This window comes from Setaria viridis, chromosome 9, assembly GCF_005286985.2.
Source record: "Setaria viridis chromosome 9, Setaria_viridis_v4.0, whole genome shotgun sequence".
NCBI classification, from domain to species: domain Eukaryota; kingdom Viridiplantae; phylum Streptophyta; class Magnoliopsida; order Poales; family Poaceae; genus Setaria; species Setaria viridis.
In genome coordinates this window covers 44,710,866-44,780,646 of record NC_048271.2, presented here as the reverse complement: position 1 = coordinate 44,780,646, position 69,781 = coordinate 44,710,866, and the positions used below count along the sequence as shown (strand labels likewise).

Genomic DNA, 69,781 nt, shown 5'->3' with positions numbered 1-69,781 from the left:
CAACTGCCATGTCGACTGAACGAAAGTGCTGCCGCTGCCAAGATGCGGCAGAAACCCATACACCCGCGCGCCAATCGTAATTGCAAAGACAGAAAAACTAATGTGTCCATTACAAAATAAATTCGATGATAACAGAGATCGAAGGGTAAAGTTTACAGATACTTCATTTCATATTCAGATACTATCTTACAAGTTACAACATGCTGCTGCAAACATGAAGTCTCTGGTTTTAGCCATGAACGAAAGTGTAAAGTTTACAGATACTTCATTTAATTTTCAGTACACCATTACATACACGATCACTATTGCTACGAGTGAAAGAAGATCGATGTGCAGTAGCAGGCATTCAGCAGCGATTCAGAAACTCCCGCATCAAGTTCTTGCGTGTCAGAAAGCAACCTCCGATCTGCCTCCACATCTTCTATTGAAACTAGCCTCCTGTCTCTGAAACTCCCCATCGGCCGTCCTCTTCCTCCCATGGCATGGCACATCGTGGTAGCCGGCTGGCACGGGGACATTCGTGTAGCCGCCACCGTAAGGCATGCCGTAGTACATGTGCATGTAAGGATCACAAGCCCACGGCGTCGCACCGAAGAACGGATCGTAGCAAGCAGGGCCGACGGGGTTCATGTAGCTGTACTGCTCCGGGTAGCCGGCGTGCGCACCGGTTTCCGCCGAGTCCGCCGTAGTCCGCTCCGTTCTTGGCGCGCGCGCCGCCGGAGGTGTCGCGCTCTTGGACGTCGATGACGCGCTCCCTTCGCTGTGCTCCGATCCGGCGTTCGCCGTGACGCGGCTGTGGCTCTCCTGCGAGGCGGCGGCACTCTGCGACGTGGGCTCTGCGTTGCTGCCGGCCGAGCTCTTCCGATTGCTTGTGCCCGCTGATCCGCTGCCGGCGGCACTCGTGGCAAGAAGTTTGGCGATCGTGGCACGCAGCGTAAGATTGGGGATGAGGTCGTCGGCTCGAGACTGCGCGCCACACGCGCACCTGGACTTGGCGGCGATCTGGCCCCTGATGCACGCGTTGCAGAAGCTGCCGAAGCAGCACCTGGAGGCCACTACAGCGTCGGCCATCACCTTGTTGCAGATCTTGCAGTGGAGCTCCGGCGGGACCCCGTCGTCGAGGCTCGTGGACACTGGCGACGGAGTAGGCAGATTGGTGTTGGACGACACCCTTCCCAGGTCGTATCTTGGATCGCCATTGGTGGGGCAGTGCTGGATGAAGTGCCCCGGGACGCGGCACCTGTGGCACACGTACCCAGCCGGCGGCGCCGCCCTCCCCTCGAGACCGCCACGGTGACCGTAGCAACGCCCTCCTTGACACGGGTGGTGGCCTTCCCACTTGAGCTCCGCGGCGTCGATGACGGCGCTGATGGCCCTGGTCTCGTCGTCTTCGGCGCTCGAACTCGATGTCACGGCGGAATCCGACGGCGTGCCACCACGTGTCGTCGCTTCAGGTGGCGGCGGCGGGGATGAGGCGACGGTGATGGCCTCGGCGGGGGGCCCGGCGACCCGGCGCACCAGCACCGTCGAGCTGCGGGGGATAAGCGCGCTGCCGTCCGTGTACTCCTCGCCCGTCCGCTCGTCGTACAGCGCCACGGTCTCCCTCGGCCCACGGCCGCGCGTCCGGCCATGGCCGTGGCGGGCGGTCCTCAGGATGAGGTTCTTGAGGTCGGCGACGGAGACAGAGGGCGCCGCCACGGGCACGGAGAACGTCTGGACGCCGCTCTTGTACCGGTAATACACGGCCATGGTTTCGGTCAGCGGCACGACGCGGAGACTGGTTCGGCGGCGGAGAGAGCTCCTTGCCTTCTACCCTCGCTGCGAGCCGCTCGGCGACGTGACTTTGGTCGCGGTTTGTGGCGAGAGATGACGCCGGGGTGAGAGAACTATATATATCGTCGCTCTACGCGAGTCGGATTTGCCACACCGACTCGAATTAGAATCGTCGCACCGAGTCGGATTCAGTTAAACCTGCCAGCTCCCCCTCTCACCATTTTCCTTTCCTTTTTCTCTTTCTTTTTCGCCTGAGCAGATAGGCTTCCGCCGTTGTTGGTGATTGGAGTTGGAGTTCGTTGCAAGGTTCTCTCTCCCGGCCTACGGATGACGGATGGCAAGAGCGCCAGGCCGGTGAAGTGCAGCTGGTCGATCTCGGAACGGCGCGATCTGTAGGTTCATTCTTACTAAATCCTTTCCAATTGTTTTTTTTTCTAACTCCTCATACAGCATTTCATTTCTTTTTTTCAATCTGTGGGTACAGCAAGGAATAGATTGTCCGTCTATCTTTTCTTGGAACAGTGGATGTAAGCTTCACTACTTGGTACCATTATTCGGTTTTTTTCTCAGTTGAATTCCAACATTCGTCAAAACTAGAAACTATGGTCTTATGGGTGCTTGATAGCGCAAGGTCAATCATGTGAGATTGTCTGCTATGACCATCATCATAGCAGGAGCTGCCCACTATGGTTGTTTGATAGTGTGCTCTGAAAATACCCGTTCCATGTTTAAGCTTTGCAAACCTCCATGGATACTAAACATCATCTGAGCAGTTGAGCTGTGTCAAAATAAAATACATTAGAGATTATCACAGGTCGTGAATGATTTAGATAGAATGTTATTCTACTAAGTTATATGCTTCTGAGTTATTGCATTTTAACCCAGAACTGGGGTGATTTATTGTTTCTCTCAAGTACAGTATCCTACATTAAGCGTAGGAAACTCATAATTTTCAGTACAGAAAGAGATGCTGATAACCTCATCCACATTGTTTGAATAAAGAACACAAGCATAGCTCTGCAACTGTATGTTTTTCCTTCTTAAAAGTTCCCTCGTATTTAGTCTTTCCTTTAATAGTAGCCTAAAAAAAGATCCTACGCTTTAACTGACAAGGATCGTTCCAAAGCCAAGAGTAAGCAGGATGGATGTTCATGTGCCCTTTCATGATTCTGTAGGCTTTGCCAGAACTGTACCAGCCGGTTTCCTAAATATATGATGAAGAATCCTGAGTCGAGAGATTGTAAGGAATCGATACTATTAGCTGGCATAGAGAGCTGTCCAAACGCTTCATTGGATAAAGGCAATTAAGTGAAAAGAGAATGGAAGTCATTATTCTTATGTTGGAGCTCAATAAATCTTCAGATTGGTGACGATGTTTCAGGATATGCAAACCTACAGTCCCTCAAGATGCAAATTGCACAGCTCTTCTTCATGGAAGTCATTATTCTTATGTATTGGAGTATTTGGTCGAGCAGAAAAGGATTCATCTTCGACAATCACGACATAACAATCTCGAGATGCAGAGAAATTTTCAAGAAGGAAATGGCCATCGATATCCATAGGGCTAAGAAGTAATATTTCCCTGCCATAGGACAACGGATGGAGGCAATGTTGTAACTTTTCTCTTCTGTTTTTCTTTGCTTTGTACCTTAACGCTTTTATTTAATATATCAAATCAGTAGGGGCTTTGCCGCTTCTGTTTCATCAAAAAGTGATCAGTGCGTGGACTGCAGTCAGCTATGGTTGATAGGTACAATTAGTTCCCAGCTTTAGTGGTGAATATTTGATGATGACAGTTTCTCCTGTATATTCAAGCATTGTGTCCTATGTTGGCGGTGGCAGCACTTGCATTCAGTCGACGTGGCAGCTGTAGTGGCCTTGCTACTGCGTGATGCTCAAGGTGTGTTTGGTTCATTACCCATGTTGGACATGGTCATTCACTCATTCCATCCATGTTTTCAAGGATATTCAAGTTGTTGTTTGATGGCTGTCAAGATGTCAAAGCAGTCCCCCTGCATATTAGAGTGGACATTTAAAAAACCCCAACTTTGTTCAGCGAAACTGCACCTAATTAAGAAATAAGTGCTCTGAAGTTTCCTCCACTAATGCCAGCTCCATACTCTTCCTTCTGAGTACGTTCCTTGTGCTTAGTCTGTCTTTGAGTAATAACCAGAAAAAGATCTTGTGTTTATGTTGGCAAAATGATACCCATATCCATTTGGAGGACTGGACTTCTGCATGGCCAATGATGTGTTTGTATGCTCGTCTCGATGAGAACTGGTCAGTGCCCCAAATGTATGTCGATATGTCTGTCTCTTGGGTCAGCTCCAACTGTTGTAATTCCTGCTATAGCGATCGAAGCTCAACAAAAGATTCCACGGACAGTGGCAAATGAAATAGCCTGCTGATTGGATTCGTGCTCTTTGCTTTGATTATTGCCATACTTGTATCTTTGGCAAAAGAGTAGAGATGAAGACGTTCAATCTTTGCTACTGTGCCATTCCAAAGATCACCGAACCGGGTTCTTTTAAAATTGGTTAAAGTTGGTTGGCCACGTCCACCTATCTTAAACCAACTCACCCTAAAAAATTAGATGAGACGGTCTGATCTATTCAGATTCACTCTATCAAAGCAAACACACCCACAGTGTCTCTGCGAGCACGAAGACAACATCAGCAAGAATCGTGGGCTCTTGGATCCTTCTCCAACTCCATGAGATCGTTTGGGCTTCACACCGGATTATTGTCCAAGATAAGGACTGAGTGAGCCAAAATTTGCCAAAGAGAAAACTTGGCCGGCCAATGAGTTTGGCTAAATTTTGGCATCAAACTGGACGGAGACCAAAATGATTATAATTGTATAGGTACAGTCAAAATTGGCTTGACTAGTCACAAACCAAATATGCCCTTAGAATTTACTGATGAACATGCATGCATGACGGTTAGCCCGTATATTTACTAGAACATCATACACAATCCTAATATTTTTGTAGTGTTTTGTGCACACTCCTACGTGGAGGCTAGAAAGCACACGTCAGCACCGGCTAGTGACTCCCGTTCATTTGTTTGCCTCCTAAATTATATAAGCTGAATTATAGTCCAAGAGTAATAGGTTAAATGACTATCTTAGGATCACAAATAATCTGAAATAAGTTGCCGAAGAGTAACTTATTTGAGATTATTTGTGATCTTATAGTGGCCCTCAAGTGTTCTTTTACTATAATATACCTAATCCATAATCTAGATTATATAATCTATATGGATTATAATCTGAAAACAAACATGGTTTTTAATGAAGCTGGTGGTCTCCGCGTTTCCATCGTCCTTGTGTAAGCATGCCGGCGACCAGTCTCCCGGTCGACGTGTTCCCCGCAATGGACGGATGGTCATCGGAGAAATTACCCAGGCATTGCCTGACCCTGACCCGAAGACCACAAGGTCAAAGGCCATGCGCGCGCACGGTGCCTGCGTCACCGCGATGACGACCTGCGTGTGTGCAGTGACCGGCAATGTTTGGTAGCTAGACTGGTGGCATGGTATCCTTTCCTCCGTCCCCTGGGTATCCATCGGCGACGACGGCGAGTCCACTGCCCCGGGCTCCACTCCCATGCTTTAGCAGTTTAGCTCCTTCCGTGCACCTTCCCCCGCGCTCTTTTCAACCTTTTCACACCACTTTTCCCCTCCGCGATAACCATGGCGTAGGGAGTAACCCAACGACAATAATCCCACAGTTAATAAGAACCACAAGTTTAGTTACTCGCATTTTTTGCCCCACCAAGCTAGCTCTAGCGGGAGGAGAGTGTGCGCGTGTAGGTTACCTTAACCTTATTAGCCGTGCGCCACGAGATCGACATGAGCAGGAGGCTCTAGCTTAGGGTGGATGGCGTCGTCGTTGGGCAGGGACGTGCCGGCGGAGAGGACGGCCGCGGTGGCGAACGACCTGGTCGAGGCGCGGGACGGCGCGGCGACGCTCAGGGTCTTCTTGCTGCAGCTGGACGACCACCGCGCGCCGTGGGCGCAGCGGGTGGTGGACGGCGTCCTCGACAGGCTGTCGAGCGCGATGTCGGCGCTGGACGACGTCAGCGACGCGGCGGCGGGAAGACGGAGCCCGGCCGCCGGCGGGTCCGGGTCCGGCGGCGCCGCGAGGCCGCAGCAGTCGGTGAGCTCCAGCGGGAACACGAGGAAACGCAGCTTCGTCAGCAGAAGGTGAGGAGCACCTAATGAATCTATAGCTTAGCAAAAAATTTCAGGTCATATGCATGTCATGCTTCTGATTCTTTTGTTCTACTTCTGCCTATGCTTCACCAGCAGATCACAGCGTCCCTCTGACAAGAAGATCACTGCCACGCTGGAAGACGGCCACGTATGGCGCAAATATGGGCAGAAAGAGATCCAGAATTCATCCTATCCCAGGTGCATATACTTGTTGCTTATAGAGTTCTGATCAATCGGTATGTTCGAGTTTCGCCGTAAAACGTAGTATGCATGCGTGAGTGCGTGTGCAGGAGTTACTACAGGTGCACGCACAGGTCAGACCAAGGCTGCAACGCCAAGCGGCAGGTGCAGGTCTGCGAGGCCGACCCCTCCAAGTTCGTCGTCACCTACTACGGCGACCACACCTGCAGGGACCCCTCCACGATCCCGCTCGTCGTCCCCGCGGCCGGCGCGGCGCCAGACTGCGCCAACAACCTCATCAACTTCGGCACCAGCGGCACCAACAACAACGCAGCCGCCAGCACCACCGGCGCTTCTTCTTCCCAGTACTTGGCGATGGGCGGGAGCGCCGCTGATCAGCTCTCCACGTCGTGGTGCGCCAGCGACGACGTGTTCAGCTCGTCGGCCGGCTCCTTCATGCAGGTGGATGAGCTGATCGGCGCCGTCGTGGGCTCAGCCGGGGTGACGTCGACGGCGACGGTGGGGTCGTCGGCGCTGGACCGCGGCGGGCACGGTGGCATGGGCATGGCGGGCGGCGGCGGAGGCACCGCCAGCTTCCCGCCGTCTCCGAACGGCCTCGGGTCGTTCGTAGTGGGCTCGTACGACGACGACTTGTTTCCGATGGATCCTTAGTAAGCAATTTAAGGGCATTGCCCATGAAAGTGAAAGGCATGAACCAGTAATTCGGCATGGTGCTTCTTAAAGCACCTAGCATGGTAATAAGGCCTGGCGTGTATATAAACTTGTGCCATCATGAATCTTTTTTTTTTTGAGAGGCGCCATCTTGAATCTTGATGGGATTGGGATCCCATCTCTCTCCAAAATAGAAGTTAAAAAAAAGAACCGTTGGAAAAAGTTTAGGGGTAGGAAGGGGGAGGATAAGGAAACTCGCCCATGACTCCGACTCACGATGCCCACCTCGCGCCTTGATCAGAGGCGCAACCGATTGTGGTTGCGGCCCCAGATCGCGCAGCGCCATAATAAAAGGGGTAGCGGGGGGTTTTGAGTTAGGCCAATGCATGCAAAACCCTACGCACACCCCAACACGCCAACCGATCCTTGGCGGCGCTGGAGCCATTTGAAGGCCGCTGCCGCTTCACCGTCGTCATCCCCGGACAGACAAGGTAGAGACCCGAAGGACGACGCGATCTCCTACGTGCTACCCCAACACTGGCGTCCCCTTCACCAGCCACTACCCTGACTGAGATGGTCGGCTCGTCGCACAACGTTGCCGCCAGTTGATTATGCAACTTATTTACTAAGATGTGTTCATATTCTAGATGTTAAGATCCTGGTTTTAGTTAATCTAAGTAATGTAGATTCCTACATTTGGTATCAGTTAAGCCAATTGCATCTAGACATGGACTCTAAGGCTGCTAAGATTGATTCTTAAGGCTGTGTAGATTGATTCTTAGTGTGCAATTGAGTCAAATTGTACTGTTTTCTATGCCCTTTAGTCTACACGGTGGTTTTCTAGAGCAATTTGCTAAGCTATTAGGCTTGATCTACTTCGGTTACAAGTCAATGTTCAAGTTTTAATTCATTAACTTGATCTGTTAAGTCAAAATTAGTGCCGAATTAGATCTCAGTTAGCCTAATCGTGTCCATCAGTTAGCAGATTTGGCTCTAATTAAGGTCAATTTCATGTTTAAGTTAAGTAATTAAGGTTGAGGTCTACTGTTTTATCCCAATTCCGCACTGTCAATACTCAAACAAGCACAATCAGCTCTCAATTTGCAAAAATTGAATGCGCATCAGCATTTAAAAGGAGAGGAATTGGGCAAATCTTGTAAAATTAAGTCAAAACACCAAAATTTTCCCAAAATTCCCAAATCAGAAGAACCCTAACCCTAAGAATAAGGTTAGAGGACGCACCTCCATGAGAATCGACGGGCATGGCCATCGACGAACACCTCCCGACCGGCTCATCAGTAGGGCGCATGCACGACGCCAGTACCGCTGTGCACGTCCACCCGCCGCAGCCGCACTGGCACGCCTCCGGCCTCCGTCCTGAGCACCCGTGGACTTCAGCTCGTCCCGCGGGCGTCCTCCAGCACGACCTAGCACGGCAAGTCATCAGCTCGACTCGCCGTGCATAGCCGTCAATGCGCTTGCCTCAGATGCGTCCGCCTCGCCATTCATGCACCACTCCCGGAGCCCCTTGACGGCGCCGCGCACGACTTGGTCGCACGCAGGCGCCGGTGAGAGAGCCCGAGGCGGAGCCGGGCAAGAGCAGCGCGTTGATGGATGCCGGCGGCGTGACTCAGGAGAAAAGAGGGGAGGCTAAGGCGGAGAGGTTGCGGGAGAGGAAAGACAAATGGCGCTAGGGTTTCGGGCGAACAACGCCAATGCGGTTGTGATCCGCCGAAACACGCGCTCGAGCGTCGGATCAGATCGACGATCACGATGCAGGCGGCTACGGTCGCTAGGCTGAATTGGTAGCCCGTTCATTGGTTACTGGGCCCCGAGTCCAAGCAGAAAGAGCGCGCGTGCGGGCCGATTCAGGAGCCCAAGCATTAGCTGCTGGGCTTAAGGCCCCGACTGGCGCAGGCCGGGCCGTAAGCTGGACTTGGGACGGAGCATCGGGCTGGCTTTGTATTTTAAAGAAAAATCGCGCTCACATGGGCCGCTGGCAGGCCGAGCTGGGCCGTTTTGCTCGGGCTAAGCTGAGATGAGCCGCTAAGATTTTTGGCCGAGGCAAAAATGGGCCACCGCAGGCCGATTCGAAGCCTGGGCCATTAGTTGTGCTACTTAAGTTGGGCCATGTGCACCTAGGCTGTTTTGGGCTAATATGGGGAGGTAGCTGCGGACTAAATTTTGAGTCTGGGCTAGTTTATGTTCTGCTAGCCCATCCGTAGCTTATCCTTTAATTTTTTTTCCTGACCCCTTATTTTAGTTGTTTTAATTGTGCTAATTAATTTCTAAGTTGTGCATAATTAAACTAATTTGAAGAGATGAAATTCTAAGTAAATAGAACTAACATGAAATTTATTCAGAATTATTTCATGTTTATTTGAGCACATAATTAATTTCTGACCAACGTTATTATTAATTGGTTGTCCATAAATATTGTTACTTAAGCTTTAAGTTATTTTACTTCTGCCCAACGGTGACGCAAAATTAATTCATGTCATTTTTCTTTTGCTTCTACCCAATAGTGATGCAAAGTTGTTTATTTATATTTTTAATCGAGCCAACACAGATTAAGTTCATTGCTTATTATTGTCATCATTACTGATTGAAATTCTTTCATTCAAACTTGACTTCATCCAGCGTCATAAGCTATGTCAATGGCATAGAGAAGCTTAGAGGAAACAACTTCACTACCTAGAAGAATCAGATTGGCTTGGTCCTATGCATTATGGATCGGGACCACTTCATGAGGGAGGATCTTCTTGTTGCTCCTACTGCTCAAGAGGATAATGATACTACCCTTCCTGAGCGCACTACTGCCCATGAGAAATAAAAGGAGCTGTGGGAGCGATCAGACAGGGTGACCCTCATGATAATGGAGCAGACCATAAATCCGGCAATAAGGGGAACTATTGAGAAGCATCCCAAAAATGCCAAACACTTTATGGAAAAGGTTGAGTATTTCAAAGGCTCCACTAAGGCTAATGCTAGCACCCTCCTGTCTAAGTTAATGAACACTAAGTATGAGGGGCAAGGCAATGTTAGGGAGCACATCATGAGCCTTGTTGACATAAGGGATAAGCTCAAGGACTTGAAGTGCCCTCTTAATGATGATATACTGCTTCACCACATCATACTTTCGTTGCCCTTAGTGTTTGATCCTTTCAAGATCAACTATAATGGCAACGACGCGAAGTGGGATATTGCCACACTAATCGTGAAGTGCAGGAGGAAGAGAGGCTAAGATCTGAGAAGGGCGATTTTGCAAACCTCATTTGGCACGAGGTGAATAAGGGTAAAAGTAAGCACATCGTCCCTTTTAACAAAATAAAAAAAAGAAGCCTTATCAACCTCCTCCAAAGAATGATGGGTCATCTTCGTCTAAGGGTCCTAAATGCCATCACTGCAAGGGCTTTAGACACAAGCACTGTGATCAATTTAAGGAATGGTGCATTAAAAACGGTAATAATGACTTTATTTCTACAGTCGATGAGTCCCTTTATGTTGATTTTCCATTAAGTACATGGTGGATTGATTCTGATGCAACCATTCATGTTACTAATTCCTCACAGGGATTAAGTGGCGCGCGGACTATAGGAAAGGGGATTTGCGCCATTAGAGTTACAAATGGAGTTGAAGCTGAAGTTGAGGCTGTTGGGGATCTCACATTAGAACTTAGCAGTGGCTTCAAGCTTCATTTAAATAATGTTCTTTATGTACCATCGCTTAAGAGAAACTTAATTTCTCTTTCATCATTAGATCGTGATGGTTATTCATGCAACTTTGGGAACAACAAGTGTATAATAAGTTTTGACAATAAGATTATTGGCCATGCCCCTTTACATGATAAGCTTTACTTGTTGCCTCTAACTATTAATTCTTCGGTGATGAATGTAAGTGATGTCAACCATAAGCGAAAGAGAAATATTGAGACTTCATCGAAATTGTGGCATTTCCGCTTAGGCCACATTTCGAAATTGTGGCAAAACAAATTAAAAAGACTGGAGCTAAGCGCAATTTAGGAATATTAGAAATAATTCATACTGATATATGCGGTCCATTTAATGTAAGATCAGTGGATGATTATAATTATTTCATTACCTTCACTGATGATTTCTCCCGCTATGGATACGTCTATCCCATACACGAAAGTCTGAAGCACTTGATAAGTTTAAAATATTTAAAGTTGAAGTAGAAAATCAGCATGACTTAAAGATCAAAGTGGTAAGATCAGACAGGGGAGGGGAGTATTATGGGAAATACTCCACATATGGACAAATTCTTGGACCCTTTGCCAGATTCTCCAAGATAATGGCATAGCAGTTCAGTATTCCACTCCTGGTGAGCCTCAGCAAAATGGTGTTGCTGAGAGAAGAAATCGCACCCTTATAAACATGGTGCGTAGTTGTTGGGGGGAAATATCAACGATCTCCCCCAGCCCACGAACTCAATAGAACTGTTGGCGCTAGAAATCGGTCAACCGAATCCTAGCGACCGACACACGACCCGGGAGAATCTGCTTAGCTCCTGTTCGGGTGAATGTCCTGGTGCGGTTCGCGCGGCGTGCCAGCCAATCTGACCTGTTGATTGGCAAGGAAGAATACGTGTCAAATTCAGTAACTACGATCGGCTAAGCTTCCGATCGAAAGAGCTTATCGGCAGATCGGCCGATTTACTGTGGTGAAAGAATCGGCTACAAGACAGCGCGATCCCCGTAGCCTCGTAGATAGAAAAATACTAAAGTAATCGGTACAAAGCTTATGGAAACAGTACTAGGAAAAGATCTAATCGGCAGCTAACAGATCTAACAACAGAAAGTAATGAAAGCTGATGCTGCCGATTCCTAGCAGGATAACTGGTGATAAAAACTAGAAAAACAGGTAAAAACCTATGAATCTAGTTGATATCGATAACTGATGAATAAATCTAAACGAAACAACAGCGATGCGCCGGAAGTTAAAGCTTAGATATTACTCGATAAACGGAACTTACAGAATCGGCCGGAGATCAAGATGATGCAGCCCCGCCAACCCGTACGAACTCGTGAGAAGGAAAAGTGATGGCGAAGTCGCCTGCTCGAAAGTAAGTATGAAGAATAAAGTAACTTGTTGTATTGATTGATTGTCTTTTTTTACAGATTTACAAAGGTAGCTACTTATAGCCCCGTACAAATAATCTTCTTAACCGACTAGAACTCTATCTCTAATTCAAACAGAAAACAAATATCTACAAGCACAATCCGTGCTAAACTAATTACCCTACGCTTCGTGGGCTGAATCCCACCTTATCCTTCCATCTTTCCAAGCCCATACAGGCCCACCTTAGTCCACCTTCCTGATCGGCCGATTTCTCATCAGCAAAGGATTGCCGATTGGGAACCTGGCGTATTCACTCTGAAGCGAAGTAAAAGCCACTTGACCGATTCCGCACTGTAGCATCTTTTGACCGATTCCCATCTGTACTCCTTCGATTTCTTTCTTCTTTGGCGCCGATTCTACTGATGACGAAATCCGGCGTCAACACATGCCCCCCAGTTTCGGAGTAAAACATAGTCCTTTACTTCGAAATTCTTTATAACCTCTCCTCCGAAACGGCCGCAGTGAAAATCTCCTTCCGTTTCGCGGTCTCCCGGCTGATCATTGCAATTTTTTTTGAAACGGGCGCCCACGACGGCCACTACCCCGAAAAACTCAACGCGCCGGCGCGGTGAAAATTCCATTTTTACCCTTCTTTCAGGCACCCTATAAATATCATTTCACCGCAATTTATCTTCAAGCTCACATCTCTTTTCCAGCGCGCGCACCTCCTTCTTTCTTCAATCTTGCCATCGAAGTCTTCCAGTTTCAGCTCCAATCACTTCTTCCCCTTTTCCCTTCAATGGCGACTCCCTCCGGCAACTCCCCAGCGCGCGATGCTCCAGGGACAATTCCTCCGGTGGAGGTAGCGACGGCCGTCACTTCTTCAACAGATGCAAGGGCTTCATCAGAAATCCCGATGGCGGTTCCCTTCACAGCCCCATCATCTGCGCCAACGTCGGCGGCTACGCCGATTACTCAGAACTTTATCCCGGAGGTAAATACCGAATCCTCTCCTTATCGGCAATATTTTAGATCTACTCCTTACATTCCTATGCCCTCTTTTCCTTTTTAGGCGGTTAGAGATAGAATTACCATTCACCTCACGGATAGTCCCGGCCTTGTTTGTCTCGGTCCCATGGGAAACCCAGATCCGGCGATTCTTATAGATTCGGAAACTGACCGGATACCTTTCAAACGGTCCGACATGAACTTAAATCAATGGGCAAGTACTTTTAGATCCTGGCCGAATGAAACCCCTGGTTGGAGGGAATGGTACCAACGGGTGGCCGCATCAAGGAGCGTTTCATGGGATGAGCTTAAAATCGGCCAATGCATCAACCTTTCTCTGTCGCAAATGGAGAAAAATGAGCCGCTAGTGATGGCAGCTTCCTATTTCTGGTCTGACGCCCTTAATGCATTTCTATTTGGTCATGGCCCTATGACCCCCACTCTGGCCGATGTGGTCCTCTTGACTGGCTTAGACGTATCCTCCCGTGACACGCCTTTCCAACTTTTGACTGTTCCGTCGCATCGGCTGGACACAAGAGGAATCGGCGGCTGGAAGGGCTTTATTAGTGATAACAAGAAGACCGGTACTGTTGATAACAGGGAGCACACCGCTTTCCTGATAATGTGGCTCGAGAAACACTTCTTCTATGGAAGAGCCGCCGGCCCAACAACCAACACTCAATCTTTAGCTGAAGCACTGTCGAAAGGAGACCGCGTTCCTCTCGGGAAACATCTTCTGGGTGCAGTATACCACATGCTCCACCAAATCGGCACAAAACTTTCCAAGGGAGAACCAATCGGCAACCCAGGTGGGCCTTGGTGGTTTGTTAATCTATGGCTGAACCTCTATATGAGCAGGATCACTCGGCAGCCAGTGGACCGCATGACATTTCCCAATATTGAATCGGCAGAAGACCCTACCGAGCGTCGCCGATGCATGTCTTATGGCGAAGCAGCGTCAGCTTTTCCAGGTTGTGCATATTCTGCTACAAAAGTAGCCGAGTACTTTCGGTGCTTCTACAATGGATTCAATGAGGACGCTACCATCTGGTTCCCATACCAGCGAGACATCCCAGTCTTCGAGCTCCCCTCCTGCTTTGACTCGACTTCTGGCCGGTTTGATGAGGGTCTTTATGAAGAATTGATCAAACCAGGACTTTTACCGGCCAACTTCTTCTCGGGGAAAAATGCCCCCACATATGAGTTCTACAACCCATCTACTGCTGCTCGACAATTCGGCATGGGTCAGCTGCCGATACGGGTGTATTTCGCTGGCCGAATCAAGTTCAGAGAAGCGCTTAAAACCGGCCTGGATTATTGTCGGTTGCGAGACCGAATTCCGGATTCCAGTACGATCAATTTGAATGAGTGGCTATTATATCCATTTGCGATCCAGCCTTTCAAGCTTTGGTGGGCCGAATGGAAGCAGTTCTTATTCTGCAATTCAGCATCGGCGTACTGTAACCTTCTAGATCCATCCAACATTGATCCTAATGCCGAGGTATTTCTGATTACTGACTGTATTCTTTTCACCTTAATTGAGCACTAACGATTTCATTTCTTCTTTAGGCTGGGAATCAAGCTCCTCCCACGCACAGCCGCAGTGGTAGGCTAATAGAGAGTTATCCGTACACCACTTACCCTCTCCTCGGCTATGACGCTCCATCAGTCGATATGATTGCTGGCCGATCGAAGAGAGTTCAGAAGAAGGTCGTCAAGAAAACCAGTCGCCGAGTTCGAGCTCGTACGGGATCGGCGGACCCTCCTGTGCCCGCATCGGCAGAAGTCTTGACTGCACCGCCCCCGGCCACACAAAGTGCTGATACTCAGGCCATTACACAAGCCGGAGCGGCTGCCGCCTCACTATTGCTGGAAGCTTTACAAGTGAGTTCAAGCCTTACCACTTCCGATTTGTCAACTCAGTATTAACTCTTGTTGACTTTGTGCTTCTTAGGGTTCTTCTATGGAAACACAGTCAGTGACAACTCGACCGGATGCCAACACGCCGAGTGGATTTCTAATATCGTACCGGTGTATAAGAAAAACGGGAAGCTGCGCGTTTGCGTCGATTTCAGAAATCTTAATCAGGCCACACCAATGGATGGCTACCCCATGCCTACGGCCGATGTACTGATCGACGCTGCCGCGGGGCACAAAATTATTAGCTTCATGGATGGGAACGCTGGATACAATCAAATACTTATGGCCGAAGAGGACATACCCAAAACGGCTTTCAGATGTCCAGGCCATCTTGGTCTATTCGAGTGGGTGGTGATGACTTTCGGTTTGAAGAATGCTGGTGCTACATATCAGAGGGCGGAACTATATTTTCCACAAACTCATCGGCCTCCTGGTGGAGATCTACATCGACGACGTTGTGGTCAAGTCTAAAAGCCACGAGGAACACCTAGCCGATTTGCGAAGGGTCCTAGAGTGTACCAAAAAACATGGTCTTAAGATGAATCCCAACAAATGCGCTTTCGGCGTCTCCGCCGGACAGTTCTTAGGATTCATGGTGCACGAACGAGGCATTGAAGTCAATCAGAAGACTATAGCGGCTATCAACAAAGTCGTCGCCCCACAGAACAAAACTGAGCTACAGTCTCTAATCGGCAAGGTAAACTTCATCAGAAGATTTATATCTAATCTATCTGGACGGATCCAGGCGTTCACACCACTTCTAAAGTTGAAGCCAGACCAAGAATTTATTTGGGGAGAGGAACAGCGCAAGGCGTTAGAAGACATCAAGCGATACTTGGTCTCGCCCCCAGTCCTGGTTCCCCCTCAAACGGGCAAGCCGTTTAAACTATATTTATCAGCCGATGAAAAAGCTATTGGATCGGCTCTAGTCCAAGAATTTGAAGGCAAAGAACGGGTGATTTATTACGTTAGTAGAAGACTCCTGGATGCCGAAACAAGATATCCTCCAGTAGAGCGTTTGTGTTTGTGTCTTTTTCTTCTCGTGCACCAAACTCAGACACTATCTACTGTCGGCAGAATGTATAGTCGTATGCAAAGATGATGTAGTGAAATACATGCTGTCACTGCCGATATTGAAAGGGCGAATCGGTAAATGGATTTTAGCCTTGTCAGAATTCGACCTACGGTACGAATCGGCAAAAGCCGTCAAAGGTCAAGTCATGGCCGATTTCGTCGCACAGCACTGTGGGCCGGAGATCGCCTTCGTGGAACTAGCGCCTTGGCAGTTATTTTTTGATGGGTCATCATGCGGAGTCGGATCGGGAATCGGCATCGTTCTCATATCGCCTCGGGGGGCAAGATATGATTTTTCTCTGCCGATAGAGACCGCCGCCACCAACAATCAAGCGGAATACCGAGCTGTATTAAAAGGATTACGATTATTGAGAGAAGTCAAGGCCGATTCTGTCGAGGTCTTCGGAGATTCGATGCTAATTGTGGATCAACTAACCGGAAGAGCCGAGTGCAAAGATGACATATTGCGAATCCATCACGAAGATTGCTTGCAGCTGTTGAAAGAATTCAGATCGGCAGTAATCGAGCACGTCCCAAGAGACCGCAACGAAGAAGCAAACAAACTCGCTCAACATGCATCTGGGTATCGGCCGATTCCGGGCGCCATGGCCTTAGAGCTTGCAGCTGACGATTGGCGTAAGGAAATTGCCGATTACCTAAAAGATCCGTCCAAAAAGGTGGAGCGACGAGTGCGCTTTCATGCTACCAAGTACGTGTTGCTCGAAGATGATCTGTTCTACCGAACGGTCGATGGTGTTCTTCTTAAATGCCTCGGGACAGAAGAAGCCAAGACTCTAATGGGAGAAATCCATGAAGGGGTATGCGGAGCTCATCAATCAGCACATAAGATGAAGTGGATGATCAGAAACAATGGGTACTATTGGCCTACGATCCTTGAAGATTGTTTCAAATATTATAAGGGTTGTCAGGAGTGTCAAAAGTTTGGAAATGTCCAGCGTGCACCCGCATCGGCCATGAATCCCATCATCAAACCGTGGCCGTTCAGAGGGTGGGGAATAGACCTTATCGGCCAAATTTATCCACCATCGAGCAAGGGGCACAAGTTTATTCTGGTCGCCACCGATTATTTCACCAAATGGGTGGAGGCAATCCCTCTAAGAACTGTGACTTCGGCTATCATGGCCGATTTTGTAAGGGATCATATCGTATACCGATTCGGTATCCCTCAAACTATAACAACCGATCAAGGAACAATGTTCACATCGGGAGAGTTTGAGGAATTCACGACCGATATGGGCATCAAATTGCTAAATTCTTCTCCGTATTACGCTCAAGCCAATGGTCAAGCAGAATCCTCCAACAAAGGAATAATCAAGTTGATCAAAAGGAAGATTGAAGAATACCCGAAGAAGTGGCACCTATGCTTGACCGAAGCCCTGTGGGCATACAGAATGGCCTGTCACGGGGCGACCAAGTTATCCCCCTATCAGTTGGTATACGGTCACGATGCAGTACTTCCATGGGAGTCAAGGGCAGGATCAAGGCGCATTTCACTTCAGGACCAGTTGTCGGCCGATGACTACTCGGCTCTGATGAAGGAAGAACTTGATGACTTGGCCGGCCAACGACTGAGAGCTCTAATAAGCATCGAAGAGAATAAAAAGAGAGTAGCCAGGTGGTACGATAAAAAGGTCAAAGTCAAACAGTTCTCCCCTGGAGATTTGGTATGGAAGTTGGTACTACCGATCGGGTCGAAAGATCCTAAATTCGGCAAATGGTCTCCTACCTGGGAAGGGCCGTATAAAATCGGTAGGTGCGCTCCAGGGAATGCGTATATTTTGGAAACAACAGAGGGGGAAGAATTCACTAGGGCTCTGAATGGGAGGTACTTAAAAAGATACTACCCGAGTATATGGGTCGGGGCCTAAAGGGATAAACACAGTCAAGAATGACCGACACGACTCGGTTTTAAGACGCATATGAAATCGACCGGAACGGCCGATTACATTCATAATGGCCGATTACATTTGTTCGGGCCGATTACATTCGTTCGGTACGGGCGACCGATTACATGGCCGACAAAACACTAAGTCGCCCTTAGAATAAAAAATACAGCAACTAATCATTCTTTTTTACGCTCCCTCTCAGCCCGACCTAACTCTATCATGAGTCGAACGTATTCTTCTTCTATGGCCTTCATTGAACTCTCCGCTTCGACTTGACGGGGGAGATCTACGGGAAGGCGCGAAGCCTCCGCCGCCGCCAGAAGGACGGGCCGAGGAAGCATGCGGACCCCATCAGTGGAGGGCCGCAGGTTCCGAAGAAGCGGACGAGCCCTATCGGCAGGAAGCCGCGAGTTGCCGTTCCCTTCCAGGAAATCCAGGATCGTGCAGGTTGACGAAGTGATGTCACCACCAGGAACGTTGCGGCGATGACCCCTCATGGCTCGAGACATATGGCGGTGTTCGTTCACCACGGCGTCCAGGACTACTCGAGCATCTGCGGTGACATGGTCTTGGAGCTCCGCGTGATGAGCTAAAATCAGAACTTTGTCCTCCGGGGTCAGAGGGTCCTCAGAATGTATGCACTCGATAGCGCGTACAAGCTCCGAACTAAGGCGTTGAGGCTGAAACAGAGAGGGAATAAGTTGGCGCATTCATTTCCTAAGATCTGGAAGGAGAAGGCGAAGCGTCACCTGGTTGACGGAAGAGGACGATGACGGAGCCATAACAAAGTGGTTGCGCCGATGAGAGGAAGAGGAAAAATGAGATGGGAGCCAAATCAGTGTTATCGGGAGGAAGCGCCGGGGTCGATATTTATGGGGAAATACAGTGAAATTTGATGAGGCCACGTCCCATCGGTAATAAGGGAGGCAGTAAATAGAAGGCATCACGAAAGGTCAGTCAAAGACAGCAGTAAATGTTCGTACAAAACGGTCAGTGTTTTACAGATTACCCAAAAGGGTATCGATAGCCGTGATGGCCCGACGCCGGATCTGATCGGCAGAATCAAGAACCCGTTGGTCTTCTTCCGCCGATCCAGGGACTTCCGATGCGGTGCGGTGGAGTCTCAGAGCCTCCTGAGCAAGACGCTGCCTCTCCCGTGTCAAATCGGCAATAGCCGAAGGTAATTCTTGAAGCCTGCTCTCTTCGGCGCTGATGGCCCTGGTCACTTGTTCCATCTCTTTGGCAAGGTCCGCCCTCCGTCGTTTGAGGCGATCTATTTCACTAATGATCGCCGGCCGTGAATCTTCCAAGACATGGATCCGCCGATTCGCTTCTTGAGCCTGGTGCTTGAAAGCATTTTCATCTTCACGGATCTTGGCCAGTTTCGCGCGATCGGCCATATGACGAAGGGCTCTAAAAACGGGAATCCTCATGGACTCAATAAAAGCCGCCGGCGCCAACGCCTCTTCTGCTTCCTCTGGTACTCGTCCGCTGACGTCACTAAAAAGCTGCCGAATCGGCGAAGCATCTTCTACCAATCGGCCGATATCCCCTTGAAGGAGGGATCGGATATTGGTAAGCTTAGCCCGGACGTCGTCAGGAACGGAGCTTAAGGCAACTTGGCGAGAAGAAGTCTCCTCATCATCAGAGAGAGCGACTGCGAAAGAGAAGAGACTGTTGTTGGGAGAGTCTTGTTCCTGAAAAGAATAAAGAAAAAAGGGTAAATCGGCAGGGGGGCAGAGTAAATCGGCTGGTGAGGCTGGTTCAAGAACTTACCATCTTAAAACGGATTTCCTCATGCTGCGCTTGTAGAGCCGTTGTATCTTGTTCAGTGGCCTGAGTCATGGGTTCATCCGATGAAGAAGACTCTACGACAATCGGCACGGTGCTCGGACCGGCTCCCTGGGAAGGAATCGGTTGTCGAGGAACGCTTGGTGTGCCGATGGTCTACGTCGAGGGATTGGTTAAATATGTTATGCAAATACCCGAAGGGAGTCCATAAGACAAGTACCGTACCTCAATGGATGAAGGCAGGGGCGTGTTGGCATCCGGTCGAGTTGTCACTGACTGTGTTTCCATAGAAGAACCCTAAGAAGCACAAAGTCAACAAGAGTTAATACTGAGTTGACAAATCGGAAGTGGTAAGGCTTGAACTCACTTGTAAAGCTTCCAGCAATAGTGAGGCGGCAGCCGCTCCAGCTTGTGTAATGGCCTGAGTATCAGCACTTTGTGTGGCCGGGGGCGGTGCAGTCAAGACTTCTGCCGATGCGGGCACAGGAGGGTCCGCCGATCCCGTACGAGCTCGAACTCGGCGACTGGTTTTCTTGACGACCTTCTTCTGAACTCTCTTCGATCGGCCAGCAATCATATCGACTGATGGAGCGTCATAGCCGAGGAGAGGGTAAGTGGTGTACGGATAACTCTCTATTAGCCTACCACTGCGGCTGTGCGTGGGAGGAGCTTGATTCCCAGCCTAAAGAAGAAATGAAATCGTTAGTGCTCAATTAAGGTGAAAAGAATACAGTCAGTAATCAGAAATACCTCGGCATTAGGATCAATGTTGGATGGATCTAGAAGGTTACAGTACGCCGATGCTGAATTGCAGAATAAGAACTGCTTCCATTCGGCCCACCAAAGCTTGAAAGGCTGGATCGCAAATGGATATAATAGCCACTCATTCAAATTGATCGTACTGGAATCCGGAATTCGGTCTCGCAACCGACAATAATCCAGGCCGGTTTTAAGCGCTTCTCTGAACTTGATTCGGCCAGCGAAATACACCCGTATCGGCAGCTGACCCATGCCGAATTGTCGAGCAGCAGTAGATGGGTTGTAGAACTCATATGTGGGGGCATTTTTCCCCGAGAAGAAGTTGGCCGGTAAAAGTCCTGGTTTGATCAATTCTTCATAAAGACCCTCATCAAACCGGCCAGAAGTCGAGTCAAAGCAGGAGGGGAGCTCGAAGACTGGGATGTCTCGCTGGTATGGGAACCAGATGGTAGCGTCCTCATTGAATCCATTGTAGAAGCACCGAAAGTACTCGGCTACTTTTGTAGCAGAATATGCACAACCTGGAAAAGCTGACGCTGCTTCGCCATAAGACATGCATCGGCGACGCTCGGTAGGGTCTTCTGCCGATTCAATATTGGGAAATGTCATGCGGTCCACTGGCTGCCGAGTGATCCTGCTCATATAGAGGTTCAGCCATAGATTAACAAACCACCAAGGCCCACCTGGGTTGCCGATTGGTTCTCCCTTGGAAAGTTTTGCTTCAATTAGCCGAGTTATTTCGGCTTTTATGTCTGGTAAAATTTTAGGATTGCATCGCCGTGCGGGTTGTTGGTACGGCCGATACCCTGGTTTTATGGGTAGCCGATGTTCAACAATAGACCGATCTAATCCGGGCATCTCGTGATACTCCCAAGCAAAACAATCCTTGAATTCTCTTAACAAATTCGTCAATTTACATTTGTATTCTGGATCTAAATTTGCACTAATAAAAGTCGGCCTTGGTTTGGTTCCGTCACCTAAATCTACCATCTCCAATGAATCGGCCGACGTGAATCCATGTCCCAGCTTCCCGTCTTCCCGGGCGAACTGATCCATTTATTGCGCTTCTTCGGAGCCGACTGCTCGGATCGGCTGTAGGCCAAAATCGGTGACCTTCAGGAAATCGGTTTCCCACACCCTACCTGATATGCACCTGACGGTTTCGCAGCTCCATTGCTGCGCGTCGGCTGCTGCGATGCTATACGCGGAGTCGGCTTTGACCACCTTGATGTTATCGCCGACCCATTGTACAAGGCATTGATGCATGGTTGACGGGATGCAGCAGTTCGCATGTATCCAGTCTCGGCCAAGAAGCATATTATAGGACCCTTTGCCATTAATGACGAAAAATGTGGTAGGAAGGGTCTTACTGCCGATGGTGAGGTCGACGCAGAGGGCACCGCGAGCGTTTGACACCTTGCCTTCGAAGTCCTTGAGCATCATGTCCGTCCTGGTTAGGTCGTCGTCGCTCTTTCCAAGCTTTCGGAGTACGGCATATGGCATGATGTTGACGGCAGCTCCTCCGTCGACCATCAATTTAGTGAGGGGGCGACCGTCAACATGCCCTTTAAGGAACAACGCCTTCATATGTTGTCGTTCGTCGTCTTCGGGCTTTTCGAACGTGGCCATCATTGGTTCTAAAGCCAACCGTGCTGTTTGTTCCTCTATCGCCGACACGTTCTGTTGATCGGCAGGGGTCATAAACTCCATCGGCAATATGAAAACCATACCGATCTCGGCTGCCGATTCATCACCCGCCGATTCATCGTTGCCCTTGTCGTTTCTTTTGGGGCGCCACACCTGAGGCCTCCCTTCCTTCTTGTCCATCGCGCTCTCTTCTTCTTGTTGTTCCCATTGGCGGAGGCGTTGGACTCTCCGTTTTTGTGATTTGGTTAAACCATCGGGACACCATCTGGGGTTTATTGGCCTCCCTTCTTTCCTGGCGCGTTCCCATTCTGGCTCGCGTCCTAACGGGTTCTCGTCTGTTACCCGAGCATCGGCCATGTCTTGGAGCCGACTGTGAACGCTGGCTTTGCTACTTGATTGATCATGTCGATCGGTCCTGCCCCCCTGCCTATTATGGCTTCTATCTTCTGATCGATCATATCGGTCACTTCTGCCCCCCAGCCGATCACGCATGGAAGGGCGCTGATCATCTGGGTTGCGCCGATTCCTGCTGATCGGTTCTGGCCTTCCGTCTCTGGAGCGAGACCTTGTGAATGGCCGATTGCTTCGATAGGGACCGTTGCACTCTGGGCAAGTGTCGGCTGATGGAAGCCTGAGGTTATTTTCCCAACAATGGATGAAGAATGGGCATCTCCAGTGTTCTTCGTGCCGACGCATTGCTTCCTCTCGGGACCTCGATCGTTCATGTTGGCGTTGGTACTTTTGGAGCAGGAGCTGGGAAGTAATACGTGGTCTATCAGATTCACCATCGTCGTCCTCCATTCGCCGTTTCCCTTTTACGTCTTCGGGCGTAACTTGATTTCTGGGATCGACAGAGCCGCTCCTTTTTGCCGATTCGGACGTCAGCACTTTTGTTTGGAGGGGATTCTTACCCGTATCCACCATGTTGGTAGGAAAAGGGTGTTGATCAATCTTCATAGGTTTAGCCGGTTTTGCCGGCACTTCAAATTTGAGTCTGCCCTGCTCAATGGCCGACTGTATTTGTTGCCTGAAGATTTTGCATTCGTTGGTATCATGTGATGTGGCGTTATGCCACTTGCAATACTTCATCTTCTTCAATTGTTCGGCAGAGGGTATCGTGTGGTAAGGCGAGAGTTTAATTTGTCCTTCCTGGAGTAGAAGATCGAAGATCTTGTCAGCTTTAGTCGTATCGAAACCAAATGCTTCCGGCTCCTTTTTGCCGAACGGGCATGATATCGGCTTCTTTCCTTTAATCCACTCTGCAAGTCCGATGTCGGCGTCTTCCTCGTTTTCTAATTCTTCCAGGAACGCCACTTTCTTCTGGAAATTCCTTCTTGGATCGAATGGACGCACCTCCTGTCCGGACAATCGGTGGACAATCTGGCTCAGGCTCTCGAACTCCTGTGAAGCATATTTCTCCTTAATGTGTGGCAGCAGGCCTTGGAAAGCTATATCGGCCAGCTGCGCATCGGTTAGAGCCAAGGAGTAGCATTTGTTTCTGATTTCCCGAAACCTCTGTATGTACGAGGGTATCGGCTCATCACTTCGTTGCCGGAGGCTAGTTAAATCAGACAACTTCATTTCGTGGACTCCAGCATAGAAGTACTTGTGGAACTGCCTCTCTAGATCGGCCCATGTGATAATCGAGTTTGGTGGCAAAGTGGTGAACCACTGGAAAGCCGATCCAGACAAATATGACGAGAACAACCGTACCCGCAGGGCATCTTGTGTAGCTGCTTCTCCGCATTGGATGATGAATCTATTCACGTGTTCCACGGTAGAAGTATCATCCATTCCGGAAAATTTAGTGAAATCCGGGACTTTGTACCGATGGGGAAACGGCAACAAGTCATACGTAGATGGGTATGGTGTCCTGTAGGTATAAGTTTGCACCTTCGGCTTCAGTCCGAATTGTTCTTGCATTACCTCCGCGATTTGCGCCGTCCAATCCGGTTGTTGTTGGGGAATACTTGGCGGCGGAATCGGCACATGTTGATAAATCGGAGGTTGAATAAAAGGATGTTGATGAACAGGTGGTATCTGAGTATAAGCCGGCGGTGTAGTAAAGGACGGCTGCTTGTATGAACCACTTGTTCCATCATATAGCATGAGCTCTGACGTCTTGTTGACCTCCGGAGCGATAGGCTGGTATGGTGGTGTGATCGGCCGAGTGGCCGTTTGGGAGGGTGTCTGGAACGGAGGATTTCCTTGGCTGACCGACTGATTCAAACCGGTCGTGTTTAAGGGTGCCCCCCAGGGTAAGGGGATGACTGGAGGGAGTGGTGCAGTGGACGGCTGGATGGAGCCGTATCCCAAAGGAGTTGATGACGTAGAAGCACCAGATCCTCCGACAGAGGATTGGATCGGCTGTGAAGCCTGATAAGCCTGATTTGGTGGAATCGGCTGAAAATACGTAGGCCCCCTGTACCCCTGTGGTATGCCTCCGGCGAAGGAGTTGACAACAGCATTGTGCACCATGTTTGAAAGTACCGAGGATTGGTTGATGAAGGCGTGGTGAAGAGATTGCTGAATCATATCGGACATTTTGTCCGAATCTTCTGAAATCGTGATCTGGCGGGGAGTAGGGAAAGGAGACTTTTTAACAGTTTCTCCGCTCCTGGAACGACTGAAGGATTTTAAGCAAGTTTTCCGGACTTGCTCTAAATACTGATTCAGATCTTCTTTTTGGTCGTCCTTTAGATCTGCTTCCGTCACTTCGATGACGTTATCTTCGGAGACTTCAGCAGCTTTCGACATGACAGCGGTTGTAATTGTCCCACCGAGCGTGCCAAAAGTGTGTTGGCGCTAGAAATCGGTCAACCGAATCCTAGCGACCGACACACGACCCGGGAGAATCTGCTTAGCTCCTGTTCGGGTGAATGTCCTGGTGCGGTTCGCGCGGCGTGCCAGCCAATCTGACCTGTTGATTGGCAAGGAAGAATACGTGTCAAATTCAGTAACTACGATCGGCTAAGCTTCCGATCGAAAGAGCTTATCGGCAGATCGGCCGATTTACTGTGGTGAAAGAATCGGCTACAAGACAGCGCGATCCCCGTAGCCTCGTAGATAGAAAAATACTAAAGTAATCGGTACAAAGCTTATGGAAACAGTACTAGGAAAAGATCTAATCGGCAGCTAACAGATCTAACAACAGAAAGTAATGAAAGCCGATGCTGCCGATTCCTAGCAGGATAACTGGTGATAAAAACTAGAAAAACAGGTAAAAACCTATGAATCTAGTTGATATCGATAACTGATGAATAAATCTAAACGAAACAACAGCGATGCGCCGGAAGTTAAAGCTTAGATATTACTCGATAAACGGAACTTACAGAATCGGCCGGAGATCAAGATGATGCAGCCCCGCCAACCCGTACGAACTCGTGAGAAGGAAAAGTGATGGCGAAGTCGCCTGCTCGAAAGTAAGTATGAAGAATAAAGTAACTTGTTGTATTGATTGATTGTCTTTTTTTACAGTTTTACAAAGGTAGCTACTTATAGCCCCGTACAAATAATCTTCTTAACCGACTAGAACTCTATCTCTAATTCAAACAGAAAACAAATATCTACAAGCACAATCCGTGCTAAACTAATTACCCTACGCTTCGTGGGCTGAATCCCACCTTATCCTTCCATCTTTCCAAGCCCATACAGGCCCACCTTAGTCCACCTTCCTGATCGGCCGATTTCTCATCAGCAAAGGATTGCCGATTGGGAACCTGGCGTATTCACTCTGAAGCGAAGTAAAAGCCACTTGACTGATTCCGCACTGTAGCATCTTTTGACCGATTCCCATCTGTACTCCTTCGATTTCTTTCTTCTTTGGCGCCGATTCTACTGATGACGAAATCCGGCGTCAACAAGAACTTAAAGGCCCAGGCCCATCTAGAGTGGCAAGATTGCCATCAGCCCAATATGAAAGGGAGAGGCCACGCTCCGCCTCGCCCGACCCGGAGTCCCGGGGTCGGACGCTCCCGACTCCTCGAAGACTAAACTCCACCTCGCCCGACCCTGGAGGACCGGGGTCGGGAACGCCCGACCCCCGCCACAGAAACTCCGCCTCGCCCGACCCTTGGCGTGGGGGTCGGACTCGCTCGGGACCACAAGACGAATATTCGCCTCGGGCGTGGACTGGAGGATCAGGATAACGATCCCGTGGGTCCCCCAGTCGACCTCGCCATAAATGCGTCGCGGCCCTGTCAAGCCAAAAGGGAGCGGCGTCCCCAACGTAACCGGTCCCGAATACCGGTGCGCGGCCGTGCGGCGCGAGCTGCAGTGGCCGCGGCTCCTTCTGATTCGCCACAGAGCACTCATGAGCTGCGCCGAACGGCACAGGGAGGCGCATCGCTTACTCTCGCGCCCCGTGCTCCCAACGGCAGTTTTAGGGATGCGACGTCCGGGTCTTGCGGTAATCAGCGGGGCAACAGAATCGGACTTCCTCCCCGGCGGGCACGGATGCCGAGGCTGGGGCTCATCATCACGCTCGATGGCGATGGCGACCAGGAAGATTATCGACAAGATCTGGAAGGAATCGTTCTCCCTCGCCGGACGCGCTGATAGGGACCGGGGGCCGGAGCAAGAGCGGCGGCCTAGGGACCCTCCCCTTGTATTATTTTTCTACTTGGCTTATCCTTTCTACCTCTTCTCCTGACGCCCGGCTCGACTGTAACCCCGAGCTCCCCCTTGTGCTATAAAAGGAGGACCAGGGATCCTGGGACTCAGACTCTTTTTCCTCAAGCCAACAGCACACTCCCGCACTCCCTTAGAGCACAAGCACACACAAGAGACCTAGGATCAGTTCCCTCTCTCGCTCATCTGTAACCCCTACTACAGAACCCCGCGTGGGTAACACGAGCAGCCTCGATACTGGACGTAGGGCCTCCTTTGCCCGAACCAGTCTAACCCCGTGTCTCCCACGCCACCATCCGAAGCCTTACGCGCATAAAAGAAATTTACTAGTCTAAGTCTTGATCCGCAAATCTTGACAACGACAGTAGTATACTTAGTAATTCTATGCTGCTAGTGAGTATGTGGATGGAAGCTTAAAGACTGCCGCACACATTAATAATCATGTTCCTAGTAAGTCAGTCCCTAAGACTCCATATGAACTTTGGACTAGTAGGAAGCCCAGCATGAATTATTTACATGTATGGGGCTGTGCAACTGAAGCAAAGATATTTAATCCACAACTTGGAAAATTAGATCCTAAGATCGAAAGCTGCTATTTTATTGGATATCCGGAAAAGTCAAAGGGGTACCGCTTTTATTGTCCTAAGCGTACCACTAAATTTGTAGAGATAAGGCATGATGTCTTCTTAGAGGAAACTGGATGCACTGAGGTTAGGAAAATTGATCTTGAGGAGATTCGGACCTATGAGCCATTACCCATGAGTCAGGATTATTATGCCCCTATGCCTCATACTACAGTTACATCTCAGGTGGTGGAACCTCCGGTAGAAGATGTGAAAGTAACACCTACCACAAGTGAAAATGTAGATGCCCCTGTGATAAGTGAGCATCGAGGTGAAGATGTGGTAGAACCTGCTGATGGATTGCAAGGGGAGGCCACTGATGAGCCCGAGGTGGTTCAGCAGAAACCTGCTTAAGTAGAAGCACCACAGGCAGAAGCACCACAGCCTCTAAGAAGGTCAACATGTGAGAGGAAGTCCACCCTTTCCGATGAGTATGTGTACATAAGTGAAGAAGGACACGACATGGGGAAGGTGGATGATTAAGGAAGTCATAAGAAATGAGCACTCGCATAAGTGGTGCGAGGCCATGGAAGAAGAGTTGAAGTCCATGAAAACAAATAGAGTACGGACTTAGTAGAAATTCCTGAAGGAGCTAAGACAGTAGGTTGTAAATGGGTCTATAAAACTAAACATGACTCTAAAGGGAAGATCGAAAGGTTCGAAGCAAGACTCGTGGCAAAGGGATTCACACGAGTAGAAGGTGTCGATTATAATGAAACCTTCTCACCGTTCTCAAAGATAGATTCATTTAGAATCGTTATGGCTTTAGTAGCTCATTATGATCTTGAGCTGCATCAGATGGATGTTAAAACTGCATTCCTTAATGGTGACTTGCATAAGAATGTGTACATGACGCAACCAGAAGGTTTATTCGTGGAAGGCAAGGAACATATGGGATGCAAACTATGAAAATCCATTTATGGATTGAAACAAGCGTTGGTATCTTAAGTCTGATGAAGTGATTAAGAGAATTGGCTTCATTGAAAATAAGGACAATTGCATATATGTTAAGACCAAAGGGAGCTCTATAATTCATTGAAAATAAGAAGAACAATTGCATATACGTTAAGACCAAAGGGAGCTCTATAATCATCCTAGTGCTTTATGTGGATGACATCTTATTAGCGAGCAGCGATAAGAACTTGCTGCATGAGACAAAGGGTTTTCTCTCATCGAACTTTGACATGAAGGACCTTGGTGATGTCGCTTATGTCTTAGGCATTAAGATTCATAGAGACAGGTCCAAATGTGTATTGGGACTCTCTCAAAGAGCTTACATAGAGAAGGTCCTTAAAAGATATAATATTCACCAATGTTCAGGCACAGTTGCTCCAGTTGTTAAGGGCGATAAGTTTGGGTCATTCCAAAGCCCCAAGAATCAATTAGAAATTAATCAAATGAGAACGATTCCTTATGCTTCAGCTGTTGGAGCATAATGTATGCACAACTGTGTACACACCCTGACTTGACCTTTAGTCTAATCCAGGATTAGGCCACTGGAAAGGAGTTAAGAAAGCTTTGCGTTACATGCAAGGCACTAAGAATTACATGCTTACGTATAAGAGAACTGAGAAATTAGAGATAATCAGCTATTTAGATGCTGATTTTGCAGGTTGTGCTGACACAAGAAGATGCACATCAGGTTATGTCTTCACACTTGCAAATGAGGCTATATCGTGGAAAAGGTCCAAACAAACACTAACAATTGCATCGACAATGCAAGCTGAGTTTGTGGCATGTTATGAAGCTGTGGGGCAAGCTGTATGGCTTAAGAGTTTCATCACAAAATTAAGAGTGGTAGGCAACATAAGTACACCACTAAAATTATACTGCGATAATAAGTCGACAGTTTTCTATTCGAATAACAACAAGTCAAATGATGCTACAAAGCATATTGAGATTAAGTACCTTGTTGTGAAAGATAGAATCCAAGATCACACCATTAAGTTAGAGCATATAAGTACTAAGAAGATACTTGAGGATCCATTAAAAAAGGCTTACCTCCCATTATATCCAGTGAACATGTTGCCGGCATGGGATTATCAGACAGCCTGTGATCTTGGAGGGTAATAAGACAACCGCCTCCCATTATGATAGGGAGTTTTATACATTATGGACAACTGTGTCATAGTGGGATTTTAATCACCATTGTCACACATTGTCTCCCTGCACAATTCTTCTTTAAGAATGGCATAAGTTATAGACCTTTAGACCAAAGGGGAGAGTGTTGGAAAAAGTTTAGGGGTGGTCAAAAGGCCGAGAGAGAGAAGGGAGAGGATAAGGAAACTCGCGTATGACTCGAACTCACGACGCCCACCTCGCGCCTTGATCGGAGGTGCAACCGACTGTAGTTGCGGCCCCAGATCGCGCAATGCCATAATAAAAGGGGTAGCTGGGGGTTTTGAGTTAGGCCAACGCACGCAAAACCCTACACACACCCCGACACGCTAATCGATCCTTGGCGGCGCCGGAGCCATCTGAAGGCCGCTGCCACTTCACCGTCGTCGTCCCCGAACAGACAAGGTGGAGACCCGAAGGACGACGCGATCTCCTACGTGCTACCCCAATACCGGCGTCCCCTTCACCAGCCACTACCCCAACTGAGATGGCCAGCTCGTCGCACAACGTTGCTGCCGGTTGATTACTCAACTTATTTACTAAGATGTGTTCATATTCTAGATGATCCTGGTTTTTAGTTAATCTAAGTTATGTATATTCCTACGAGAACATGTGACATCTTGAAGAGAGAAGAGTGGACGATGTCAGCACAACACAAATGAGAAACGACCCCATTTATCCCTATCCTCCACCATCTCCTAAACTTCTACTCAACCCTTCCAAACCTACATCTTGATTACGACCCGAGGCCGTAATCAAGCGCAGGGATAGAATCCCTCCTGGATGACTAGTCCATTGCGAAAGAAAAGTGAGGAGCTTGCCGGAGGGCGGCGGCGAGGCCGGGTGAGGCGAATGAAGCGGCGCGGCGGGTGTTAGACTTAATCTTGTTGTTTACTATTTGTGTGAGTTGTCAGTGGTGTGTGCGTGAATTAGTTAGATTAGTGTAGGCTATGATTTGCATGTAGGTGCTTGCATGCAGGAGTGCGCTTTGGCTTGCCGAGTCAAGTGGAGGATGAGTCTTGGTGTGAGTAGTGGTGATCTGCATGCTTGGGTTAGTTAGCGACATGCAGGTGGAAGTGGCTTGCATGTAATCCAGGGAGATGGGTAATGGTCGAGTCGTGCGGCCAAACCGTGTGTTTATCTTGCATGTAGATGTATTAGTGGTGATTAGCTTGTGGGTTGCCCGGTTCTTACGGCAAGACGTGTAGACCGTATGAGCCATGGCCACTAGCTAGCTTGTGTGCGTGTGTCTTCAAATAGCTGGCCATGTAATCAGTTCGGGTGTGTGGTGAAGTGAAGAAAACAAAGAAAAGGCACCGGTGTGCAGTGCTGCAACTTTTGTGTGTGTGATTGTGTTTCTCATCCAGAGCAAAATAACGTGCAAGCGCTAGTAGTGTGAGAGCTGGTGTGTGATCGAGAGAGCCTCAGTTCCAACAGCGGGAGCGTCCGTCTCTTTGCGGAAGAGCCATCCAAGTGCTTCGAACGGGTCCCTAGTGCTTAATCTCAACCGCGGAATGTTGATTGGACGGCTCTCAGGTGCCCAGAAGGTGGACGGTAAATGAAATACCGTCCACCCCTAGCCCAAGATGCCGGTGGCCAGCGCCACCGTCGGAGCGCCGTGCCGCCGCGAGGGAAGCAACGAAGAGATGAGCGCAGCCTTCAATCGAAGAACGACGCGGCCATGCGTCGCAGCTTCTTTCCCGCGAGGCGCGGCGGCAGTGCCTCAGCCAGCAACCACGGCCGGCGTGTGCGCTGTGCGCAGCGCGCCGGCGTTGCCGGTTCGCCGCTGAAACGGGCCAGGATCACGTCAGCCTCGGAGGTGCCAGAATGGACTGATAAGTCGATGGTTGTGTACGCTCAAGGAGCCAGAGGACGTTGCGGCCGGGCGTTGCCCTCAACGACGGCGAGAGGCGCCATGGCTAGCAACCAGCATCCAATTTGCCGCTGGAACAGAAGCGGCCGGAGAGTCTTTCTGGCGGCATCATGGCGACGCGTGCACTTCAAAACCGAAGAGATCACCATGCACCAGAGCGGCGGCGGCGATGCCGTCGGAGGCGGAGCAGCGCCGCGGGACGACGAGATGGACCGCCGCGTTCCCGGAAACGGATGGGACGGTTCTGAGCTACACAGGCGGTGGACGGTAAATGAAATACCGTCCACCCCGGACGGTAACTGGAATACCGTCCTCCCCTGGTCGTGGCCAACACCACCTGCCGGAGCGCCGCGACGCCGCTCCCCTCGCTCGAAACGCCAGACATCTCAGCTCGCCGACCGCACTGCCAGGCGGCGCCCCTCCCGGAACGCCAGGTGCGCCCACACTTGGCGCAGCAGCAACACGGCGTGTGCTCTGACTCCGAGCACAGCACGACGCACGCCGTGCGACGGCGCAGGCGTCGCCGCTTCGGGATGCACTGCGATGGACAAAGGGAAGTCGATGGTGCTGGATGTGGACGTTCTCGAGGATCCGGCGGACGGCGGTTGCCGGATGTTTGCATCGGAGGAGGCGGGCGGCTGCACGGCGATGTGAATGACTGCATCCGCTGCAGGAAAGTGCTTTCTGATTCAGGCTTAGTGGTGCTCTCTCTGTCAATACGATCTAAACCAAAAACTTTATACGAACACTTTCTGAAGCTATTCTCGAACTACCCTGCTCTTCATTCTAACTTCTGGCCGTCAAGTGCCAAGTAAAGGTTCAAGTCAAATCGGTAGCAACCTGAACCACGCAAAGTTCATAGTTCGGAGGAGAAAAAGGTTCAGACTTCAGAACAAGAGAGAATACAAATCAAATGTACCTGTCCTTGATTACTGTGAATCCTCGCCGCGGGGCCAGGCATCCAGTCCAAACGAACTGATGACACGCCCGGATGAGCGAAAGACTCGGAAGCTCTCGCCGGCGCGCGGGGGGCCGGCGGCCGCCCGCCGCGCGTGGCACAGCCCGCACTCCGCGGCAACAACCACGGCGGGTGCCGGCGGTGCGATGACGCTGAGCAGCACGCAACGCACGCCAGGAAGCGGCGCGCAGGCGTTCCCGCTGCAACATGCCGCGTCCGCGTCTGTGCTCCAGGCCCAGTGTAAGAGTGAATGCCTCAGTTGTATTCATCTCAACGGGTGTACATATACACGTAACACGATGCAGAGGCGAGAAAGTGACTAACCGTTCTCCCTGCATGCAAGGATCACGTTCAGCTAATCTAGGATTACAAGTTACAGGATGTAGACTCTAACAAACTAGCTAACGGACTGCCGAGGATAAGGTCCAAGACCTGGTCGCCAACACCCAGGTTGGCCGGAGAAATTGAGGCCGTGATGAGAGATTCTAGGAGCAAATAAAACATGTGACAAGTTAGTGGAGCTGTGTGTCAAACTATTCAAGTCGATTCACTCGGTGCTAACTGCTAAATGGAGCTGTATGCTACTCCCTCCGTCCCAAATTGTAAGTCGTTTTGACTGCATAGCTTTTTTGCTATGCATTTAGATGTATGTTATGTCAAGATACATAATAAAAATCACCTACAATTTAAAACGGAGGGACAGTAAGCGTGTTTTCAGGAAGGCCAAATAAGACGTGTTCTGAAAAACTGCTCCGAAGAATAAGGCATCTTCTTCTTGCCTTCTTCGGTGTCAATTGCGTCTGTCAATTGTTGTGTAAATATTGAGGTTTTACTTATTTGGTTGTGGATCCTGTTATATATATCACCTTCTCAAAGGGGTCACTTTGAAGTTTTTGAAAACGAACACTTATTCTTGATAATTTTAATAAGTTCTTGAAAACGAACACTTATCCTGTTAATAATTTTAATAAGTACTCCAGAAATAAAAACCGCGCGTAGCCCAGCACAGACGGCCTGCCTGCTCCAGTCTCCGGCCCATGGCCACACGCCTGCGGCCCGTCCCATGTGGCCGTGTGCAGACGGTGCGTTACGCGGCAATGATGCATCGCCCAGCGCGGCTGCCTTTTTGGCGTGCAGCAAACATGTTACAGCTCGACCTTTTGGCGTTCCTTTGCAAAACACAATGCAGAAGTTTACACATGCACACACATTCATCCTATAGATATTTTATAAGCAGATCCGAAAATTTTGACCAACTTATCTTTGACTTCACACTGAGAACCGTTAGAGTAATAAAGATAGCAAAATTGTTCATGTTAGCTATTCCGATCGACAATTGATTAATGTTTCAAAACTCAACATATATTTTTTCACTGTTGGAAGTACATCGTACCTCTTTATTTAGCCTGACTATACTGTTTTTTTTACGAATTACCCTGACTATATTGTTGCGGACTCGTGAGTCGTGACTGAGTATAAGGATGCGTCATGCTTCCTTGTCAAGTTCATTTTATCATCTTTTTTTTCTTTTGGTGCGCTAACATTCTTTTCCCCGTAGCACGCATTCAGTGAGAACCAGACTGCAAATTCCTGTCGATCCGATAAAGTTTAAGTTAATTATCCTTATTTTTCTATCAGTTTAAACTTTTTGTATTGAATTGGTTGTGCAAATGCCCACCTTTCCTATCAACTTAAATTTTTGAGTTGAATTGGTTGGTGCATATATTTATAATCCTTCACTATCAAACATGCACCATTGTATCTAAACAAGTAGCAATAAATCCTCTACGTAGAAATCAAATTTTTATCATAAATGTAATATGAAATAAGTATACTACTAAAACATATTTTATGGTAGATTTAATGAAACTAATTGCATGTCATATATGTTGGTAAACTTTATTAAAATTAGAGAAATTTGATGTTGTCGTAGTTGTCGATGAATACACTAGCGTTGCATTTCTTTTCTTAAAAAAACATTGCGACTTTTTCCTCCTTAAATATAGTGCATATAATTTGGTTTGGAAGCTAAAGTGTGCACCAGGGGGTATGATTGATTAGTTGATTCTCCTCTAATTGTATTGCCAGGTAAAAAAATATCACAATAAAAAGGCTGTGAGTTTTTTTCTCTTTAAAAAGAGGCAGTGAAGGGTCTGTCCTTCAAACACATGCCTGCCTGGTGAACCACGTGGTCCAAAAAAACCACATCAAAAATTAATTTCCGTTGTCGCTGTACTGTTTGTGTTCGCAAATGTGAGATGCTCCCAGTCCCCTCGTGGCAGACGTTGGGCATCTCCCCATCGTCAAATCAAAGAGTGGACCACGGGCTCTGCAGCGCTTCATTATTTGAGAACCGGTGCGTGTTTCGCGTGGCTGGGCAGGCTGCGGGCCTCCACCACCGGCGAAAAAAAGAACTTGTCTGCATCTCGCTGCATTTGATGGCAGGGACACTGCAACAGCGACCTGTTCTTATCAATAATACAGTTGAGGACGTTGAAAGGGTATTTAAAGGGTAGATCTTGTGCTTGGAGCCACGGAACTCCATACTTCCCCACGAAGCAAAGCAAAGCTGCCGTGCTCTGTAAAATACTGCCGGTAAATCCCTCTTGTTTTGGCAGCCCGCCGGCCCACGCCTGTCTTCCTTGACTCTCACCCTATACGTCTAAATCTGCATAAACTGATAAACAATCCAAACTGCCCCATAAATATTTTTTCAAACAACTGCAAGGATTTTTCTCTACATATCTATATCTATTTAATATATATTAAAGTGTGTTGGTTTCTTCCGACCGTCATAGTCGTTTTGCAAAAAACTCCCTCAATTTTTTCTAATCAACCCGCAGTTTTTGAAATATGTCTTAATGATTTTGCAAAAAGGTCTCCAAACTTTACTGCAATTGTGGAGGTGGAGGAGCATGCGCCGGCTGGCCTCAACGCCGGGGTCAGGGCTACCCGCTCCGGGGTTGAGCCACCCGCATCAGCCAGCCTCGCTTGGGTTGTGCCGTCTGTCGCCACTGGGCCGGCGAGCCACCCGCGCCACTGGTGGCCACGCCGGTCGCCTCCGTCGCTAGGGCCGAGGCTGGGGTGGTCGCCGCGCTTGCCGCCTCCGCTGCCGGTGTCAGGCCGAGGTGGCCACGCTAGCTGCCGGGGCTCCTCCGCAGGGGCGCGCCGGAGAGGTGGGAGAGAAGAGAGAGAGGGAGGAGATAAGGTTGGTTGGTTCAGAGGGAAGGGTGTGAGGAGAGTTCGGCCAATAGGAACGCTCGATTTCGGAGTTGTGGATCGATGACGTGGGAAATATGTTTCTTCTCTAAACTTGTAACACATTTTTGGACTACTAAACATCTCGAATGAAAAAGTTATCAACTACAAAGTTTAAAATCTCATCAAGCTCTACAATTTTGATATAAAGTTTGTATTCATCCGAGATCGTACGTAAAAGTTTGTATTAAAAAAATACAGCCTTCAAACTTAATCATTCTCATCCTTAGCTTGTTTCTATTTACGTAGCTCAACAACGACTGCGCAATCATCATCGTCATACATCTTGACGCCGCTCCCATGGTAGGTCGCCTTCTACCGCCGCAATGGGACCCGTTTCTGTCAGAACGCACGAGTTCCATGTTTGAGTCCCACGTAATAAACAGATGGCATCAAACCACTTACAGATATCTTTTACTACTATACTTGTAAAGAGAGGACTACTAGGGGCAACACACCAATATATTGTGAAGCAAAACCAACATACCAGGAACAAATGAATAATAACGCGAGAGCAAATGAGAACCTGTATCGAACGACACGGTCATTTGCATTTCTGCTAGAATTGTCTAATGACACCAAACGCAGCTCCATATTGAAACCGCCAAACCAGAGTAGCAAAAATAGGGCTTTGATCTCGTGAGTTTTTCCTTGAAAACATTATCATCCACGAGCAATTGGGTAGCTTTGCCTTTGCACGAGATGTTGACCTGCAGAACGGATCTCGAGGCTAATTAAGATTACTACTAGGAAAACCCATAGCCTCTGACCCACGCGATCCCCAAAGCTCCCATTCTGCCATGCACGGACGCACGAGGGCCGGCCGCCACGAGAACGGGCGCCCTGGCCCCACCAGTCACCGATCCAACGGCCGCGCACGTCGCGACGCCGACGCGGGCGGTCGCTGACAGCCTTCCGTGCCGCGTGGTTCGGTTAACTTGGTTGGCTGGACTTTACTTGGACGGGGCAGGAGCAGCCGACGACTTCCCCCGCGCGGAGGCGTTCCAGGTCGTCCAACGCCTCCATCTCCATCCACCCCCAGCAGCAGCCGATCGGCCTCGGCTAGATCTCGCCGGCCGCCCCCAATTGGCCTCCCGCTCGTGCCGCCGGGGTGGTCTTTCTCTACGCCTGCAGATCTGCGGCTGCTTGCGGCCTCGTGGGAATCTCCGTCTCCTCGCGTTGGATCGATCGATATCGGTCGATCTTCCCAGCGCCGGCCGGTTCCCCTCCGTCCCGCACGAGTCCTTCCGAGGACCCGGAATTTTCAGCCTGCCCGGCGCGGAGATTCGGGCCTTTTTATCGAGTCAGGGGCTCCCCTGGACGGTGAGGTTCCGTAGGTAGGAGGGCGGTGCTTTGATCGGAGCAGGATGAGGGGGCCGGCGTGGCGGGCGCTGCTGCTGGTGCTGGCGCTGGCCTTGGCGGACGCGGCGGCGGGGAGGTTCGTGGTGGAGAAGAACAGCATCCAGGTGACGTCCCCCGACGAGCTCAAGGGCAAGTACGAGTGCGCCATCGGCAACTTCGGGGTGCCGCAGTACGGTGGTACGCTGCACGGCTGGGTCGAGTACCCCAGGTCCAACCGGAAGGGGTGCCAGAGCTTCGACCAGTTCGACATCTCCTTCAAGCCCAAGAAAGCCGGGGGACGACCCAACTTCGTCCTCCTCGACCGCGGAGGTGATGGATATTCCTTTTCCTTTTGTCTTTGGCCCCCTTTTGCTTTTGGGTTTATTGCTTCGATTAAATTCTGCTGCGGCGCCGCCCGGTCGGTTTTTCTGATCTTTGGTTGTCCAGCTGTTCTTTGGAACTACTCCTATTTGGCTATTTGGTTGGTCAAATCAGTGAAACGGATTGTAGAGGGTAGCATTTTATCGTGATTCAGTCAGTCTAGCTCTACTTGGCATTAATTACTGGTCAGTTGCTGAAGATGTGTTGTGTGCCTTTCTTTCTTTTTTTTTTAACAAACCGCATGCGTGTTTCGTTGATATAGCAGAAAAAATAAAAGACTACAGCCCCGGGAGGTCATAGGCAGGAAAAGAAAATAAAATAGACTCACCCGTTTGGATTGGGACATCCACGCGGGTAGCCACTCAACTCAAAACTGCCACACCCGACCGGTTGGATTGGAACGTCAACACGGCCTCATCACTCCACTCGCCACGGAGGCACCCACCAACATTCACACTCATGTATTCGCCGAAACCTCCAGGCGTGGCCCTGCGTCAACAGGACCCATAGAAACAAACTGCACCGCACCGAGAAGGCCACCGCCATGCGGGACCATCCGCTGTAGTCCAGCTGTAACTCAACCTGACAGAGTGATACCACCGAATCCAGATCTCTCGCAGGTTGCCTCACAGTTGCCACCACGATAACACAACGGGCGGGGGCCTCGCCACATCCGCCGTTGGACTCCACCTCGCTCTCGTCGTCTCGAAAAAACACCACGCGCAGGGGCCTCGCCACGCCTGCCACAATACTCCAGTCACGGATCCGTTTCTTTTGTCGTTGTCAGAGTGGTGAGCAATGTTGCCCCGCTCAACAAGATCTCCATCGATCAGCCAGGCCGCCGCCGCAGGTCGACTTCGCCTCGTTGCTTCATTCGTGCAAAAGTATCCGCCGCCATGTTAGCAAGTCAGAGAAGTCGCTTGCGCCGTCTTTCGACGATGTACCGCACCAGGTAGCCCATCCAAATTGAGCAACCCGCCGCGGTCTGCTGCAAGCCTAGTTGTCCCACGATGCTGTTGCCGCAGCGCCGTCCTCCGACGTAGTCCCACGCCGCACTGATCGTTGCCAAGCAATGCCAGCCGCTACGGTCCGCTGCAAGCAGCCAAGACCGACAACCATACGACAACCCCTGGCCGCCACCATAACTGCGATCGCCTCCACATGGCCTCGGCAACACCCGTCCAGCTTACCACGCGACGGAATTGTCGCCACTACCACCAGCTATGGCCGCCCGTGACTAATGGACCAGCAATGCCACAGACTGAGATGGGTCTCTAGAGACGATGCCTCCAAGGTGGGCATGTCGCCAATGGCGCCACCGTCGCTCGTCCAAAATCTGGATAGGGTTTTCACCCAGAGGACCCCGTGCAGCAGGGTTGTAGCTCAGACATGACGCCCCCAACGAGGAGAACGACGCCCTAGGGTGCCGTCGTCATTTTCACCAGCAAGAACGCCGGCGAGGGATTTCGCCCGAAGCATCCCAACCCTTGCACGCTCACGGCTCGGCACTCCTGGCCATAGTCACGGTAGCCCATCCGGGGCGGCGTCGCCGCCACGCCTCCTCACACCACGCCGCCGTACCTCCACCTCCGCTTGCTCACCGGCAGTTATCCTCCTCGCGCCGCGCCCTGCGTCACCCCGCGCGCACAACCTGTGCCCAGCGCCTCCTCCGCGTCGGCGCCACCTCCATGCCGCTGTCCTCTGTGCTGGCGTCACCTCCGCGCCGCGCCTCCTCTGCCGCCGTGCCAGCGCGCCGCCTCCGGCGCGTCCTGGCGCCTCGCAACGAGGCCGGCAGGCCGCCTCCCCGGTCAGCACTGCCGCACCGGCGCCTGCTGTCACCGGGTCTGCACTGCCACGCAGCCACCGCGGCCCCCCGCGTCGCTCCCTCGTGGGGGAAGCCGCCGCCGTCCCGCGTGAGGCCGCTGGAAGACCTGCAACACGGCCTCACAGACCCCATGCACACATCCAAAGGGCAGCCCCGCCAACAGCCGCTCCAAGTAGATCCGGCCCCGGGACACCGGATCTGCCGGCCCGGGTCGCCGCCGCCACCTCCATGGCCGGCGTCGCCGCATTGTTGACCAGGCGGGAGCACCCCGGCCGGCAAGAGAAGCCCCGCTGCCGCCTTCCTAGAAGGTACACGGGCTTCCGGTGCCCTGCTCCGGCGGCTGCGAGGTGGAGAGGAGGCTGGGAGGGGGGTGGCGACAGCGGAGGGTGGGGTGCCGCCCAAGTCGCCCCCCTGCCTTTCTATTTTTGGCTCCTATTCCCTTGGATGCAGGCATGCAGCATACTCCTGTGGTCCTATTGAGTAGCTTTGATGCTATATATGATCCTGTGGCTATCCACCTGTTGGTTCAATTGAACACTTGTAGAACTGCTCAAGGAATTGCCTTGGTTTGCATTCAGGGAGTAGATCATTTGAACTACTGTGGAACATAGAATTGGCAACACAGTAAATTTGGTACTTATTGAAAAGGAGTTAATAATAAGTCAATTTGTATGAGGTGGTTTAACCATTTAACTTAATTAGTTTTGATGACTATCTTTATGGTATATTTCCGTCTGTGACAAATTTGAGTCATGCTTGATTTATATGATTACATATTATCAGCAGATACCTGGTTATTTGCCATATTTTAGCGTGTTGCGTTGATATTATTTGAACCTTAATTTAGCTATGGTTCCTATGGTTTCAGAACCAGAGTCTGCTAAATGACAAAACTATATACGAAGCACATCTTCAAACTGGTATCATGCAGAGCTGCAATAGCAAAATAAGGTTCATATTATATGTTTAATTTTAGAAAATAAAACTGCATGCAGTTTTCACATTAAAGTTAGAATAGGATTCACAGGTTCTCACCTATTCATCATTTTAGGATCATATGACATATATGTCATAATTGATTCAGGGAAAACATTATTAACGATACTGTTCTTCATGCAAAACATTGAAGTATACAAAGATTTGGGTGCTTAAAGTTCTTTGCTACACATTACTGGAATTTTCTGGAAAAGTTTATTCTAATTCTCCAATCTATTCTGTTTGAACAGAATGCTTTTTCACTGTCAAGGCATGGAATGCCCAAAATGCTGGAGCTGCCGCAGTTCTTGTTGTGGATGACAAGCCAGAACCTTTAATCACAATGGACAACCCAGAGGAAGGCAAAGAACACCTAGAAAACATCACTATTCCCTCAGTGCTTATAACAAAGAAATTGGGGGATCAACTTAAGAAATCTGCAGAAGCAGGTGACATGCTTAGCGTTCTTCTGGACTGGAGGGAATCTCTTCCGCACCCCGATGAGCGTGTAGAGTATGAATTCTGGACAAACAGTAATGATGAATGTGGTCCTAAATGCGATATGCAAATGGACTTCGTGAAGAACTTCAGAGGAACTGCACAAGTTCTTGAGAAAAAGGGTTACACCCAGTTTACTCCTCATTATATCACATGGTATTGTCCAGAAACTTTTGTCACGAGCAAGCAATGCAAATCACAGTGCATCAATCATGGGAGATATTGTGCACCAGACCCTGAGCAGGATTTTAGCCAAGGATATGATGGAAAAGATGTTGTGATTCAAAATCTGCATCAAATTTGTTTATTCAAGATTGCTAATGAGACTGGCAAGCCATGGTTGTGGTGGGATTATGTGCATGACTTTGCACTTAGGTGCCCAATGAAGGATAAGAAATACACACATGAATGTGCCAGTGATGTTATCAAGTCACTTGGTGGGTCTATTTGGCACTGATTTCATGTATCTCATTTGTTAATTTGCCGATTCTCTATTTTTATTATTCGTTAGTAACATATAACGACTAAATTATTGCCAAGTATATCTAATGTGACACCTCATTACAGGATTGGACGTTGAGAAGGTAAACAAATGTGTTGGGGATCCTGAAGCTGACGAGGAGAATGAAATTCTAAAGGCAGAACAAGATGCTCAAGTACGACCGTATTCTTAAATAGCAGCATTTTTGTTAACCAGCATTGCATGGTTGCATATTAGTGTCAATTTATGGTATACTTAGTAGCTCTATTCTTTTACTGTATAGATTGGTAATGGTAAAAGAGGAGATGTCACAATACTTCCGACCCTTGTCATCAACAACAGGCAATACAGAGGTCTGCCACTATTTTGTAACACCATCTTTTGGGCTCAAAATGTTGCTGTATCACATTTTAGCTTTTTTTCCCCCTTCAGGTAAATTGGACAAAGTTGCTGTTCTGAAAGCAATCTGTTCAGGATTTGAGGAGACGACTGAGCCTGCTATTTGTTTGAGCGAAGGTCTGTGAGCCTTTTTTTTTTTACCACAGAAGTGTTCCTAGATCTTATATGATGTGACATTTACTTTTTTTTCCCCTTTCCCTCAATTTATTTCATATAGAAATTCAAACGAATGAATGTTTGGACAACAATGGTGGTTGCTGGCTGGACAAGGCTAATAACGTTACTGCATGCAAGGTACCTTTTTAATGCCACACTTGCTGCTGACGGTTAACCTTGCCTTCTTTAGTTCTTTCTCAATTGTTATTTGGTAACAGGTTTTAAATGCCTTATATGAAAATGCAGGATACCTTCCGTGGGCGTGTTTGTGAGTGCCCTATTGTGAAAGGTGTAAAATTTGTTGGTGATGGATATACACATTGTGAAGGTACTCTATGATTTAGTTCTAGCATTACAATGGCATTAAGTTATTTCTATGGTGGTATTTTCATGATCAGTTAAGAGTTATTATTTATTCTGTCTTGTCATTTTGGACATTGCATGGTCTCCAATTCATTCGTTTTTCCATTTTACAGATATTATTGATAAATAGATATGTACACAGTTTTGATTAAAAAAAGACACAATATTATTTTGATGCAACAAATCTAAATGCTTGTACACCAGTGGGTCAAGTTTTAAAATATTAACTACACACATTCTAAGAGAATAAGTAAAATAGAATGGAGGTTGTTGTAATTTGTAAATCAATGTTGTTTGCATTACTGTGTAGCATTGTACTTCTGTACAATAGGATCATCGATCAGATTTATGCAAGTACAGCTTTGATTGACATTTGCCATGGACAGCTTCTGGTATTGGTAGATGTGAGATTAGTAATGGAGGGTGCTGGCAGGAAACTAAAGATGGGAAGACGATCTCTGCCTGCTCAGTAAGTAGATGTTCTCTTAAGACATTAGTTTTTGTTTTCCAGTTTGTTGGCAGTGTGAAACCTAAATGTGCAATTCTGCAGAACGAAGAACCTGATGGGTGTAAATGTCCAGCTGGTTTCAAGGGTGATGGAGTAAAAAGTTGTGAAGGTACCATTCAGAAACTGGATTTTTACAGCCTTGAATGCAACATTAATCTAAAGGTGCACAAATTGATTTCTATGTTGGGGCATAAGTTGATTTTTACAATCGACACACTGAATTCATAACAAAGTTTTAAAATCCCTGGACAACTGATCTAAGAAAACGCAAGGTTCAGCTCGACCAGCTGTCACAGAAACCATGAGCAAAGCCAGATACGGGAACAGTGCATATCAGAAATTAAGTGTGCTATGGTAGAAGACACCGTAAAATGAAGGTTGCTCAATCAGAGTTGCTGCCGGTCTCCTTGCACTCACGGTAGAATATAATCCACCCCTAGTGAGTAGTGACCTCTTTGTGCACCATGAAACCCATTGCTGTAAGAAATCAACAACCACCAGAGGAGAAACTGACACATTCTGAAGAAACCTGCTCATTTTTTGTCAGGCATTCAATCAACTCCTGCTATAGAAAGGATGCTGTCTTGTTTCTATTGGCACCTTCAGACCCGAGAAAATTCAACTCACAACCTCCTGACTGTTGTTTTTTGGTGCCATTTCGAAGCATCTCTGATCCAACACCATATAAACTTTTCCAGCAGACACCTAGAAGTTACATGATTATGATCAACAGTTGCATCCATTATCCATGTCACACTCTACATCATCATCCCACTCGCGTTTAGCATTGATTCCACAATTGTTTTTTTTTATCGAATAGAATATCAGTGCATTAAGATAGGAGAAAGGCCAAAATAGCCAATATAACACACACACCCACACTTGCCCCAAGGGGTTCTTAAGTTACCAAAAAATTGTTTTAGCACTTAATATTTATCCAATACTGCCACTGTTTGAGAAGATAATCTTTTACTAGGAATTACAGTTAAGTTCACCTTTTGAGCATTGTTCTATAATTCTGATCTTGAAAATTTCAGAGTAATATGAAAAATGTTCAGTGATCTATTTTAATCTACCTATTTGCAGATATTGATGAATGCAAAGGGAAACTTTTCTGTCAGTGCAAGGGTTGCAGCTGCAAGAATACATGGGGAAGCTATGAGTGCAGCTGTGGTGATGACAAAATGCTATACATGAGAGAGCATGACACTTGCATCAGTGAGTAGCTAACCTGTACTTCTACGTAGCCATCTGGTTCTGTCTCTTCATAACTTTACTGGCAAGTCCTATCTATGTGATGAGAAGCAATGCACTTGTGAAATGCTTTCTTTTGTTCGAGATGATTGATCTTGTATTTCCATTTAAAGAATGAAAGAAACTCACTGTTTCTCGGTCATCAATTAGTTTCTGGAATAACACACTTATGCACCAGTTTCTTAATAAATAGTGATTATTTCAAAAAAAAATCTTGATGTTGCACAATCTTGTACTTTAGCCTTACTGTGTGCCCGATCTAACCAGGCTATTATTAACCAGATAGTCCTAAGTTAGTACTAGTGAAGTGGAGAGCATGTATGTTTTCATCAATGTTATATGGATTCTTGCTGCTTTAAAGTTTCTTCCTGTTTTTTATTTAGGTCCTTTATCTTTTGATATTGCTTGACGTCAAACGCCATGTGATAATCATAGTTTTATGGATGGAATTTGTGGACCTGCCTAAATGGACATTGTTGTGTCCTGGTCATTATCAGCTCTTAGGTCTTTTTTTCCTCTAGCGTCACTCTAGTGGTGGACTTCAGTTTCTTTAACATCCGATTTCAAAAGATAGCAGTAATTGATGCACATGTGCATAAATAATTTTATCGGTACTGTAAAATTCTAAGATGGTTTGCGCAAGTAAAGTGGACTGATATTCATTTCACCTTTTTGTACTACTAATCTTATGCCATTTTCTGAATGCTGTGCAGGCAAAGAGGGAACTACCGCAACTGTTGGCTGGAGCTTCCTCTGGGTTATCTTCTTCGGACTTGTTTTTGCTGGGGTTGGAGCATACGCAGTGTACAAATACAGGCTGAGGGTAAAACAACTCTGCACCTCTCAATCTCCTCTCTACCCTTTGGTCTTTACTTGCAAGCAGTCACTGATATTACTATGATGACGATAAATTAGTTCATGCCTGAACCATATCTGCGTTATTATTTGTCATCAGAGTTACATGGATTCGGAGATCCGCGCCATCATGGCTCAGTACATGCCTCTGGATAACCAAGAAGGAGCAAACCAGCAGCATCATGTCGCGCATGCGGATGATATTTGAAACGGCGCTCCTTTTTCTGGAGCAGCATAGGAGGAGGGGCGTGCAACATCTCACCTGTGCTGCCGCACCAAGGCACCAGTGGACATCAGACTTTGCAGAGGTCAACTAGGCGCGAAAGATACGGGTGGTGTGCGAGGAGATTTGCCGTACCATGTATGATTCTAAGAGAGACACATTCTAAGATAGGGGATGATACCATCTTAGTTTAGCCCTTGTTCGCCTTTAGTTTTTGTTCAAACTTGTGTGAGTTCGTGTTGCCCCGTTTCATATACATGTCTACACTCTGTAAATACTGTTGTTCAGACCATAGATTTTCTCCTGACAATACCTGAATAAAGCTTGGGCCTACAAGGCTGCAAGCGTTATATATACCAATGCTCTAAAGCATTGGTTATACATATCTGTATCTGTGATTACAGGTTAGCATTTCACTGTTGCTGTTGGAATTGGAACCTGTCAAACAGAATTGTTTGCTTATTTGCACGGTTATGGTAAATATAGTTTAATGAACGAGCTGCAAGCTTAGGCAACCGTGAGATTCTCCGTGCTCTACTCAAGAGAGGCCATGAAAAGGAACACTGCATGCTGATTGCTGAAGCATTGCGATGCTAGGATTGCAGCATACAGGCAGGTGCTTCAAAGGTGGGGAGAACAGAGAAGCCACAAAAGAAGGGCGCGCGTGTTGCAGCTTTTCCATAGAAAAGCACAGGCACCATGATACCGTGTGTGCATCGTGATATTCTTTCCTTTCTTTCGAGGGAGGCTGCTCGATGGGTTCCTTCTGCGCTTTTGATGCTGCTGCTACAGATTCTTTGCTTTGAGATGCTCGCAGCTGCTACGGTTGGTCAGGATGGATTAGTCCCGAGATCAATTCTTTCCAACCGGCGGTTTGGCCATTTCCTGCTGAAATGCCAGTGGGCTTCTCATCTTTTCAGGCTTGGCATGGCTCAAGAGAGAGAGCTAGCTGTGAGTCCCGACCCCGAACTCCCCGATACAGCCTCATCTGCAGGGTGCGGATACGGACAGCATCTGATTCAAAGGCAGCAGCGGCTACCTCTAGGCCTCATTTGGTTTCCCTGCTTATTTTTAGCACCCGTCACATCGAATGTTTAGATACTAATTAGAAGTATTAAACGTAGACTATTTACAAAAACCCATTACATAAGTGGAGGCTAAACGGCGAGACGAATCTATTAAGCCTAATTAGTTCATGATTTGATAATGTGTTGCTACAGTAAATATTTGCTAATGATGTATTAATTAGGTTTAATAGATTCGTCTCGCCGTTTAGCCTCCACTTATGTAATGAGTTTTATAAATAGTCTACGTTTAATACTTCTAATTAGTATCTAAACATTTGACGTGACATGTGCTAAAAATAAGCAAAAGTAACCGAACGCCCCCCTAGTCTCATGTGCTATGCATGGTTCAGGGCGCTATGCATGTGCTGCACTCGGGCACTCGGATAGCTACCAGCTGAACACTCACTCTGCTGGAGTGCTGGTGAGCCTTTCGAGATCGAGAGAGCGTCCATGGTATTGTCAGTTGCCCACCATGTACCAGCTGAACGCGCGCGCACTCTGCTGGTGAGGGCGTTGAGGCTTTCGAGAGAGGCAGAGAGCGTGCCCGTGATCGATCATGCGAAACGCAGCAATGTATCGTATCCAGGGGGGGCATGCATGATCGCCCGGATCTCCGAACCTTAGGTTAACGCTGCCATCGTGCTCATCTGCATGGACAATCATGGGTAATGAGCGGCTTGGAGATCTAAGCAGATATAAAAGTATTTGGAGCGATCTGATAGAGGGCCTGGCCTGGCCATCATCCTATGCCGGATCGGATGGCCGGACATACTCATGAGTCATGACTCATGGAGCTCAAACCTCCAAGTGCAATCCTGATCCAGAGGATGAAGGAGTACATGGAAAACAATTCAACGACGATAAAAACTCTGTTTGGGCCACATGAATTCCGCGCAAGTCCAGTTTCAGTAGGAATCACGTCGGTATCTTTCGAGTTGAGAAGACACGGCCAGTCGGCCACTACCTGACAGTCCGTGAAAGCTGAGACTCGACCGTTCATGGGTACCTAGTACGCCTAGCGACAAGAAACCCCCCTCCCATTTCCACTCCCGCACTTTCATCGTCGGGAGCGGGACAGCCGGGAGCGGAAATGGGAGCGGGTTATACGGGTGTGCTGAAACGAATCAATACGGTTGGAAACTCGACGGAAACGGATGGTAACCGAGAACTTTAGTCGGGACACACAGACCACACTAACCATCAATAAGACTTAAGAGACCCCTATATGTATCCAATTTTCTCCATGCGGAACAATGTATGGTTCAAGAGTTCAGCACATGTATGTGCATGTTCAGGCACTAACAGAGAAGAAAATTATGCTAATTACTATAGTAGTCCCTGCATCAAACGGCAAAGGGTCTCCAGGACCACGGTAAGGCCGCCGCCGCCGCATTTTTCAAGATTCGCAGTTCCAAAGCTCACAAATCCTCCTACTGCCCTGCCGGCAGCGTGACACGGCATCGGCCCCGACCCCGGCCTGGCGTGCGCGGCACCGCCCCAACCCTGGCCCTGGCGAACCGCAGCGGCACATCCCGATGTGCGGAGGAGGCACGGATGCGGGGGCAGCGGAGGCGCGGCTCAGGGCAGCGCGCCACCGGCGGTGGGCGGCGAAGGCGTAGCTTCGCAGGCCACGGTGGCACGGCCTCGCAGGCAGCAGCATGGCCCTGACAGGCGATGAAGGCGCGGCTTTGCGAATTGCGGCGGCGCAGCTGTGGTCATGCCGCCTGAGCGGGAGTCGGACTGAGCATGAGGCGGCGCGGGTGGTGAAGGTCCGAAGGATAAGGTTTGAAGGATATGGTTAGGGTTAGCTGTTGGGCTGTAGTTAACTGATAGGCCGAATATCCATGTTAAATTCGGGTTAAATTCAGGTCCATACCGATCAAATACGGGACCCAGAAATTTGACCGGGATGGAACCTTTCCGTTTCCATGCCGCTCCTGCAGGCCGTCGACCCGTGACCCATCTTGAATCCGGATTTTTCAGGAAAAACGAAAACGGGTGGGTTAAATGTGAAAAACGGGGCGGATCGGGATGGGACTTTACCCATCCGTTTTAAACCTTAAGTACGCGTCTAGTACATGGTAGGTGGCCCCGGGCAACACCTTCCTTGAATTGCATTGATCCTTCCTGCCTGCCCCCGCAGGCAGGCCCCACGCCGTCACCCCCTCCCATCGGCCCTCGCCATCACAGACGTTACTGCTCCGCGGCTGCCGCTGCTGCAAACTGCGAGCCTGCAACAACAACCGTGGACTGGGAGAGACGGAGGGACAGCGAAGCGGGCGGGGCATGCGGACGACGGGGACGGCCCACAGGCCACGCATGCACGACGGGGCGCAATGAATGCGTATTGATGGCGGCAATCAAAACGACCTGCGATATGTGATACCCCCCTCCCCCCCTTCCTGCGGGAGCAGCAGCAGCAGCAGGGCGGCCGGGCCGGGACAGGCAGACGGCGCAGCGGCCATCAATTCCCCTTCCCGCCCGCCGCCGCGCGCTTGGGGGCGCCATTCCCATTCTGCCGCGCGCTTCCGACGGCGTTCGTTCGTTCTTGGCGCGCTGCGGCCGGGGCCGGGCGGGCGGATCACGGGCGCGTCCGGGGAATTTCATGGATGTGGCGCACGGCGCCCGTGGACCGGCTGGCACGGCCGGCAGACAGCGGCCGAGCCTTCGTTCAGGCAGCGTTCCCCTGCCGATTCCTCTCGCCATCCGTGTGCGCCGGGAGCCCGGAACGGTGCGGTGCAGGTGCCCGCTCGCTGTCGTTGGCTCTCGGGTGGTGCAGGGCGTCAGGAGGCCGCAGTGGCGGGCGCTACCAATGAATGGCTGACTCGCCAAGATATGCTATAGCTACGTGCTCACCGAGTCACTGTCTCGTGGCTTGCAAGCCCGTGAAGAATTCTTTCACCAATGGATCGTAGCGGTCTAGCAGACGGGTTCCCGTGACCAATACAACCTGGGCACCTGCGTACGAATGGCATGGGGCCATTGTAAGCCAAAGCTTGTGCCTTGTCGACCATGATGTCTAGGTGCCTACTAGGTCACATGCTCTACATCTGTAGTAGACCGTATTTGAATTGTTTTTCCAAAACCTTTTACGTTTCAAATTAGACGGTTATTATTAACTGATTATACGATCTCACCGTTCCGTCGACAGACCCTCTCCCTTTAACTTTCCATCTCTCGGAAGTACAACAAACGCATCACCATCAAAAGTTGTTTCCAAATACTCAGCTGCGATTTCAACGGTAATTCTGAACCAGTTTGACATGTGCCTTCGTCATGTCTTTAGAGATGGCTCGGGTTAACAAGAGTCTGGTTTAGGGTAGTAAGTTTTTTTTTAAACCAAAGGGTTTAGAGTAGTTGAGAGAAGTGACAAGATGGAACAGAGTGTGTAACATACTAACCCTGTCACATCGAAGAGGTTGAAATGATAAGAGTAATCAATTTATACAACAAACAATGAGCAAAACATAAAAATTGTTGAATGGAACTAAAAGGGTTATATAAGATTCTACGCAAGTTACCCCCCAACACACACACACCAAAACGCAGTGGAAATTTTGCAACCCCTGTGTATAGTCTTGTTTTAATATGTTGTTTTTATTGTGCATGTGTTCTGACAACTTTTACTTTTTTAGATTACGTAAGTAGTTCAAGTATCAACATGTTTGATGTCATGGTCTCAAAAAAAATGTGGTATCAAGATTTCAAAACACAAGAGACGTGAAAAAACACAACTAGGAAAAAGGCTTTGAAGTCTCTAAAAGTTCAAAAATGCTATCGTTGTAGAAACACCGTGGTTTAATTTTCTAAACTTCATGATCTGCTGCATCCGAAAAAACTTTGTACCAAACAGGACTGCATTTTGTGATTCGACGCAATGGCTGCAACGGCAGAACAGAATTCACACCCTGTCCTGTGCCTGAGTGCCTCTACCAGTAGTTCTGGTCTTCTGGACGTACCAAACGCAAAACCGACGCCGCGCAGAGAGGGGCAGGGCGGCACGCACGCCTCAAAAGCAACGACGACTCGACGAGCCCACGGCCGGTCCTGCTCGCCCGGACCGGTCCACCGCAGCCTCGAACCGAGCCTCCGCGCGAGTTTCGAGGAGGAACCCAAGCGCACGGACGCCCGCCCCCCTCCCTCGGTCCATGCACCCGGCCCATCCCGTGCGCCGCGCCTAGCGCCCCGGCCTTTTAGCCGGAGACACCGTCCTCGCCGCCCATCCCAGCCCTCGGTCGTGCGGCGAGCCTGCTCCCCACCGTCCGATCAGCCCTGTCCCTCCTGCCCTGGCGCAGCTTCCTTTTTTCCACCTTGCTCGTGCTCTTTTTCTCACTCGCTACTCCAGTCCCAGCTCAGCCCACTCCCCGCTGCTCCCTCACTTCTTCCCTCTCCCTCATGGCGTTCTCCGACGAGACGGCGGCGGCGACGTAGACGGGTGCATCCTGGCTCGGCAGGTACTCATCTACTTCCAGTCTTCCACTAATAAACAGCGCGATTCCTGAAATCCATTTCGTTACAGTTTAATCATTGGCATTCGTGTTCTTCCTTTCTTTGAAATCTGCAGGAGAGAAGGCGGCACCATTCCAAGCTCGGAGGCCGTCACCCGCAGATTTAAGCAAGCCCCATCCCCGGAAGCTCCTCCCTTCCCTCCCAATCGCCTGCACGCGGCGGTTCTCGGAAACATCTGGGCCGCCTCTTGAAATTCGACGGCCGGAAAAAGTGAGAAACCCTCCCTTTTCTTGCCGCTGTTCGTGCCGTCGAGTCGCAGTAATGCGGCCTCTCACTTTGCTGGTTCTCGCCCACCTCGCCGCCCTCCTGGCGGTGGCGGGCGCCAAGGGCGGCGCGGCGGGGGCCGGGCTGGGCGACGACGTGCTGGGCCTGATCGTGTTCAAGGCCGACGTGTCGGACCCGGAGGGCCGCCTCGCGACGTGGAGCGAGGATGACGAGCGGGCCTGCGCCTGGGACGGCGTCACCTGCGAGCCCCGCACCGGCCGCGTCTCGGCGCTCTCCCTCGCGGGCTTCGGCCTCTCCGGCAAGCTCGGCCGGGGCCTCCTCCGCCTCGAGGCGCTCCAGTCGCTCAACCTCGCCCACAACAACCTCTCCGGCGACGTCCCCGCCGAGCTCGCCCGCCTCCCGGCGCTCCAGACGCTGGACCTGAGTGCCAACGCCTTCGCGGGCGCCATCCCGGAGGGGCTCTTCGGCCGGTGCCGCGCCCTCCGCGACGTCTCGCTCGCCGGCAACGCCTTCTCCGGCGACATCCCGCGGGACGTCGGCGCCTGCGCCACGCTCGCGTCGCTCAACCTGTCCTCGAACCTCTTGGCCGGCGCGCTGCCCAGCGACATTTGGTCCCTGAACGCGCTGCGCACGCTGGACATCTCCGGCAATGCCGTCACCGGCGACCTGCCGATCGGTATCAGCAGGATGTTCAACCTTCGGGAGCTGAACCTGCGAGGCAACCGTCTCACTGGTAGCCTCCCGGACGACATTGGGGACTGCCCATTGCTGAGGTCAGTGGATCTTGGGTCCAACTCGCTGTCTGGCAATTTACCAGAGTCCCTGCGTCGGCTCTCCACCTGCACATACCTTGACCTGAGCTCAAATGAGTTCACTGGTAGTGTTCCAACATGGTTTGGAGAAATGGCAAGCCTGGAGGTGCTGGATTTGTCGGGGAATAAGTTATCCGGCGAGATTCCGGGATCTATTGGTGGGTTGATGTCATTGAGGGAGTTGAGGCTGTCAGGGAATGGGTTTACTGGCGCCTTACCTGAATCAATCGGTGGATGCAAGAGCCTAATGCATGTTGATGTCAGCTGGAATTCTCTTACGGGTGGACTGCCTACCTGGGTCTTTGCTTCTGGCGTGCAATGGGTGTCGGTGTCACAGAACACATTGAGCGGCGAGGTAGCAATGCCTATGAATGTATCTTCAGTGCTTCAAGGAGTGGACTTGTCAAACAATGCCTTCTCTGGAGTTATTCCATCGGAAATCTCGAAGCTGCAGAACTTGCAGTCGTTGAACATGTCATGGAACTCAATGTCTGGAAGTATTCCGGCAAGCATTTTGGAGGTGAAGTCACTGGAGGTTCTTGATTTGACTGCCAACCGGCTAAATGGGAGCATTCCAGCTGCCATTGGAGGAGAGTCATTGAAGGAGTTGAGGCTGGGAAAGAACTCCCTCACTGGCAATATCCCGGCTCAGATTGGCAATTGCTCTGCACTTGCATCACTGTAAGTTTTAAGCAGCTCTTTCTGATTCAATCTAGTGTGTAGGCAAATCTTTGGAGCTTTACATGCTAAACCTTCTTATTGTCTATTTGTCTGATGTATACTCGACTGCTATCTCTTGCAGGGATCTTTCACATAACAATCTGACAGGAGCAATTCCAGAAACGATAGCCAACCTTACCAGTCTTGAAATTGTTGATCTTTCTCGGAACAGGCTCACTGGTGTTCTACCTAAGCAGCTCTCTAACCTCCCCCACCTCCTGCAGTTCAATATTTCACATAACCAGCTCTCTGGGGATCTCCCACCCGGTAGCTTTTTTGACACAATCCCCCTATCATCTGTGTTGGACAATCCCGGCCTTTGTGGTGCAAAGCTCAACTCTTCTTGCCCTGGTGTGCTACCAAAACCAATAGTGCTGAACCCAAACACTTCTTCTGATCCAATATCTCCGACTGAGCCCGTGCCTGATGGTGGCCTCCATCACAAGAAAACCATACTGAGCATCTCAGCCTTAGTTGCAATTGGTGCTGCTGCTCTAATTGCTGTCGGTGTCATTACCATTACTGTTCTCAACTTTCGAGTGCGTGCCCCCGGATCTCATTCTGCTGCTGTCTTGGAACTCTCGGATGGTTATCTCAGCCAGTCGCCCACGACTGACATGAATGCGGGCAAGCTTGTCATGTTTGGAGGTGGAAATCCAGAGTTCAGTGCCAGTACCCATGCTCTTCTGAACAAGGACTGTGAGCTTGGGCGTGGTGGTTTTGGCACTGTCTACAAGACCACTCTTCGAGATGGGCAACCTGTTGCCATCAAGAAGCTCACTGTGTCAAGCTTGGTTAAGTCTCAAGTTGAATTTGAGAGAGAAGTGAAGATGCTGGGTAAGCTGCGACATCGCAACCTTGTTGCACTCAAAGGATATTACTGGACACCATCACTTCAGCTTCTTATTTATGAGTTTGTATCTGGGGGTAACTTGCATAAGCAATTGCACGAGTCATCCACCACAAATTGCCTGTCCTGGAAGGAAAGATTTGATATAATTCTTGGCATAGCAAGAAGCCTGGCTCATCTCCACAGGCATGATATTATCCACTACAATCTGAAGTCAAGCAACATTCTGCTCGATGGATCAGGCGAGGCTAAGGTGGGAGATTATGGGTTGGCAAAGCTACTTCCAATGCTTGATCGTTATGTCTTAAGCAGCAAGGTACAGAGCGCACTTGGTTACATGGCTCCAGAGTTTGCATGCAGAACAGTGAAGATCACAGAGAAATGTGATGTGTACGGATTTGGCGTTCTTATTCTTGAGATCCTAACAGGGAGGACACCGGTGGAGTACATGGAAGATGATGTGATTGTGCTGTGCGATGTGGTAAGGGCTGCTTTGGATGAAGGAAAGGTGGAAGAATGTGTTGACGAGAGGCTCTGCGGGAAATTTCCACTGGAGGAGGCCGTTCCAATCATGAAACTTGGTTTGGTCTGTACTTCTCAGGTTCCTTCTAACAGGCCGGACATGAGTGAGGTGGTGAACATCTTGGAGCTGATCAGATGCCCCCAGGATAGCCCAGAGACTGAATTAGGTTAAGCCCTGCCTACATTGTCTCCCTGTTTTGTGGTTTTTATTTTTGAGATCCTTCTTTGCTTGGTAACTGGTCAGATGATGAAAGATGAGAAGGGGGTTTTATTCTACCTAGTGTGCTTAGATGATAAGAGCAAATTGTGAAGCGTCTAGCTAGTCTTTTGATGGTTATTAAGGAATTATGTAATGCTTTCATGGCTTCCCGGGGTGCTGATGTGTTTGACTTAGATCCTCATCAGTAAAGTGTATGGTGTGGATCCTCTCGCATCAGTCCTGGTGGCTTCTTTGCTAGATCACTGTAATTTCAGTTTCGGTTATATGCAATTTGGTGCAACTTGCTACTTGCCTGACCTCTCCTATATGTAATGATAAATTGCACATTTTGGATCTTAGCTATCTAACCACCTGTGACAGTCTTTTTTATTGTATTCTAACTGCTAAACCAAACAAACTGGCAAGCACTGGGTGGTCTCAATAGCAAGTACCAGTCAGCCAGTCGGAGAAATATACCTGACTTGCTTGGAATCATGCAGACAAATCACGCACAGTGACCCCACCCTGATGAATAATAAACCGTAGTGTATGTGTACAAGTACAAAGAACTGAAAATGCTAGTATTACATTGTCCATCTGTCTCTTCCTCATGTACTTGTTCCCCCCTGCATTGCTGCAAGAGTATCTTGGCTTTTAAGTCTCCTTCCCGAGGGGGGTGACACCCTGGCCGCTGTGCCCTCTGAACTGCATGCATGGGTCAAAGTTTGTTGATCTGACTGAACCTTGCACTTAGCTCACAGCATAACTATTAATTAACAATGGCATGGAATATCATGGCTAGGCATGGCATATGCATAAAACAAAGAGTGAAGTATTCAGGTACCTTAAAATGCAGGAAGAAATGATAGAATATGGAGATTTGTGTTGGCACTGCACCTGGATCTCTGTTTTGCAGTTAGCATAATCTTGGCATTTGTTTGGTCCTCAGGGCCTACAACTCCAAGTATGTTCTTCACCGGCCATCGCCCAAACCACATGGTGTTTTGCCTTTTATAAATAGGCTCTTGTGGATTATGCTTTCAGCTCCCAGTTGCTTTGCGACTCTCAAATCAAGAGCCCTGTAAATGTACCGGACTAACGTGTATGTGAGCCTAGCCGACTTCTGTCGTGCAAGTTGTCCTGGAAGGTTTGCCCGTTTGCTGCTTGGAAGCACGCAGGATGCCTTTGCATTCCATTGCATTGGCGTTCGCGGGTCTCCATTTTATCCCTTGCTCTGTCTGTCTGGATGGCCATCAGTGAGGACGCATAATGTCACGCCTGACCTGTAGACTGAACTGAAACACTCCTGAAGTCGTCTTAACATGAGATGGTGCCCATGTGCAGGTGCATCCTTTTGCTGGTGCCACTGGGTGGAGGACAGTTCACAAAAGAGCAGCCTTGCCCTTGGCCCTTGGCAGCACGCTTTAGGCCCTGTGCTTCTGTCCTTGTGTTTGTGTTCACTCGCCCGGAACGCGCTGGGAGCTTTTGAAGCCAAAACCAGGGCGGGAGAGGCAGGGGAGGGGGGGGTGAAGAGCTTTACGGAGTGTTTGCATACCTCACGCTAAAGTTTAGCACTGTCACATCGGATATTTGGATACTAATTAATAGTATTAAATATAGACTAATTACAAAACTAATTGCACAGATGGAGTCTAATTCGCGAGACGAATCTATTAAGCCTAATTAGTCCATGATTTGATAATGTGGTGCTACAGTAACCATTTACTAATTATGGATTAATTAGGCTTAATAGATTTGTCTCGTGAATTAGCACAGTGGTTCTGCAATTAATTTTATAATTAGCTCATGTTTAATCCTCCTAATTAGCATCCGAACATTCGATGTAACACTGCTAAAATTTAGCATCTACGTATACAAACACCCCCACCTTTTTTACCATCGTCCGACGAAACAAAGTGCTTTTAGGAGAATCTGGGGTCCTGCGCTGCTTGGGGCTTTCAACCATGATTGCCCCATGAGAATCCAAAGTTCAGATTGTTCAGGCACCGGTGCTGCTTGTTCGTGCAGCTGTGCGTACCATTAGGACTGTGCCAAAAGTAGAAAATGGGGTAAATAAACATGGCCATTACTTGTGACTATCTAGCAGATACGTCACCCATTTGAAATTGTAGGTCGTTACTAACCTAAACTTGTTTTAGTTTTGTACTCAGTGTATTCAAGTTGGAACCTCTCGTGCATGAGGGTAGGTGGCCCTCTTTCGCTGCTGCTTTCAGCAGTGGTGGACCAAAAGGACGTGGTTCATTTCTTCATGATTAGTTGTAGGACTGCACGAGAACAAAGCATAGCATGAAGGAAGACAAAGCTTCGGTTGGTGGCTTGGTGCCGCCGGGCGCCGGGCGCTTTCGAAGGTGAGGCTAATGGTTGGATCCTGTTAATGTAGCCTACCTCTGCCGTGTCTTTTTCTCGGGTGCCCGCAAGAGCTCGGATGTGCTTCTGCTTCCGCCTCTCCATGCTTCTTTCTAGGCTCTAGTGCGCTCTTCCCATTTTTTTTTTCTTCATTTCTAACGAGCTCTTCCCGTTTATTTGGGACCTGTGGATTCTGTTGAAAACTTTATACTAGTATAAAATTCCTATGCTTGAAATGCTACCAAAACTCCTATGTTTGAAATGGAACCTACAGGCAGTTGAGAGATTATGCGGATGGTAAATGGAGTTGGTTATTTATTTCTCCCTAGCTCGTTTCACTTGTTTAAATGGACTACATAAAGTAAAGTCACATTCCTTTGGTATTTCTTAGAATCCTAGTCCATATGTAACGTGAACAACAATGTTCTATTTTAATGCAGGTGATATCTGTCACATACGAGGACATATTCTTGTGTGCATACAATAGTCTTATTTGCATCATGTTAAAACTATTCTAAGACCACATATAGATCCATTGTTGTTTCACAATTGTAAAATTGGATGCTTGGCTTGTTTAAAAGCGCATAAAGATAGAAAGAGGATGGCACATAGATCGGGATACATGAAGGCACATGCTAATTCATATCAGCTTCTATCTCATATTGTAATAAAATAATTTTATGACTTGCATTAATAATACAAATTCCTTCCTTTGACAATCCGTCTCTATAACTATTCTAAGACCACATATAGAGCCTCCATGTTAATCCTCATGGGACCCGCAAGAAAAAAAGATAAATTTTAAAAATTCTCATGAAAAATCAGAAACATCCGGCCCACAATTTGGTTGCCTGAATCATGTAGCTTTTAGATTTATTATCTTTTTTAATAAATTACCCACCCCTTCAATTATGATAATAGTCTAAAGTAACCCCCTAAATCAATATCTAAATTACCCACATTTACCATCATGAAAAAAAATTAAAGTGATCCACTACTTTTTTATCAACAATACCCACCTATGACATTATAAAAAAATTAAATAATCTTATTATTTTTCATATAAAATACCTACATATGTCATTATTAAAATAACCTAAAGTAGCCCCTAAATATAAATATAAGATTTTTCATTATTAAAAAATCTCAAAATACACAAATATATAATTTTAAACTTTTATTTTTGTCATTGTTAATATAGAAAATAGAAAATGTGAAGTTAAGATATACATCCATAATGGGTGTGTCGGATGTACATCCATGGGCCCAACAGGGCACGGACTGTTCCAGTTATGGGCCAGTACGCGTGTCTAGTATGGATACTACGGTGTAGGACGGTGTAATTGATCATACTATAGATAGAACTAGTCGGATAGATCAAAAGTGCTCGATGTAAAGCAAATAGGATTTCTCCTGTCTTAGCCGACTATAACTCTTGTAATAACCTACCTTTAACCCTACCCCTTGATACATAAGGTGAGGCAAGGACCCCTCCAAAACATCTAATATACCCAATGCAATACAACTCCAAACAAGATGTTGGGTATTATGCTATTCAGCAACCCGAATCTATCTAAATTTGTGTCTATGTTCACCTTCAAATTTCTGATCTCAGTGAAACCCCTCCAACAAATCTACTACCTTAGGATACCCCTCGGTAATTTGTCAGTCTAAACGCAAACATGATGTCACCATGTGTGCATGTATATATATGTATGGGTGAAGCGATGATTATATCAATTTCCATATCAAATACATGTCGCAAACTAAGGGTTCAATTAAACACATATCAAGGTGTGTTGCAAAGTACAAAAATAGAAAGCTATGAATGAGGATGAAAAGTTTAAAGATAGTTAATAACTACAATTATCACAATTGATAAAGATAAGAACGTGTTTTGTGTTAAAATATTTAGCAAACACTAAGAGAGCGTAAGGTAATTAGTTTATAATTATTAGCTATGCGTTCTATTTTTATATAAATTTCTAATATTTGTACCTTTCAAAACGATAAGCCTGTGCGTGGAAGCAAGCACGGGTTGATAGGCTAGTTTCAACAAAATAAAGTAGACAAATAGATACACAAGGATAAAACAAATTTATTGAAATAAATTTTATAGCATCATGAGTGCGACTGGAAGGGGTAGAGATCAATATAATTTGTATTTCATCATTTCATTAAAAACGTGTTTAATTGGAAATTTTATTCTTTAATACATTTGTGGGAACAAATTTAAATAGATTATGGTCATACATATGTGCCCATTTAATTTAGAAAAATCATTTTCTATTGCTATGTTATTATAATCTTACATGCATCATTGTTTCGTTTCTACATTTTTTTGATGAGTTTACTCATCCGGTGGCAGGAAGAGGGGAAGGTTAGGGTGTGTTTGGTTGAACTGTAGCTTTTAAAAAAGTAGCTGAGCTGTGCGCTGTGGGCTGTGGAAAAACTGTTTGGTGAAACAGTTGTGGCTTTTGGGAAACACAGACCCCATATGTCATTCATAGTCCACCCACTCAACCCTCTCCCTCTCTCACTGACGAGCGGACCCCACACATCAACCCTTCTTCTTTGATGGGGACAACGTCGATCTCGCCGCAGTTAGGGGAGGGGGGCTCACCAGGGGCTCGAGGACCTGCCGCTCGGGAGCAAGATGACTGAGGACCCGCGTTGGAGCTGCCGGCGTTGACCTCCTCGGGAGCGCTTGGAGGAGCCCGTCCCCGCTCCCGTCGGCCGCCGCCGCCCCTTGGCCAGGAGCCGATGGAGAAGAGGGGCCGCCGCCGCCCCTTCCCAACGCTCGTGCTCGCCCAGGGCTCGAGGACCCGCCGCTCGGAGCTGCCGGAGGGGAGGGCTCCGCCGACGAGCCCGAGGTAGTAGAGGGGCGCCATCCGTCGAGGCAGTAGAGGGGCATCGACCGCTGAGGTTGGAGAGGGGCACCAGCAAGAGGGGACCTCCTGGTGCCGGCAAGGGGGTGCGGCAGCCTACCAGTAAGGGCTCCCTGCTGCACCTTGTGCCCGGAGGAGATGTAACATCCCTAAAATTCACCAAATAAAATCACTCGCTAAAAATTATTTTTAAATCTTTTCATCGCTTGAGCTCCCAAATCTTGTCTTCCCGGCGATTTCGCCGTCATGGCACCAAAGCCGACCACCGTCCATTCTTTTCCTTTTTCCTCTCCGTGAGTCACGCTGCGTGCCGGTCGAAAGACTGCCGCGCTCGTGCCCACGATCGCTTTCTCAATCCCCGTGTCTCTCTCTCTTTAACTCTTCGCACCATTCAATTCTACTTTCTCCTTTTACTCTATCTCGTTTTCCTTTTCTTCCTTTTCTTTTTCTCTCCCCTTTTCATCTTTCTTTCCCTCCCTTCCTTTTTCCTCCCTCCTTCCCCCTGTCGCGCGCCCCCAGCACCCCAACCCGACGCACGTGCCACGACCCCACGCCCATCACTCACCTCCCCGCCCTAGCCCCACGCTCGCCGCGCATGCGCCCCCAGTGCCCCGGCCCAGTGCACGCGCCCCGACCCCACACCCACCGCTCGTCTCCCCGCCCCGGCCCCGCACTCGCCGGGCACGCTCTCCCAGCTCCCGGCCCGCCTTGCCGCGTCGCGCGCTCGCCCGCGCGAGCGTCCGCGCCCGGCCCCACCCTGCCACGCTCGCGCTCGCGCCCCCTACCACCCGCCAGCACGCCGCCCATTGCCTAGTCACCGCGCCGCATGCCGGACAAGCACAGCACCGCCCTATGTCGTCCCGCCCGTGTCGCGCATCCCGGCCGCCATTACTGCCGCCCCCTGTGCACCACCCATTGCCACGCCCTCTCCCTCACCTCCGGCCTATAAAAGGGGCTCCCTCCACCCTCTACTAAACCACCAAACTCCCGGTCATCTTCCTCCCTGCCTCTCCCCTCGAAACGCCGCCGCCCGAAGCCACCAAGCCGCCTCCCGCCAGCCACCGCCGCTCCACCTCTACGCGCCGCCCCCACCCAAGGTGAGAAGGGGAATGGAACCCCCTCGATCCCCTCTCCGTTTCCCCCTACTTCCCGGCCGCCACCGTGCCTTGGGGCGCCGGCGCTGCCGCCAGCCAGGTCGGCCGCCAGGCTCGGCACCCCCTCCCCTATTCTGATTTGAGAAGAAGGTTGTTTTGCCTTTTGCCCCTCCCCTTTCCCCCATTTACACCGAGACCCTCCCCCCTTTCTTTTCCTTTTTCTGCCAGAACCCCTCCCTCTCTCAAGTTCTTTACGAAAAGGTCCCTGAACCCTTTAAACTAGCCCTAAGCACCTTCTCGCTGACATTTTATATGCCAAACTTCCTCCTATGAACCCCAAATTCAACCACGTCATTCTTAAACATATTCCCGCTGAGTCATCTACCAATTCCCTAAAAACACTCTTCCTTCCTCTATTTTTTGGTTCACTCTCTCTTCGAGCTCAACGGGTAAAACTTTATTTTCTTTTATTTATTATGTGCTTGCTCGTGTGTGCCGTAGATTGTGAAGTGACCGAGGAGGAGCCCGAAGAGGAGCTTGAAGGCCAGTATCGTGAGCTGGAGCCCGAGGACCCGTACCACGAGCAGGAACTCCCGGAAGGCTTTGAGGACGGCAAGTCCAATCTCACCCTTTGATGCATATTTATTCTAGTTTTTCAAACACAGCCTATTAGCCAGTTTTACAAATTGCATATTGTTTTACTGCTGAAACTCAGTTGGATAGCCACCCCTTGATTGCTATGGTTATTCCTTGATGTCCTAGAATTATCTCTAAATATGATATGCTCTGATTGGATGATAATTATTGCTAGAATGCTTAGAAACTTGTTACTTTTATTACAATTCAATTATGACTACAATGTGTTTTATCAAAGAATAAATGCGTGAGTGTTTTGGTGAAAATAAATGGGATTTCGGTGAAAGATAAGAAAAGATGTAATGATGAGACGGATGGGTGTTTCTTGTGTGAAATGCCAAGTTGGGCTCGTACCTTAGTGGTTGAGCAGGTTGGGAGATATCCATCTTGTCTTAATTAAGGACCGAGTTGATGTGTCATCTTGCCTAATCCAATTAATCGTGCAACCACTCGACCTCTGTATGCGGCAAAGGCTTAGCATAAATCCCACTAGCTGGTCTATTAGCCATAAGGAGAGCTGGTGAGCAATGGAATATCATGGAGAAGGAAAAAGTCTTTGTGACTTAGGTCCCGGTTAAGACCTCGTTGGTAGGTCATTAACCCCTTGGTTGCTTCCGTGTTGGCTAGTCAGGTCTTAGCTAAGGTGGGTAATGGCTTTGATAGGATCCGCACTGACACTAAGGTGATCGTGCTGCGGTACCCTACTTGTGGGTAAAGTGTACACCTCTGCAGAGTTAAAACCTATTCGAATAGCCGTGTCCATGGTATTGGACGAGTTACATCTTGGTCACATAACTAGCTTTTGGGAGATGGATGATTTTCATTGCGTGTGTTGAATTTTTGGAAGTGTCCGGCAGTTGTGCCGTGAGTCCAATTTGGATCCTTTGTGTAGGATTAATCCCACTCAATTATTCGGTTACTGAATAAATACTTTGTGAAAACCCTTTTTTAAAATGAACCCGTGCATGTGTTGAAAATCTAGCTTTATTGCAAATAAACCTTAGCCTTATCCTTGTTATGACTTTTGCATATTCTTGTTGTATCCCCCTCTGTGGATGGGGTTGGACTTGTTGAGTATGTTTGTACTCACCCTTGTTTTGTTGCTTCAAAGGAAGATCCGTACTTCATTGCCAAGAACATCGAGTAGGTGGTCGCTTCCGCACCCAAAGTTGCCTGTGGTGTTGGCTCTTTGCAGGATGCTTCCGCTGGCCCATAGTCCCGAGTGTTGTCTAGGGTTCATCTGGACAGTAGCTTGGATCGTTACCGTTGTTGTTTTACTTATCATTTTGGCGTGGCTTTCGCGCCCACTCCTTCGGGAGTTGTACAGTTCTTGAACCATCTGTTGAATAAATGTGTTATCAGCCTCCTGGGACTGATATTTATATCATATTTAGTCTCTGCTTATGCGGGGACGCTTTAAGAGAAGAGGGGCCGGCAAGGAGCTGCTGGGGAGTCACGGGGAGGGGCCGCCGGGGACCCGCGGGAAAGGGCAGACGGCCAAGCGGGGAGGGGCGGCCGGCCAGGCGGGAAGGTGTCATTGGGGAGCCGTGGGGAGGGGCATCGAGGAGCCGCGGGGAGGGGTCACCGAGGATCCGTGGGGAGGGGCTGCCGGGGAGCCGCGGGGAGAGGCCGCCCTAGCGCCGCCTTCGGCGCGCTGTCGTGCGGGGACGGGAGGATGTCGCGGTGGGAGACGAAGGAAAAAAAAGAAACGAACCGGTACAACATAATCAGTGGCAGGTGGGTAAATTTCACAAAATCTCCAATCCACAGCCGGCCACAGGACCTAGTTGACTGCTGTGAAAAATGAACTACATGAAAGCTGCTTTCTTGAAAGTACTAGGAGGAAGTTGTCCCCTTTGATAGTTTTTTTTTTTGAAGCCACAGCACCTAAAAAGCTAAACCAAAGGGACTAAGGTTCTATAAGCTAGTAATTACCTTAAGATTTATTAGATAAGTAATAAAATGAATCAGTAACACATTGTTTGTTTTATTTGAATGTCCCATCACATTATTATGTTATGAAGAAAGTATGATGAAAGTTTAGTAGCATCGTGAGTGATTACTATTTAGTTTATAAGGACTTAATTTCTTTAGGTTGTTCTAATTATGGCTGCAGTCTAATTTATTTATTTATTTATTTTCTTTCGGCGTACACACAAGTTACTTCTGTACCCATGTAAAAATATTTATGATGCAAACTTTGAGTTCTCGATTTATTCTTATTGTTGGAGTAGAGTAGATCAAGCTTTACTGCGTAGCAAGATGATTATAATAAAAAGACGAGAAGATAATAATATATTTGTATGTATGGTTTTCCTCTTTAATACTGTCTTCCATGTGCCTTAAAATGATGTAAAAATCATGTTTCAAACCTTTATACATGGACTTACTCGTCACTGTATCGACACACGTAAGGACCAGTTTTGCAACCATGCAAAATCTTTGATCTTTATAAACGGGCCGTATCATAAGCTTAACCGAACCGACCAACCTGTTGTACCAGCAAGAAGGCCGAAACCCCCAAACACACACACGCGCAACAAACTCACTTACAGCCCAACAAGTCCATGTACTTGCTGTCTAGGACCATCATCCCGGAATCCACACACACATTTCTCCCCCCACCTTATAACTGAGCCCATAACTAACGTGGCCTGGCCTGGAATTGAAAGAAGCACATCTCGAAGCCCATAACGGGACGCGACGAGCCGACGAGACGCACGGCACGCCGCACGGGAGGGGCAGGGGCTCGTCGCACGAGAACTTTGCGTCTCCCTCGTCCTCTCGATTCCCAACCACATCTGCTCGGCTCGCTTCTCGCACACGCCCATCATCCACCATGGCTTCCCTCTACCAGCACTCCTCCTTTCCACTCTCCCCGCCCCACCAGCTCACGGCGCCCGACCCCCCTCGCGCGCCGCCTTCCTCCTATCGCATCTCCACCATACCGTCCTCCCACCACCATGGCAGCGCATTCCCTCGACCCGCCGCGGCTTCCTCATTGGCGTGCCACTGCAAAGCGCTGGCCCGGGACCACGACGTCGACCTCCTCCGCGCTCTGCAGTACAACGGCAACGGCACCCTCCACGGAGAGCAGCAGGTACCGCCGCAGGTCCTCAATTCGCTCTCCGACGGACTGGACGGCGACGGGAGGAGCAAGAGGCCGCGTATCTGCGCCCGGGACTGCGCGAAGCGGATCATGGAGCTTCCCGTGGAGGAGCGGGTGAAGGTGCTCGACCTCCTGCAGCGCGACGACGCGGCGCTCACCGTCTCCGACTACAACGACATCCTCTCGGCGCTGGCGCGGGCGGGCGACCACGCGTCGGCCGTCGCTCTGTTCCGCGCCATGCCCGTCGCCCCCGACGCCCACTCCTTCGCCACCGCCGTCCAGTGTCTCTGCCGCCAGGGCGCGCCCGACGAGGCCAAGCTCGCGCTGGACGAGATGGTGGTGCGCGGGTTCCGGCCCAGCGTCGCCACGTTCTCCGCCGTGGTGGGGTGCCTCTGCAAGCGCGGCCGCGTCACCAAGGCCATGGAGGTGTTCGACGCCATGAGCGCGCTTGGGTGCGAGCCCACCATCCGCACCTACAACAGCCTCATCGGCGGGCTCTGCTACGTCGGCCGGCTCGAGGAGGCGCTCGACCTGCTCAACAAGCTCAAGGGCTCGCCCAAGACGCCGGACATCTACACCTTCACCATCGTGCTCGACGGCTTCTGCAAGGTCGGGCGGACGGAGGAGGCCACGGCCATCTTCCACGACGCCATCGGGATGGGCCTCTCGCCGACCATCTTCACCTACAACGCGCTCCTCAACGGCCACTGCAAGGAGGGGAACCCGCTCAGGGCGTTCGCGCTGCTCATGGAGATGTGCGGCGGCGAGGGCGCCTGCCCGCCGGACAAGATCAGCTTCGGCATCGTGCTGACCGCGCTGCTGCGCGCCGGCGAGACCGCGGCGGCGTGGCAGACGTACAAGCTGATGGAGCGCGCCGGGTTCGAGGCGGACGGGCGCGCGCTGGACACGCTGGCGCGGGGCCTGTGCCGGCGGTGCGCGGCGGACGCCTCGGCTCTGGGCGACGCCAGGGAGGTGTTCGCGAAGCTGGTGGCGTCGGGGCACGAGCCGGTGTCGTACACCTATTGCCTGATGGCGCAGGCGCTGGCGCGCGGCGGCGAGGTGGACGCGGCCGTGGCGCTGCTGGAGGAGATGGTGCGCAGGGGGTACGCGCTGCGGAAGCGCGCCTACACGGACGTGGTGCGCGCGCTGTGCGACCGGGGCAGGGCACGCGACGCGCTGCGGGTGCTGGTGCTGGTCATGATCGTGCGGGACTTCGTGCCGGGGCGGAACGCGTTCGACGCGCTGCTGGGCGAGCTCAGCCGGCAGGGCCGGCGGCCAGACGCCATGGCCGTGTACGCCGCCGCCGTGAAGCGCGGCGTGGCGGTCTCGTGGAAGTATCTGAGCAAGGTAAAGGAGGAGGAGCCCGTTCGGCTGGGCGTTCCGCAGTGACCGCTGCCTGGTCGCAGGATCACACCATCTCTGCGACCGCGAGGCTTTCCGGCGTCCGGATTTGGAAGCCGGCGTTGCTCTGTGTGTCCGTCACTGAAGATGGAGTTTGGAACGAGGCTCCGAGTTGCGTGCAAATGCATCATGACTCTCCCGAGGAGGAAGAACATACAAGCTGACGGCTTGCATTTGGCGTGCGTGGATTTTGGAGATTATTTTTCGAGAGGAAAACACGAGGAATGTACCAATTTTCTGTAAATTATTTCTGCTCGATCGGATTGACCGAGCGAAGCATTGGCAATCGAATTTACGACCAGCGTCGCTCGGTTCTCGGTACCTGGCCGGCGCGGCAAGGTATGACCGTACGAGCTTATAACTTTCTTGTTCGCAACTTGTAAGTAGATCGACCAAAAGTTCAAGTGGTACCGAGAACCGAGCTACGCCGATGTCGGAGTGCTTAAACTTAACCGCATGCCTCCATTGCTCGACCTTCAGTAAGCACAGAAACGCCCACAAGTCGGATTCAAAGCTGTAAATCGCACAAAGCACCTTATTTATTGACGGCGCCACGAAAGAGCACGAGCACTGACAGAGGTCAACAACAGAGTTAACTCTAGCAACGCTCGTGGCGCACGTGCTTCTTCAGGACTCTTGTCTGCGAAGGAAACAGAGTTGAGCATCGATCGTCGATCGATCGTCTGCTCGATAGAAGGCTCAAGCAGCTTACTCCTTGGCCACCTGCTCGATGACCAGCGGCGCCTCCCTCCTCCCCTTCCCCTTCCCATGCTCCTCCTCCTCCTTCCCCTTCCTCCCGTGCTTCTCCTTCTCCCTCTTCCCCGTGTCCGGGAACGACGGCAGTATCAGGGCCTCCTCCTGCGCGAGCACCAGCTCCCTGAACTCCTTCTCCCGGGCGCCGAAGCCGGCGGCGACCTCCGGCCCCAGCATCGCGCGGAGCACCGAGGTGGCGCCCACCAGGAACTGCGGCCGGTTGCGCCGCGCCGAGGTCGTGAACCCGAAGAACTCGAACGGCCCGCCCCGCGCCGCCACCTGGCAGAAGGCGAAAAAACGCGGGATCCAGAACACGTCGCCGGCCCGCACCACCGCGCTCATCGCCAGCGACCCGTTCGGGAACACCACCTGGATCTTGCCTTCCCCGCCTAGCACCACGCCGTACTCCGTCGCCCGAGGGTTCACGTGCGGCGCCAGCATCGAGCCCTGCAGGCACGCGTCAGCTTACTGCGATCAAATCCCTTCTCGATCATGCAAGAAACGTTTCCGGCCGATCTTACAGCGGTTAGGTTGACGAGGTAGACGCCGATGTCGGAGTGCTTGAGGGGCTCGTAGTCGTGCTTGTCGACGGCGATGGTCCAGCCGTAGGTGTTCCGGAACCCGGGCTCGCTGTCATACAGGTTGTACGGCTTCGGCGCGCCGCCCTTCTTCTTGTCCTTCTTGTTCGCCTCCGCGGTGACACCGCCCGCCCCTCCGATGAACCTGTTCACCAGCTTCCTCCACGACCACGTCGGCAGCGCATCTTCGCCGGCCTCGTCGTCCTCCTCTCCCCTGCCTCCCGGCCTCCACGCGCCAGCCTCCCTGCGCCGTGATCCCTTGTCGAGCCCGTTACCCTGCCCACGCTCTTCTTTGCCGCCGCTCTCAGGCTCCTCCGCGGTGTAGTACACGATGGGGCCGCGGGTTTGTGCCAGTATGACTCTTGCCAACTCGTCGTAGGTGGCCTAGTATGTACACAAGAGACACGCAAACAGTTATGCACACATCACTTGGAGATTGCCGTAAATGTTGCACGGTGCGAAATTGTTCAGATCATCTCACGTTGAAGGCCATGGCAAGCGTCTTCGGCTCGAAACCGGCGAGCACCGATGCCTGGTGCCCAGCGCCGCCAAGGAAGAAGGACTGCATTGGATCGTGGTTCATCATCAGTCCGAGATTGCAAGTACATGTTCACTTCAAATTCGGATGTGCTAACTAAGAAATTTAAGATGATAAATGTTTGTTTTCTTAGAAAAAAGGAAGATATATGGTGATAGATGCAGAGTAAACAGAGAGACCAGATAAGGAGGTCCAAAGCCGAGGCTATCGGAGGCGTCGATGCTGCAGATGATCTGCAGCCTCTGGCCCTTGCCGGTGTTGACCATGTAGAAGGTGGAGCCGGCGTCGATGTGGAGCACGTCGCCCATCTTGAGCTTCCTCTCCACCAGCTCGTCCTTGTAAATGTACCCAACCTTCACTTCCCCTGCTCACCACAACATCCAGCTCTTGATCATTTCGGTGCACATACACACGTTTAAACCGCGAGAATTAAAATCTCAAATTGCTAAAAAAGCCGTGAATAACCGCATGCGAGATTCATGTATACCTCGGCGCACGAAGAGGATGACGTTGGAGCCGAGGTAATGCGGCACGAACAGCGTCCTGGGCTCCATGGTGATGAAGCCGAGGTGCATGAGCCCCTCGCGGCACGCGAAGGAGGCCGGCGGCCACGGCTGGCCGCGCACCACGCGCACCTGCCCGCCCTCCGACTCCACCACCTTCTCCAGCCGGTCCAGCACGAACAGCCCCCTCCCCTTGCCCTTGCCCTCGCCCTCCTCCTGCTCCTTCTCCTTCTCCTTCTCCGGCCGCCACTCCCCCTCCCCCTCCTCCCACCCCCACTCGCGGTCGTGGCGCGGCGCCGCCGTCGCCGCGCACCGCGACGCTAGGAGCAGCAGCGAGAAGAGCAGCGGCGCCATCACGGCCACGCGACCCATCGCCTCTCGTCACCTCGAAGCTTTGCTAGCTTGCTCTCGCCTCTGCTCTGTCTTGGTCAGGGCTGTCTGCCACCGCACCGTTCTTGCGGTGCGAGGCCGTGGATATAGAGGCGACGGGTGGGAGGGGGACGGCGTCGCAACTCGCACGTGTCGCCGTGCATGGCGCGCCTCATGTGCGTGGCGTAGCGCGAGCATGGTCGAGCAGGCAGTTTTTGGGTGCCACCGGATTTCTTGCCTTCCGATAGAAGAGCGCGTTACTCTGCGAACCGGCACAAGGCTCCGGAGGGGAATGTTTTCTACTTTTCTCTGATTCTCTTTCCGAGCTAAGCGCAGTGCGTCCTCTTCACAGTAACAGCACCTCCAAAAGTACCTTAAAAATAAAATTCCAAAAATTTATTTTAGGATCTTAAAAAACTATTGGTGAAAAAATATCCTTCCAACCAATTCAAAAAAAATGATCCAAAAAGATGCAATTGCTGTCAACACTTAACTTTTCCCCTACGTGAATAGACTTGCGACTTTTTTTTTCCTCCGCCATTTTTCCGGACTCGGATGGAGTCGGATTGGAATGCGAAAAATGAGCACCATTTTTTCATCTCGTTCCCAAATCTAATTATTGGAAGTGTTATTAGGCACGCTTGGAGATGCTTTGAGAGCCTGCTCACTTTCTAGGACCCTATACTCTCCGTCTTTAAATATAAGACGTGATTTTACTTCAGCATCGACGATTTGCAGATTTTCATGTTAAATATTGGTCAGAGATTTATAAATGTAATCTCAGAATCTCGTAATACTTTTCTCGTTTATTCAAGCAATACTAATGAATTGTAGCATGATTGTTGTACACTCTACTTGATAGAATAAATTATTGTAAGAAAAAAATGTAAGCATCATGCTCGGCTTGTTGGTGTACGTAAAGTTGGGGGCCTGCACCTTGTTCAATTTGGATGACTAGGCCTTCAAAATCAACAAGTTGATACAATACGTTGAATCATTCAACCCCGTTTCATAATTTTAATTATTTCACTGGCTCACGATAAATATCTACCTTGAATGATTCATGCTTCCAACATCACAGGGCATGTGCCCTCCACCCCCATTGTTTTGATGGCTCGGTCGCAAAACTAACTTCTCTAATTTCTGATGTAGGACACTTTGAGTATGTCGATTTTACCTAGCTTACTTTTACCTTAACTTAATTTACCATTGTTATTCCCTACAGCTACTGTTTTTCGTTTGATGGTGTCTACACCATAAAGCTCACTTCTTGTGCTGGTGGGATCAACACAGAGCTTTTCCCTTTTAACCATATATGTTGGGTCTTAATTTTAGCCTTTCCTTTTGATTTCTATACACGATATGATTGTCGCCCCTCTCATAAATGATAGCAATAAAAAAAATTTAATGATTCTTATCAAATACTTTGTCACTAGTGTTATTAGTCCTGTTTGGAATAGTTTAAATCCTGCTTATGACCAAAATAAGTTGGAACTAGTAGCCAAACGACACAATTTTTTACAGTTTCTTCTAGCCGTGCTTCTCCCTACCGCTCCCGTTTATACTAAAACACAGAAGTTGGGTCTTCCCAGGGAAGCGTTTTTTCTATTTTTGTGCAGCTTATTTGAGAAGCGCTCCCCCACCACTATACCAAACAGGACCATTGTATTCATGTATCCCGCTGATATGTCACGATTTGCCGTTTGACAAGGATGAATTCTCTCGGTCTAGGACTTTTTCGTCTACAAACAATGTTGAAAAATCTCGGTTGTTTGATGATATTGTTGCTCTTGATAAGATTAATCAGGTTAATATGGTTGCTCCGATCTTCTTCTAAATATTGATAGCTTCCACACCTACCCTCGGACAAGGTGGTGGCCATCGCAGTTGCCGCTGTCCT

At 49.5% G+C, this 69,781-nt stretch overlaps 6 protein-coding genes across 8 annotated transcripts; 4 read left to right on the top strand and 2 right to left on the bottom strand.

Annotated features, from left to right (window-relative positions):
- Positions 1–387: 387 nt before the first annotated feature.
- LOC117835721 (E3 ubiquitin ligase PQT3-like) lies at positions 388–2,375 on the bottom strand. Its single transcript, XM_034715056.2, has one exon. It carries the CDS (start codon positions 1,747–1,749, stop codon positions 388–390), a length of 1,362 nt encoding a protein of 453 aa, XP_034570947.1. The 5' UTR covers positions 1,750–2,375.
- A 2,814-nt stretch (positions 2,376–5,189) lies between these two features.
- Positions 5,190–6,977, top strand: LOC117839933 (transcription factor WRKY45-1). 2 transcript variants are annotated; one of them, XM_034720371.2, is made up of 3 exons: positions 5,190–5,978; positions 6,081–6,185; positions 6,278–6,977. In XM_034720371.2, exons 1-3 carry the CDS (start codon positions 5,653–5,655, stop codon positions 6,837–6,839), a joined length of 993 nt encoding a protein of 330 aa, XP_034576262.1. In that variant the 5' UTR covers positions 5,190–5,652; the 3' UTR covers positions 6,840–6,977. The 2 variants fall into 2 exon arrangements, with proteins under 2 accessions (XP_034576262.1, XP_034576263.1); XM_034720372.2 differs by having other exon boundaries at positions 5,192–5,978; positions 6,084–6,185.
- A 29,456-nt stretch (positions 6,978–36,433) lies between these two features.
- On the top strand, positions 36,434–45,124 carry LOC117837693 (vacuolar-sorting receptor 1). 2 transcript variants are annotated; one of them, XM_034717424.2, is made up of 12 exons: positions 36,436–37,153; positions 40,256–40,939; positions 41,070–41,158; positions 41,267–41,336; positions 41,416–41,499; positions 41,600–41,676; positions 41,785–41,866; positions 42,288–42,370; positions 42,452–42,518; positions 43,496–43,627; positions 44,377–44,486; positions 44,619–45,124. In XM_034717424.2, exons 1-12 carry the CDS (start codon positions 36,850–36,852, stop codon positions 44,724–44,726), a joined length of 1,890 nt encoding a protein of 629 aa, XP_034573315.1. In that variant the 5' UTR covers positions 36,436–36,849; the 3' UTR covers positions 44,727–45,124. The 2 variants fall into 2 exon arrangements, with proteins under 2 accessions (XP_072146482.1, XP_034573315.1); XM_072290381.1 differs by having other exon boundaries at positions 36,434–37,153; positions 42,288–42,518.
- A 4,941-nt stretch (positions 45,125–50,065) lies between these two features.
- Positions 50,066–53,955, top strand: LOC117838903 (uncharacterized). Its single transcript, XM_034719103.2, has 3 exons — positions 50,066–50,262; positions 50,373–52,035; positions 52,157–53,955. Exons 2-3 carry the CDS (start codon positions 50,579–50,581, stop codon positions 53,616–53,618), a joined length of 2,919 nt encoding a protein of 972 aa, XP_034574994.1. The 5' UTR covers positions 50,066–50,262; positions 50,373–50,578; the 3' UTR covers positions 53,619–53,955.
- Positions 53,956–63,240: 9,285 nt separating this feature from the next.
- On the top strand, positions 63,241–65,516 carry LOC117835164 (uncharacterized). The gene has a single exon (XM_034714543.2). It carries the CDS (start codon positions 63,470–63,472, stop codon positions 65,126–65,128), a length of 1,659 nt encoding a protein of 552 aa, XP_034570434.1. The 5' UTR covers positions 63,241–63,469; the 3' UTR covers positions 65,129–65,516.
- A 131-nt stretch (positions 65,517–65,647) lies between these two features.
- LOC117835165 (vicilin-like seed storage protein At2g28490) lies at positions 65,648–68,109 on the bottom strand. Its single transcript, XM_034714544.2, has 5 exons — positions 67,497–68,109; positions 67,189–67,373; positions 66,953–67,033; positions 66,415–66,855; positions 65,648–66,340 (listed from the first exon to the last, which is right to left on the bottom strand). Exons 1-5 carry the CDS (start codon positions 67,882–67,884, stop codon positions 65,849–65,851), a joined length of 1,587 nt encoding a protein of 528 aa, XP_034570435.1. The 5' UTR covers positions 67,885–68,109; the 3' UTR covers positions 65,648–65,848.
- Between the last annotated feature and the right edge of the window lie 1,672 nt (positions 68,110–69,781).

Coding starts and splice junctions, on each gene's coding strand:
- LOC117835165 (XM_034714544.2), bottom strand. CDS start 67,884: ATGGGTCGCGTGGCCGTGATGGCGCCGCTGCTCTTCTCGCTGCTGCTC. Junction 67,374..67,496: donor CATCCTCTTCGTGCGCCGAG/GTATACATGAAT, acceptor TGTGGTGAGCAG/GGGAAGTGAAGGTTGGGTAC. Junction 66,341..66,414: donor ACCTCGTCAACCTAACCGCT/GTAAGATCGGCC, acceptor GCGTGCCTGCAG/GGCTCGATGCTGGCGCCGCA.
- LOC117838903 (XM_034719103.2), top strand. CDS start 50,579: ATGCGGCCTCTCACTTTGCTGGTTCTCGCCCACCTCGCCGCCCTCCTG. Junction 52,036..52,156: donor TGCTCTGCACTTGCATCACT/GTAAGTTTTAAG, acceptor TATCTCTTGCAG/GGATCTTTCACATAACAATC.
- LOC117837693 (XM_072290381.1), top strand. CDS start 36,850: ATGAGGGGGCCGGCGTGGCGGGCGCTGCTGCTGGTGCTGGCGCTGGCC. Junction 41,159..41,266: donor AGGCAGAACAAGATGCTCAA/GTACGACCGTAT, acceptor TTTACTGTATAG/ATTGGTAATGGTAAAAGAGG. Junction 41,500..41,599: donor TGCTATTTGTTTGAGCGAAG/GTCTGTGAGCCT, acceptor TATTTCATATAG/AAATTCAAACGAATGAATGT.
- LOC117835164 (XM_034714543.2), top strand. CDS start 63,470: ATGGCTTCCCTCTACCAGCACTCCTCCTTTCCACTCTCCCCGCCCCAC.
- LOC117835721 (XM_034715056.2), bottom strand. CDS start 1,749: ATGGCCGTGTATTACCGGTACAAGAGCGGCGTCCAGACGTTCTCCGTG.
- LOC117839933 (XM_034720371.2), top strand. CDS start 5,653: ATGGCGTCGTCGTTGGGCAGGGACGTGCCGGCGGAGAGGACGGCCGCG. Junction 5,979..6,080: donor CGCAGCTTCGTCAGCAGAAG/GTGAGGAGCACC, acceptor ATGCTTCACCAG/CAGATCACAGCGTCCCTCTG. Junction 6,186..6,277: donor CAGAATTCATCCTATCCCAG/GTGCATATACTT, acceptor GTGCGTGTGCAG/GAGTTACTACAGGTGCACGC.